This window comes from Taudactylus pleione, unplaced genomic scaffold (assembly GCF_031769625.1).
Source record: "Taudactylus pleione unplaced genomic scaffold, aTauple2 ptg000290l, whole genome shotgun sequence".
In the NCBI taxonomy this organism is placed as follows: domain Eukaryota; kingdom Metazoa; phylum Chordata; class Amphibia; order Anura; family Myobatrachidae; genus Taudactylus; species Taudactylus pleione.
The window spans coordinates 8,312,588-8,384,676 of NW_028284692.1; the positions used below are offsets into that span (position 1 = coordinate 8,312,588).

Below are 72,089 nucleotides of genomic sequence, written 5' to 3' on the forward strand. Positions count from 1 at the left end.
ATTTTCATAATTTGATTTAAAAAAAAAAAAACACCACAATATTGGGAACATTTTTGAAAAAAATAGTTTCCCACAGTTAAAAAAAAAAATCTTTATTTTGTTTTTTAACTGTATGAAATAATTATACTTCCACTTCTTGCAGGACTTCACCGTCCAGCCAGCAGCAGGAAGTGATCCTAAGAATCTCACTGCTGGCTGGGAGAGGGCAGGGGAGACGAGGTTGCTGTGTTGTTAGCGAATGCTAGTAGTCGATACTATTAGGGTCGCCCATGAAAGCCAGCCCCCGGCAATGACAGTAGCCGGGGGAGAGAAGGGAACCTGCAGCTTCCCTGGTCCCTCATGAGCTCCAGACACTCAATCACATGACACATGGTGATGTACAGGTGGACATTCAATCACATGACACATGGTGATGTACAGGTGGACATTCAATCACATGACACATGGTGATGTACAGGTGGACATTCAATCACAGGACATTTGATGCAATCTAGAAGTACATTCAATCACAAGAAACATGCTACAGTATAGCAAGACACAATCAAATGACAGAATAGTATGGTAAGCACCTAAACATATAACACATGGGGGGAATTTAATTAGCCGCTGGGTTTACCACTAATTACCCGTGACATGTGGGGAAATGTTACTCAAACAGCATTTTCCCCATGCAGTAAACCAGGGGTTAAAGCGCGCAAACCCACTGATTACGCGTAAACTGCTGAATCAATGGGTTTTAACCTCGCGTTAATCCCCCATGGGTGATTTTACTTGCAGACTTTTCCTCGCAGTGCCTGAAGCTGCGAGGAAAAGTCCACCTCAGTAGTTTGATGCAGGGGTTTAACGCTGATTGAATTTCTGGGCGCAGATAATCAGCCTCAGGTTAAACCCCACAGTTTACTATCCAATTGTGTATGCTTAGCTACACATATCACCCATCTATGGTAATGCCGGCATTGCAAATCTTCATGCGCATCTCTAGGTGGTACAAGGTAAAACTTTGGATGGACGCAATGTTCCATTCCGAAAAGACATATGGCGTCCATCATGCTGAACTAAATTCCCCCCTTGGAGCAAAACAAACACAAAGATATTAAGTGATCCTTCTATGAAATATGTTGTATGTTGTTGACATAATTAATGCAACAGACAGATATGCTAATTATCTGATAACTAATTTGCTGATGCAAAAAGAAAAATGCTGAACAAAGTATGTGAGCGTCATTTATACTGGAGTGTAGGATTTATGTCCATGTCTTTTATATAAAAGTAACACTATATTAGACACCAGTATTGCAGTATACGACCTTGAACTCTTGTGCCTATTTATACTACTTCATCAGGAAACACAATAAGAGAGATAAATATCCTGGCAGTGCGTCATCAACTTCATATAATGTGGAAACAAGACGTCTCACGACATAGAAGTTTAAAAATATGATCATATAATTACTAAACAAAACTGTACATTCTGAATAACTTATCTGCCTTTGCAAACCACAGCACATTTTAATTTCCAGGTGTAAATAAATGGGTCACTATTCATATATATAGTACATTTTAGACAAATCTGAATTTGAATCAACAAATTCAGATTTGACAAATCTGAAAACTAAGAGGCAGTTGCTAGTGACAACAACGCATAATGACTAATGTCTTATTCCTAACGGAATTGGTATGAAATCTCGCAGCCCGACAGATGAACAAATCTTGGCAGCGGCAGCCCGACAGTGCTGGAAATCCCGATCGTCCTCAGGTAAGTAATAACTAACCTAACCCCCTAACCCTCCTTAGGGGTGCCTAACCCTAACCCCCCCTTCCCCGCCGCCTAAACCTAAGTCCCCCGGGGGGGGAGTGCCTAACCCTAACCCTCTCTCCCCCTAGCCTAACCCTAACCCTCCCAGGGGGGTGCCTATCCCTAAGTCCCCCCGGGTGCCCTAAACCTAACCCTCCCCCCCTGCGGCTGTCAGCTCGTGGCGCCCAGCATCAAAGGTAGGAAACTCTCTTTCTACATCCACATACCAAATATACTGACACCACTCCACACCATGTACATAGCCGCTTTATAAATCCACACACCAGGGGCCTGATGCAGGGCTGAAAGTAAATTGGGTGTACCGTACATTGCTCAAGAAGCGTGCATGGAAAAAATGACTATATCTGCCCATATGCTGAGCCGTTTGCATCTTGAGATGCGACCACAGATACGTATGCACCTGGTTTACTACTAGTCATCATCACCAGTGTCGACTTGCGCCTACCCTATAATAGCTATAGTAGCTTCCTCTTCTTTTATCCCCAGCATCTCCTGGCCTCCCCTATTTCTTCCCTGGCCCTTCCCCAGGAGGCCATGGCCATTTTTCAGGTCCACTATCTTTTGTCCCTAGTTAAAAAATGGGGAGGGGGGCGCCAATGTCCCTCTGGCAACTTCCCTCCCCAGGAATCCAGACTTTCATGCTCCCTAACCAGGGAGGACACAAGTTAAACAAAGCTGTGCTAAAGTAAAGGTCCCCATACATCTGCAACGGATCACCGCAATGTCGCCGAACATCGATGAATTCTGACCAGCGGATGGACGTTTTCAATCCGCCGGTCAGAATTCATCGTTGTTTGGCAGAGCCGGATTTAGGCCCTCATTCAGAGCCGTACGCTCTGAGCAGAGCGCACGCTCTGAATGAGGGCCGTCCTCCATAACTATGGAGCGTCCTCCTGGACGCTCGTATAGCTGTGGGTCACCACCCACAGCCTATACGATCGTGCAGTTTGATGGCCGCGATCATCGCGACCATCGAAACTGCGAGCCGGAGCCTGCGGTTGAGGTTTTCAACCGCAAGGCCCGGAGTGATTTTGGCTCTATCAGAGCCAAAATCACTCCCACTGACATCATTAGTGATGTCAGTGGGCCGGCTTCTGACAGTAGGCGTTCCCTTAGGAACGCCCCCGTCAGGGAGGCACGCCCCCGGCACGCCCACCAAAGGGGGCGTGCTGTCAATCAACATCGACAGCACGCCCCCTTTGATCAGAAACAACGAGCGAAGGAAAGTCCTTCGCTCGTCGCGTCTGGCGCATGCGCACGACGGAGCTCCCTCCGTCGTGCGCATGCTCAGTGCAGAACATCGACCCACTTGCGAGCGGACAGCCACTCGCGAGTGGGTCTGAATCAGGCCCTTAGACCTCACGGGGCCCTAGGCAAGATATTAGTTAGGGGCCCCCTCCTTCAAACAATCCTGTGCATATATTACAGTAGGTGTCACTGGAGCAAGACACTCACACACATCATTATATATATATATATACACACACAGTTTTATATCTTCAAAGGAAACCTGTCCGATCTGTGGAAAGGAATAGGCGGCACTCTTGAATCCTGACGAAAAAGGTCTTAGGACCTTGAAACGTTGACTGTGTATTTAATCCATCGGTGATCAATACACTTTTTTTGGAGGCAAAAGAATGCCACCTATTGTTTTCCACACAGGGAGGGACAGGTTTTCCTTATCTTGCTCCAGTGACACCTACTGTACTATATGCACAGTTACTACAGTCTTCCTAGATCACATTATATATCTCTATCATCCTGGTTCAATGTGTATACATACATACATACATACACAGTGTGATAGGCGAGACGGGATGAAAGGGGGTCAAATGAACAGAGGAAGAGGAAGACAGGAGGAAAGGGGGAAGAACAGAGGGAGACGGGCAGAAAGGGGGATGAACAGAAGGAGACTGTAGGAAAGGGGGAAGAACAGTGGGAGACTGTAGGAAAGGGGGATGAACAGAGGGAGACGGGAGGAAAGGGGAAGAACAGAGAGAGACGGGAGGAAAGGGAAAAGAACAGAGGGAGACGGGAGGAAAGGGAAAAGAACAGAGGGAGACGGGAGGAAAGGGGGAAGAACAGAGGGAGACGGGAGGAAAGGGGGATGAACAGAGGGAGACGGGAGGAAAGGGGGATGAACAGAGGGAGACGGGAGGAAAGGGGGATGAACAGAGGGAGACGGGAGGAAAGGGGGAAGAACAGAGGGAGACGGGAGGAAAGGGGGAAGAACAGAGGGAGACGGGAGGAAAGGGGGAAGAACAGAGGGAGACGGGAGGAAAGGGGGAAGAACAGAGGGAGACGGGAGGAAAGGGGAAAGAACAGAGGGAGACGGGAGGAAAGGGGGAAGAACAGAGGGAGACGGGAGGAAAGGGGGAAGAACAGAGGGAGACGGGAGGAAAGGGGGATGAACAGAAGGAGAGGGGAGGAAAGGGGGAAGAACGGAGGGAGACGGTAGGAAAGGGGGAAGAGCGGAGGGAGACGGGAGGAAAGGGGGATGAACGGAGGAAGACGGGAGGAAAGGGGGATGAACAGGGAGACGGGAAGAAAGGGGGATGAACAGAGGGAGACGGGAGGAAAGGGGGAAGAACGGAGGGAGACGGGAGCAGGTGAGGGAACAGAAAATAAGATAAAAATACCTACACAATAAGTAGTAACTCAGTGTATATATATATATATATATATATATATATTCTAGTGACATTGTAAAAACTGTTCATAAATCCAATGGGTGTCAACAGGTCAAGTCTTGACCTAGTGACACCTACTGGATATATGCAGTTTTTACAATGTCCACAGATGAGAAAAAAAAAATGATAATAATAATAATAATAATAATAAAAATAAAATAAAATATATATATATACACACATACATACACACACAGTATATATATATATATGCATTTTCATATCATATATATATATATAATTAGGGGCCCCACCTGCCTGGCCTTGCTGGGTGCTGCTGGTGAGCGGCGGCGGGCCTGGAAGGCTGGCAGTGTGGCTGCTGAGGCTGGCTGCGGACAGGGCGGGGGGAGGGGTGCGGGGCGCAGACCCGGTCAGTCACTTTGTCTCTGGGCTTCTTCATGTCTGTAGGTTGTAGGCCGCGCCGCGTGCAGTCCCTCTCAGACAGCCGCACGTGAGACTAGGCGGGACCACATGACGACATGACGTCACGCGGTACTCGTGCAGTGCTCCTCTGGGAGCGCTGTGAGCCTGTAATTTCTAAGGGCAAAGGGGCCCATCCACGGGCCCCTTGGGTCCCGCCGGGCCCTAGGAGAGCGCCTAGGATGCCTAGCGGGAAATCCGGCCCTGTTGTTCGGCGGTCCGTCGCATGATCGGTGAAATTTTACATGTTAAATTTTACTGATGTGCCAATCACGATCATTTTTTGATCGTGATTGGCATATCTGTGAAATCCAACATGTTGGATTTCACCAAACCTGCGATGCCGGGTTGCAGGATCGCTACATCTCAGCGATCTGTCACAGATGTATGGGGACCTTAAGAGTTGACACCAGCAGCCCTGTCTAGCCGCTTCTGATTGGCAGGCTGTTCATATTTAACTCACCAGCTGATAGCACTTCATTCGTTAGTACTGATCATCTATATGGATTGCTGATTCCTAATTTCCATTTGGACTACTCCATTAAAGATTTCCGTTGGAATTATAAAGCATTAAAAACACATGTGGTAATCATTTTATTACATATCATATGGAGAATGCAACTTGTACTTATTAATAACACTGTCAAGACTAACCTCTCATGCAAATGACACTTATTCCATTACACTGTTCATGAATAGTCTAATGTGACGTTCACATTTACTACTCACAAGTCACAAATTTATGCTTTTGTAGTGTGTGCGACTCAAAGTACATGATTACTTTTTTTGTTTTTAGCAATATGCATACATTTGTGGCACATAATTACTCAAACTATATGGGGCATATTTATTAATTATCAGGTATCATACCCGATAATTGTTATCTCTTATCGCCATTAAGAAATTATATACCGCCTGAATGTATTAAAAGTTCACGCAGGGATAGTGGCTCCGAAAGGATTGTGTCCCTGAGATGTGTTTGGAGTAAAGTGATGGCATCAGAAGTCTCTTCACTCCTCTATCAGAACTCCAGTGCATGTGCAGTCTACAGACCACGCATGTGCAGTCTACAGACCACGCATGTGCAGAGGTCACTGCCTGAGAGGCGATCTCCCAGTATTGTTTTTTTGCGAAAGGTAGCCCCATAGGCTACAATGTGCTAACATTACGGAGCTTGGTAAACCTGACAGCTTTGCAGCCCCCATAGAAGCCTATGGGGGCTGCGGCTGCAGTCAGAAATGGAGGGATCGCTGCAGATATTGAGGTCCCCACCATGGTACATTCATGGTATACTTAATATTTGCAGGTATCCCCCGTAAATTAGTGTTTTCAGGGAATATCCCGCAAATATTTGATAATTAGGCCCCTATATGAGACCTAAAGTGTCAGTAGAAATAGAGGTGATGACAGAAGGCAAGCAGTAATGCAACAAAAAGAACATGTGCCCTAACACAGGACTAGACAAATACTAGAAGCCAAATGACCAATGATCCTAAAACTATTTTATTTATGTTTTCACCTATATTTAAATTGCTGTCGTCGATAGATACCAATATCTCTGGCTAACACTTTGCCCATCCCTAAACAGCCTGTTATCTGTAACATATTTAAAGAGAGCCATGATTTGCCTAAAACTAATGCCAAAGTACATGCAGAGAGGTGGTGGTCAGGACTGCACTGTCCATAAGTAAGCAGAGTCAAGGGTCATATTTCTAACAGACAACTAGGTCCTTGGTACTAAGATACTAATGCTGGGTACACACTGGCAGATATATTGGCTGATCAATTGATCGGCCAATAGGGTAGATGTATTATAGCAGCACTTAACGTGCCGCTATAACACTTCCTGCTTCGTCTCTTTGCCGAGGTGAAGCAGGAAGCACTACCAATGAGATGTATGAACATCTCACCATCCGGAGAGGGGGAGCGGTAACTCCCCCCTCCGGCGCTACCCACTAGAGACCGCAGCAAATCAGCCTGATGCCCTGTATCTCAGTCCCGGCCAACTCCACTGAGCATGCGCGGGATCTCGCAAGTATCGAGAGATTCCCACGTGCAGCCTGTAGCCGGCAGCAGCCGCAGCAGGGACAGCGCTGACCCTGCTGTAGGGATAGGGCAGTGCCAGGCTGTAGCTGTCGATAATGACAACTACAACGGGCCGAACGGTCAGGCGATCTGACTGTTCATACATGGCCCAGGCTATCGGCGCTGCAATCTTGTAGATAGCAGCGCCGGAAACGACAGGGGCGCATAGCGCCCCTGTCATTTACCGCTTAACCCCCGATCATACATCAGAGAGAAGCGGTATCAGCGCTCATAACATGCGCTGATACCGCTTCTGAGCTTCATACATCTCCCCCATTATATCGTGTGTGTGTCGGCCAGTGTGTACCAGCAATATGTCTGTGAACGACATCCATCGTGCTGTGTGTACGGGCGGTAAGCCGACTGTTCGTACGTACACTTGTAGCAGTGGCCGTGGGTAGGGGTGCGACCCCAGGCCAGATTACAGACGATGGTTGTTCAGTGTGCATGTAAAACCATCATCTGCAGATATATCTGTTAGTTCTTTACTACACTGTAAAGCTGGGTACAGACCTATCTTTTCAACAAGAAACACTCCCAATCTTATTAACAATACCATAAGGAGCACCTGGATACTTGATCTGCAGCTTCTTATTTCACCAGAAGTTTACATTTACCATGTAGTATCCAATGTGAGTGAATTTATTAGGAGACTTTTCCAACATAACCCCTTCCATCAGGTACAAAATGCTCTGCTCCTGGACTACCCACCTAATTTACTGTTGCTGTCACCTGGGTTGAACTAGCTAATTTTTGATAAGGGGGACTCATCACAGGTGGCTGCAATCATACATAAAGAAGGAAGTCCAGGAGCAGAGCATGTTGTAAATAATGGATCAAGTCACGTTGGAGGAACTATGTGTATTTTATTTACTGTGAAGTTTTGTATCTTATATTTATGCCATGTTCTTGTGTTATTTAAGTCAGATTTGCCCACTATGCTTTTCAGCTGAGCAGGTGCAACTAAACACATGACACGTCACTATTATCCCCATCATGTTATGTTTACTGAATTTCATTATAAAATATTTTTAACACGTTTTAAATACACATCTTTAATCATTAAAGATGAGAAGAAATGTTGAGAATTGCATCAGAAAATGAGGGTATGTTTGTGCAGTAGAATCAACATTAAAATATAGTTAAAGTTCCTGGAACAAATCTTTAATCACTGGAACTGCCTCAGCAAATGAGGGGAAACTGGCATGACTGGCATGGGTCACACCTCTTATGAAATAGGCAGCAGTGGCGATAATGCGGCAGTAAGTACATTCGAGTACCCTGGTGAGGCGGCTACAGTCACTGGCTGCTGCAGGCACATTACCAGAGCACCGCACCTGACAGTGAGCAGTCCTGTGCCTGATGAATGATGCAGAGGAGGAGGCGGTTGCGAGGAGGAAGCCGCCGGTGTCTTATCACTAGCAGCAGCCTCCTCCTCCGCCTCCCATAATAACTGGCAGAAACCTGTTCTACCCGGTCCCGGACTGTGCAGCGCACTGGGGCGCGGCCCCGCACTGCCCGCTCCCGGGGGCGCGCATTAACCCTTGCTGCAACGCGATTAGCAGCAGGGGTTAATGACAACGGCGCTAGCCTCGGAGTACTGTGAATAAAGATACACGATCGCTCCTTATAATAACGTAATACATAGAATAACAGGTGTAATTAGTATGTGCAGCATCACATGATTTATAATCATGCCCTGTTCCAAAGAGTAGAGGAGTAATAATCAGACGGTGTCTGAGGCATTTTACAAATACCACAGGAGTTTATAATCTACCGGTAAAATGAGATTTAGATTACTAGATAGTAACATTTTGAGGACTAATAACCTCCTGATTATTAACCTCCAGGATAGAGGTTCCCAGTCTTCAAGGCCCCCCAAAAGTTCAGCTTTTCCATTGTTGAGCACAGGTGGTGAAATCAAATTGACTTTGGTACTAATTAGGTCACCTGTGCTCATCCATGGATATTGGCAATGTGCTCATGATCCGACATTGTGTCCGATCTCCCCTTGAACTCTCCCCTGCAGCTCCTCGGCAGTCGTAGGCACGATTTGGTGTTAAAAACTGTCCAATGTGACAAACGATCTATTGTGCCTCCTAACTATTCCTACAGCACGGCAGATCTGAAGATGCGATGTACGACCTGCGGGGACGCGCATCGGCATCGTGATTGTGAGTGGACATTCACAATTTGGGCATATTTTACACGATTTGTTGTCACGATGCGTTGGAATCGGGCAAATCGTGTAAAATATCGCTAAGTGTGTAGGCACCTTAAAAACTGAACTGTTGGGGAGCCTTGAGGGTCGTGTTTGTGAACCTCTGCTCCAGGGGACTGGATACACCTAAAGGTGCCCATACATCTGCAATGGATTGCCGCGATGCAGGGCTGCGATTGGAAATTTCCGATCTCCCACCATCGATGTTCTGCGATCCGTCGCCAAATCGCGGACATTTGATTAAATGTCAATGTTAAAAGTAAGAGTGAAGTCCAGGAGCAGAGTATTTTGTACCTGGTGGAACGGGTTATGTTGGAGGGGAATCTGTATGAAATACCGGCGGCTCAACAGCCGCCGGTTCAAATCCCGACAGCAGCATGCGAAGATCCCGACAGGGGTTGTAAATATGCTATCCATACCCCTCTCCCGACCTTCCCTTAGTGGTGCCTAACCTCCCCCCAGTCGTGCCTAACCCTAACCTCCCCCTTCCAGCACCCTAAACCTAACCTTCCCCTGGGGCAGTGTTGGCTAACCTTGACACTCCAGCTGTTATGGAACTACATAACCCAGCATGCACTGCTAGTTTTGCTATTACGGCATGCTAAAACTGTGGCAGGGCATGCTGGGATATATAGTTCCACAACAGCTGGAGTGTCAAGGTTAGCCAACACTGCCCTGGGGGGTGCCTAACCATAATCCCACTAGGTGGTGCTTAACCCTTCCCAGAGGGTGCATAGCTCTAAGTCCCCCCAGGGGTGCCTAAACCTACCCCCTCCCACAGCTAAGACCTAAGAAGCCCCGCTTACCTGGGATGCGGCCAGTGGCAAAGGCAGGATTTCTAGAGGGGGGTTTCCAAATGCTTGATTTTAGAGTGAGTGTGGCCTGTCCATGAAGAGGGCATGATTAGCACTTATGCAGCTTTAATATGTTACATACAAAGTATATTATGTTGCATAATTCCAGCATATACAGGACCAGCGATCACAGTATGCCATTAGATGCGGCAGTAGGTCCATCCTGTCTGAGCAGAATGTTTTTTTTTCAGATGTGGGCACCATTCCTGAGCATTGGAGCAAGTCCAGGAGTCTGAGGGAGCAGCAGAAGAACTTAGCACTGCCCTGGACATATATGTACATATTGGTCTCCTTATGTACTGGATAGTGTATTATTATACAGTATTAATAATTAACCCTATTGATGGTCTATAGCAGTGCACCCCTAACAGTTGATGGTCTATAGCAGTGCACCCCTAACAGTGCATGTTTTCCACATCTTCTAGTTGGTGCACAGGTGTATTTATTACTGGCTGACACATTTTAAAAGATCCACAGTTGGTGTTAATCATTTCATTTGTGATACTGAGAAGAACATGCAGCACTAGTAACATTCTATTATATTACTATTCTATTGTGGTCATGGTGTGTGCTGGGTAGGGGGGTTTCCAGGCAGATGGAAGCCCCCCTAGGCCGGCTGTCCGGATTTTGGCATGGGGCTAAAGATAGGCGTCGGGATTACGACGCCTATCTTTAGTTTTGGGTCGGGCTTCCACTGTCTGTATTCCGACGCACGGCATCCCGTCCGCCGGTAATCTAACTACATCCCGTTGGAGGGTAGGCTAATGGTATGAGCGTACGGATGCTATACATCCCTGATTAGCGGGAAACGTACTAGTTTTTGGTGGGGCGTCCCAAAATAATTTTCAGGACGCCCAATTGTCCCGGATTCAACAGGAGGAGGCTGGAGTAGGGAAGGATGTCTAAAGCTGATGATTAGCAACCATTGATGCTTCCGGTTTGATGGAAGTACTTTTTCCATTGATTAGTGGGAATTTGATGGTTGTCAGCCATCGGATGCAGCTTTTTGATGGCCATCCGATGGCTAGCTGTGTGGGGGAGCGCACACTGCTGCTCTGCAGAGCAACGGGAGAAATTATGGCGTGTGCATGCGCACTGCATCTATTCACAGTGTAGGGGAAGCCTGGGGGCAGCCCAGCATCTTGGAGAGTGCTGGGCATGCTCCCACAGTGACGTGAGCAAGGTTGCCATTATGTTCTGCCCCCTTTCCCAGAGGCTCCATTGGGGGGGGGGGTGCATGCGCAAAGCTATGACTGCTTCTGCGCAAATGCCATCTAATAGTTGTGATAGGATGGCCGCGGTGTGCGGGTGGAAGACTGGCAATCAGCAGTGAGAGGGGAGCAGAAGCCCGGGAAGTGACAATAAGGCTAGGGCCAACTATGTAAGGTGACGTCACGCGTATCCATGGTTTCCGGCGGTCATCGACATGTTATGACATCAATTCCGACCAGCCGTTATTTTTTTCTGCTGTGCTGCTTGGCAACACCTGAACGACTTGTAATTGGACCGATTTTACATCCAATTTCCCTTGAGGTCATATTGCATACGTCCGAACGATATATTGTATCATTTGATCAAATACGATTTATCACTGCTCCCGTACACACTACAACGACCACTGGCAACATATGACATCAAAATTGGCCAAATCGAACCGACATCGTCTGATCGTCCGTACATACTACAAAATTGGCACCTAAACGCATGCGATATCTTCTGGTTGGCTGTGCAGCAGTGCCGACCAGGAGACGTTGCATACGACCCGCAGGAGCGCGCAATAGTGCTTACACACTAGCCGATATGCACGATTTGTCATGCCCATATCGACCAAGTGTGTAGCCGGCCTAAGTCTCATTCCCAGCCAACGGCCAGCCTGAATTTCAGTGAACACAAACAAGAGCCAGTGTGTGACTGGGAAACAATTTCACAAACATCACCAACACACTTTGTTTTGCCACTGAATTGCTGAATTTCACTGAACCCAGTCTGACAGTCAGTGTGTGACTGGAATTAAAGTGAACCATGATTCATAGTAGAGTAAACGTTTAAAACTAGTTTTTTAATTTTTCAGTGGACATTATTTTTAATGAAGATGCAGTCAGTCAGCGGCGGCATCCGATTAGCTAAGATAACCCGTTTTTCGGCAAAACTATTTCACTTGTAAAAACTTTTCTCCAAAAATGGTTATCGTGCTATCCAATTAGCCGCGGTCCGAAGTCTTCCATAGCAATTATCGCAAATTAGTTTTCGCCATCAGTAGGTGAAATGTGCAAAATCCCCATTTTTGGTCTAAAATGTTGGCACTTGGTGCAGAACCCCTGGGACGCCTCCCTTAACGACTAATTAGACAAAAATATATTTTTAATTAGCATATTTGGGCCAATAATTATCTAATTTTTGGGGTGAAAAAGTTAAAAGTGCAGCAAAATGGATTGAAAGTAGTGGGTTAGGTATTTTGGGGGCTGTATGGATGGGGAAGGTGTTTTAAACACTGCATTGCAACAGGTGTATTTTTAACATTTATATACTATAAAAGTGCCCTAAAATGACTCAAAAATATACTTGCCCCTATTTTATGTACCCCTAATTTAACTAGAGTATTACCTTTGCCTCCGCCCCCCCCAAAAATATTTCTATCTTTTTATTTTACTGTTATAGAAAAATGCATATAGCAGCCATTTGACACTATTTAAGAACTCAAAACCCTTTGATTATAGGCAATGAAAACTTCTATACTGTTACCCAATATTAGTTTACCTTTTTGGGTGGTACAGGCTGATTTCCCAATTTTCACCTGTACTTTTCGCCTGCCATCCCTGCAAGAATTATCATGCGTATGTGTTATCACTGGTTTTGCAATTGCATTGCACGATAAACGGGAGCGTGCATACATGCAATAAGCGGCATATTCATGCGATGGGTCTGAAAAGTTTTCGCCAGTGAAAAGTTATTATCGCGGCTAATTGGATACTGCCCTAAATGTGCTTTAAATCTCCAAACATGACCCATACGTATGTACTGTACAGCCTGTATTTTGCCTTCACAGAATTGTAATTGCCATATTATGGGGTTTATGCAATAGGTGCGATGCGGGTTGACTGTGCCGATGGAATCCCCACAAATGACTGTTTTCTTTTTGGATATATAGCAACCCTATGGGCTATTTCACATACAACGGTTTTGTCCGTCCAGCCAGTGGCGGAACTAGTGGCGGTGCAGCCGGTGGCTTGCACTGGGGCCCGCTGTGGTGCAGGGGCCCTTAGCCGCTGCACCCGCCGCCGGTGTCCCTCGGGCCCCACAGTATTTAAGTGTAGTGCAGACCGCAGTGAGAGCGGCCCGCACTACACAGTAACAAACACACTGCCGCCAGTGTGTTTGTTATAGCAGCCAATGAGAGTTAGACAGACTCTCATTGGCTGCTGAGGGTACGGAGCGGGTGATGGGAGAGACGTCATGACAGGAGCGGGGATTCACGTAAGCTGTGTGTTTTCATTTTTTGTGTGTGCGTGTGTGTAAAAGGCACGGGCACTGACACTGCATAGGTGGGTGCTACTGGGGGCACTGTATAGGGGGTGTGGCCGCTACTAGGGCCACTGTATGGGGTGGTCGCTACTGGGGGCACTGTATAGAGGGGGTGGTTACTACTGGGGGCAATGCATAGGGGGGACTACTACTGGAGGCAATGCATAGGGGGGACCACTGCTTGGGGCAATGCGTAAGGGGGACTACTTCTGGGGGCACTGTATAAGGGGCACTACTACTGGAGGCACAAAGCATATTCTTGCACCTGCGCCAACCACTCTCTAGTTCCGCCACTGCGTCTGGCAGAAAAACAGACGTTTTTTACTGTTGTTAAACTTCAGTGAATGTAAAAATAGATTAGGGCTTCCACACTGCAAGGACTGATTACACACATCAAAAACCGTTGTGTGTGAAAGGTACAGATCTACAGGAAAAAAACATCAGGTTTTTTTCCGGGCGGACAAAAAACGCTGTGTGTGAAACTGGCCTAAATGAACGGCACACAGTATAACAACTATACATTATTACACTGTGTAATTTAAGGTGCCCATCCACTTGTAGATGCGGGGACGACGGCACGATTACGACATCGTAATCGCGCCGTCGTCTCTCCCGCGGGGAAAAGTGCATACACTGAACGTTCCAAAGTTCAATGTATGCACATAAATCATCCCCGAACATGGGCAAGCCAACGTTTGTCGTCAGGTTGACAGTCTTGTTCGGGCGATGGTAGATGTCGGAAATGACCAGCGGGCGCGCGCCGTTTTAGACATTTTAATGCCCGATTTGCAGCTGATACCTGAGAGATTGCACGATTACGATGTCGTAATCGTGCAATCACTCAGTATTTTCGGCAAGTGGATGGGCACCTACACACAACGGTTAGCCAATCTCCTGTAATAATAAAGTACCACTGCAGTACCGTTGAGTACCAGCAGGTGTCAGATAACCTCACATGCCCTGCTACACCACAGTTGCCAGCTAGTCCCAAAAGCTTGCAATCTAGCGCTGGAGAGCTTAGACTATAAGGAAGCCAATTCAAAAAGCCGATCTCTATATATACTGCAACAGCTATGGTGCACTGCTCATGCCGTACGCACACTCTCCCTAAGCTATTATTAACATGCAGCACAACCCAACTTCCCTGCCCTGGCACCATCACTGGTGTGCCTCGCAGAACTGCAGGGGTTAATGCATGGCGGTAAAGAAGAGTTAACTCACAAACTTCCGACCACTGCAGGGTTAAATGACAGGGAGGCACGGCCCCGACACTCATGCGCGCTCCCGTTCCGACCGGCTAAAGCCGGTATATATATAAAGTCAGAGAATAGTGCTGGCTGCTGATCGGAGAGCTGTCATGGGGCCCCTGAGAACCATGCTGTCAGGCTGACCAGCAGCAGCTCCACCACCACCACCCGGGGGGGCACAGTGAGTATGTATGCCCGGAGGAGGTATAGACACATTATATAGACACATGTCACATACTAGGGTATTCTCTGTGCACTTGTGCTTTGCACTCAATATTACTGGATGTAAATAGAACATTACTGTACGGACAGAAACAAATCCCTTATTTCTTTATTTTAAACAACGCGGGAGATACGAAAAGCAAAATGCACCGTTTGCATCTTCTCCTGCTACCTATCTACCTTATGGGGAAGTTCTGCTGCTGCACAGGTCAGCGGCCCCGGTACGGGAACTAAACATTCTGCTAGGTGGGGACAGGATCTTCTAGCTAAAGACAAGGTATTTGTTCAAATCGGTCGTCAATTGTGTTTGCCTGCGTGTGTAATAATATATAAAAATAAATAAAAAATAAATAAATATATATATATATACACACACACACATACATACTGAAACATACAATTCAGTTGACATTGTATATGATCGTGTGTGTGTGTGTGTGTGTGTATATATATATATATATATATATATATACACACACACACAATAAATATATTTATACTGAATATTGTGTATGTATATATACATACACACAATTTTTTTACATACACACAGTGCTATAATGCAACCATCATGGCTTGTTCTAGAAGATGACAAACACATTATATACTTCTTGTTTTTTTAGTGTACATTGCTGCAGAAAGTGTTGCTTGTACATAAATAAATGATCACTGAGTTATGTTGTATTTCTGTTGCATATACCAAGCAATGTGGTGTCCTTGGCTGTGAAAGGGTGAATGGAGCTATACATCTGTATATATACTGCAGTGTCCTAGCAAAGGAAAGACTACAGATGATGTAACTGGGAGTTTGCACAACACTTCTGCCTTTCCTGGAAGAGTACACAACCTTTATCTGGTGTCACTCCATGCCTCGCTCTTCCCCAGCCAGAGCACAAATATCCCATCGTCCTGTATGAGGCACTGTGTAATAATATTTAAAACAAAATGATATATATTGGATACAATTGTCACATGTACTGAATCTCGCTCATGGAGTAACTTTAGGACAGCCCCACGTAATTGTTTAACTAGGTGATGCAATGAATATACCCACGCAACATCAGTGACCAAAATGGAGTGATACAGTAGTAATTTACTCGTGTGACCCTGATAATATGCAGCCTAAATAGTGCTGATGACCATACATCTGGCCAGTTCTGATCAGGTGCGGATAAGGATTGATGAGTTTTCAGGACAACTGACAGCGCTCTGCTATCTGACTCCCTGTCTACGTCCAGGGGTGTATTGTGTGTTTTACCAGCACTCTTCATGTGTGTGGTATATGGAGTGTGACTGTTTTACTGCTGGACAAAATAGAACAGTTTTTCTAGATCTTCATAGCTTTATGCATTCCCTGTCCTCCCTGGACAGCCAGGATCTCTCCTCAATTCTAATTACTCATTCATCTTTTTTTTCCCTCCACCTCTGGTGGATACGAGCAAGATGTAAATATGTAGGAGTAAATGCAGCAGTATGAAAAGGTGATGAGCCTGGGAAAGTCCAAGCTAGCCAATGTCCCGCATGGAGTTGACGCAGAGTAGCAAACAGCCAGTGGTGAATAGCTGAGGAGAAGTGTTCCAGTGTCTGGATAGACCATTAATTCACATGTGTAGTAATATCTGACTCCATATAGGAGTCTGCAGAGTGCCCAGATCAGAGGAAAACACAAGCTTTCTCCTTGCGCACTGCAGAAATTCCCAGCTTGCACATTAAAGGCAGCCTCTGCTCACATAACATGATCCTCCAAAGAGGATACTGTATACTGCATATCTCTATTTGTATGAAGCTGATGATTTAACAGCAGTCATTCAACACACCCTGCTCAATGCAATTGAATTTAAAACTACAGACCTTGTCAGAACTTTGACCTTGTTTTACATCTACGCTGCGGCGCTGCCCTTCTTCTAACACGGTTGTCTCATTAGCTGGGAGAGGGAAACCAGCAACAAGCCAGTCATTCGGTGGCATTTATATAACTGCACTGTAAAACTACAAACCGCAAAAGGACAGCAGACAATTCGTGGTCAGATTTTCCTGCGTTTATAAGACCATGTAGGTAGTTTTATAAATGTAACCAAATGGCACTCAACCTTACCCCGGGTTTGACCTCCGCAAGATAATTGTGTCTTCATTTTTATCCCCCAAGTCACAGAGGTTGCAAGACACTGAAATTTCTTGCACCCCTCAGGTTTACAGGTATGGTGCTCTACTGAGATCCACTACTGAAAACCATCTGTCACAAATGAGTACAAAAAAAGTCATACTATCAAAACATCTGATAGCAGTTTCCTCATCATAAAGTGATTTTTTTTGTAAATAAAAAAAACAAGGCTTGGAAATAAGTCTGTAGCTTCCATTATTGCCAACATAAACATTTAGTTATGATACAGAATCCATATTTGGGACAGACTTCTGCACTAATATGACAGTATCTAGTGATTAACTTCAGAGTAATGAAGTTGGTAAAAAGATTGTGTGAGTAAGCTTATTTTTACAACTTTATTGCAGAAAGGGCAATTTCCTAGCAATAGTGGAGGCAGGAACTTCTATGTAAAGCATTGCTACATTACATAGGTGCACCATATTGTTAACTCGAGCAATGTTCTTTATAATTCATATCCAGGACATGAATCATACAAGTAAAATGCAGACCTTGCAAGAAGTGAAGGACACCTAATTACTTCTCCTGGATTTATAAGCCTAGACCAAGTAAAATTAGTCAGAACACAAAATGGAGTGCAGAGACAAAGCTACAGTGCCTAGACCTTTACATCTTAAGGAACGTACACACTAGACGATATGCTCCCTGAGCGATATAGTCTAGTGCAGTGGTTCTCAAACTCTGTCCTCAGGACCCCACACAGTTCACGTTTTGCAGGTCACCCAGCAGGTGCACAGGTGTAATCATTACTCAATGAAGCATTTTAAAAGGTCCACAGTTGGAGCTAATTATTTCACTTGATTCAGTGTGGAGACATGGGAAACATGCACTGTTTGGGGGTCCTGAGGACCGAGTTTGAGAACCTGTGGTCTAGTGTGTCCCCGGCAGGGTGTGCTCAATGTCGTTCATTACATTGAGCACACCCACTGAACGATATCATTAACGATATCGTTCAGCGCCGGGCTCTCTCCCCCATTCCCCAACATGCAGCAACCTGACAACATAGTCAGGTTGGCCTGCATGTTTACTCGATGAATGATAATGACGAACGATCCGCGGGAACGCGCGTCGTGGTTATTGTTCATCGTTTTGATGTTAAAAATGGACGATCAAGTGGACGACTGAACGATAACTATATCGTTATCGTTCAGTCGTCCACTTTAATCGCTCAGTGTGTACGCACCATTATTGCCGCCTAGTTTATTGGGGGCAACTAATCAATAGCTCTCTCTATAACTTTAATATAAAATATCAAACTATGTAGAACCAAGTAACATGGCAACCATGCCATAAGAAAATTACTGCAGGTATTACAGAGGAGTTGTGTGTCCTTGGGAGCCATGGCTCGTGGAGTGAGCTATACAGATAGTTGTGGCAGGTGTGAACAAACTTCTAAATATAGATCATATTTAGTGTCAATAAGGTCTCACTGTTCTGCAGTAATTGCTTGTGGTTGGGAACGGCATGTCTGCAATATGCAAAGATTTCTGCTAAAAGAATGTATATGTTCATAGATGTGAACTATGTATGAAATCTTAACCTCCTGAACATACCATATTGTATTGTTAAATTTCTTGCGTCATTACATGCACAGGGAACAGATCTTTGTGCTCTTTTTTAAATAGATTTATTGTGCCTTTGGGGTATATTTACTAAAGGTCAATTTTAAATTGACGACAATCGATCAACATTGATGTTATGTTTCTAGGACTAAATCACACAGGATACGGTCAATATCCCGAATCCTGGACACCTGTCACAATCTCTGCGCCGGCATCCCGACCGCCGGAATCTTGAAGGTACAGTCAGGTGCATAAATATTGGGACATTGACAGAATTTTCAGATTTTGGCCTCTATTCACCACCACAATGGCTTTGAAATGAAACAAACAAGATGTGCTTTAACTGCAGACTTTCAGATTTAATTTGAGGGTAATTACATCCAAATCAGGTGAACGGTGTAAGAATTACAACTGTTTCTATATGTGCCTGTCACTTTTTAAGGGGCCAAAAATCGCCTAGTGGATGGGCACCATTAGGAAACCGACTGACAGGTGTCGGTATCCTAACCCTGACGGGATCCCGTACCCATCCCAATCACACAATTACAAACAGACAATTTTTATTTGGCTTTATAAGTATTAGTAAATGTGTGATTTAGCCCCAGAAACACGACATATGTCACTGAGGACTGACTCTCCCCTGCCCAACAGCTGCTGTGTGATTTAACTACCCCTCTGGTAGGACCTGATCAGAGTTATAAACCTGTATACATCTATCTTCATTTACATGACTACCTCCTGCCGTCGACATAATTTACCAACTCTGTAGCGAGTAGAACCACTTCTCTTAAAAACTATGCAATAATTTCAGTACAGGTACAAGTCCTGGTGCTTCTTACTAGCTGACTGATGTAATCCCATGTGCCAATATACAGTGGCCAATAAAGATTTATCATTTATCTGTTCACCTGTGTTTAGCCTACACTCTAAAACAGGGGTAGCCAACCCTGGTCCTCGTGAGCTACCAACAGTGCATATTTTCCAGGTCTCCTCACAGAATCACAAGTGAAATAATTAGCTTCACCTGTGGATCTTTTCAAATGTGTTAGTGAGTAATGAGTACACCTGTGCACCTGCTGAGTGATCTGGAAAATATGAACTGTTGGTAGCTCTCGAGGACCGAGGTTGGCTACCCCTGCTCTAAAATGTCTTACCACTATTTACAATAAAAATACATGGACTGTAGTTTAAATATGCATTGCCACTTTCCTAATGTGCCCACCGCCCCTGGTTTTCTGCAGGGGAAGTAATAGAAGCAGAGTAGCCCAGAAGGCTTCACCTAGAGCAGGCCTGGCCAACCTGTGGCTTTTCAGCTGTTGTGAAACCACAAGTCCCAGCATGCTTTACCAGCTGGTCAATGGGAGGGTATGTTGGGACTTGTTTCACAACAGCTGGCCTTACTTGGTGCAAACACCTTGTGAAGATTTAGATAATACATGCTTAATTTAGAAGTCCAATTTTAGCGTATGTAAACTTAAAATAATTCTAGTAAATGGAGTAAAACAGTAGGACCACTGAAACAATTAAATTATAGCATAGACACCAAGGACACTGGCTGTTTTGTTGGCTAAACTAATCTTCATAAGATTCCAGCTTCTAAATCAGTCGTTAAAAAGAAAAAAGTAGATATTCTTTCAAATCAACTTACATTTTAGGACATAATTAACAATTCTAGTTCTCACCAAGTCCTAAAATTAAATGATAAATCTAATTTTGTGTGACAAATAACCTACAACAAATGTTGCTTTGATATATTTATATAAAATAATTATATTATATACACACACACACACACATGTGGAAAAATTTGTAGCTACCCTTCCATGAAAAAATGACCCCTATTTTTCTCTGAAAGAACTTTAAAAAGACAAATATGACTGGCATCCATCATTGTTTATTCCATATTTTATAGAAATTAGACTTTGCATTTCATTTTTGATTCAACAGAATATTTTTAATTAATAAAACAAATGAAAATGGCATGGACATATTTTGTTGCACAACCTTTAGAGGCAATGGCTTCGCTGCAATTTCTGTAGCTCTTATTGAGATTTCTGCACAGGTAGTTTGGCCCACTCTTCCTAATTACTCCGCTGTCTCAGGTTTAATGGGTGCCTTCTCCATACTGCATGTTTCAGCTGTTCCCATAGATGGGATTCAGATCAGGACTCATAAGCCACTTCAGAATAGTACAATGTGGTGTTCTTATCTATCCTTGGGTGCTTTTAGCTGTGTGTTTTGGGTCATTATCCTGTTGGAGCACCCATGGCCTGCAACAGACCGATTTCTGACATTGGGCAGTATGTTTTGCTCCAGAAAGTCTTGAGATTTCATTGTTACCTGCACAGATTCAAGGCACCCTCTGCCAGACACAGCAAAGCAGCCCCAATACATAAGCAAGCCTCCATGTTTCAAAATAGGTATGGTGTTCTGGAGCTGACCTGCCAAAAAGCTCCAGTTTTGACTCTTATGTCCAAAGGACATTTTCCAAGAAGCATTGTGGCTTGTCAATATTTTAGCAAACACAAGCCTGGCCTTTTTTTTTTTTTTTCCAAAAAAGTGGAGTCCTCAGTACTCCTGGGTCTTTCTCCATGGAGCTCACTGTTGCTCAAAACGCATCACATGGTGCTATTAGACACAGATGTACCTTGACCTTGGAGTTCAGTGTGTTTTTCTTGGCTCTTTTTCTATCATTCTATCTTTCTGTTTAATCTAGGGTTGATTTTCCTCATGTGGCCTCGTCCAAGGAAGTTGGCTAAAGTCCCATTGAATTTAAACCAATTAATATTTGCAACTGTAGTTACAGGAGCATCATGCTGCTTGAAGGTGGTCGTATAGTCTTTACCATTAACGTGCTTGTCTATAATTTCAATAAGAATGAAGCATTGAACCAGGCACCGCACTTTTAAATATATATATGTCAAACAAGGGGTGCAGTAGGGTGGCACTCAGTGGGCTGGTACGCAGAGTAATAAAGAATGGAGACTTCCGAGTACCAGCCCACTGAGTGCCGCCATACTGCGGAATTCTGTGTAGATTGCTTTATAAAGACAGATATATGTTGCACTGTAGTCCAGTGGCAGCTGTAGGTTCTTCAAATAAACCATTTGTTTTGTGGTCTTGAATTTATGAAAAACAGAAGGGTGAGAACGAGCACCTTATAGTGTAGTAGTTAATACATCCCGGCACACTTGCATTCATTTAATGCGTACAGTATTAACCCAAAACAATAAGTGTTGGGTTGTTGTCTTTACTTGATTCTGCAGGGATGATTTCTCTACCAGGCCAAAGCATATAGCAATGCACTCCAAAAATATAATAAGAAAAAGGAGAGGCGCACTCTCGTAGTGTAGTAAGTTCACAACATTTATATACAATACAAAAAAACACACAGAAAGATGGAGAATTACATAAAAAAATGTCAAAATAGGCTTTTCTGATAATAGCTGGTCATAGGCATTGGGGTACCTTGATACCTATGACCAGCTACTATCAGATAAGCCTATTTTGAAATGAAAAAAAAAAATTTTTTTTATACATATACATACACATCATTCATATAAAATAAACATTCTTCTGATACGAGGCCTTATATCACTTTTTAACTGAGCACATGGTGCATGATTGAACATATTGCACTAGGGGCGCAACTTGTTATTTTTGATTTTATATATATATATATAATAAATAAAATATAGAAATTCGGCAGACCCATATAAACCAGTCTTTTGTATTGTTTTTGTAACACTATCAACTGCTACTTTGTGCAGTTCAATTCAAAGATCACTGCTGGTGAGGCAAGACAAGTACTCTACTGCTTTCTGTGACATAATGACCACTAAAGGTGCTCTTCAATTGCACTGCAACGGGACAAACTGTAAAGAAACTCTTGACTACCAGTTTGGTGTATGGTCCTTCAAGGTGCCACCATGTACGTGTGCTTGTAAGCTATTATTTGAAGTCTCTCTAGGTGTCTGGGCATAGGAAAGTTGTCATTTGACAAGTATATAGCCTCTCTTGGCTTCCTTAATTTGTTAATAGTATTTGCAGAGGATGCTGGATTACTAATTCAATGTACTATTTTGTTTCCTGTCCCTAGGCAAATGAAGATGAGAGATATGGAGAAGTGCTCTGGTGCCAACGTCTATACCAAAGTGCCTGACGGAGGCTGGGGATGGGCGGTGGCAGTGGCATTTTTTTTTGTGGAGGTATTTACGTATGGAGTCATCAAGTCTTTTGGAGTCTTCTTCAAGGATCTTATGGTTTACTTTGATGAGAGTAACAGCAGGATATCATGGATCATCTCTATCTGTGTCTTTGTTCTTACATTCACAGGTAAGTCCTTCCGGTCATGGGCCTGCCATCATTTTATCTGTTAGATAAGTTGCTCAGAGTGAGTGGGAAAACAAGGAGGGCTTGGACAGATTATATAGGTTTCCTTATTTCAGCAATTCACAAAAAATCACTAGCTTTTTACAAGACTTTCCTGCCTGTAACACAAGATGTCTCACACTCACCATATCAGGAGAGATCATTAGCAATATTGGATTATTACTACAGAGGGTGCTGGTCTATTGGAATCTCTGGCTGACTTTAAGTAGTCATTCTTATTCTTGATATAAAAAAAGCTGGGAAATGGGACTCTCTGGGCCTTTCAGAGATGGAGGTGTCTTAAGCAAAAAGATAGCCACTAAGTAAAAAGATGCCCACTGCCAACTTCTCTGATCCGCTACTGCATCCGAAGATGCAGCATTAGACCAACTGCGTGAACACATCTGAGTAACCTTCAAGTAACAAAGTTAATGTACGGGGAAAACACGCTGCCAGAGCCAGTGACTCTCTCCAATTGCAAAGCCACTGTTTCATATTCTGCCAATGGCAGAATATGCTTAGTTAAGGAAGACTGCTGCCAATGACCGAATGGGGGGTAGACCATAGAGCTGAAGATTCATGGGAGGGTTTCCAGTTTTGCTTTAATTCATGTTTAGCAAATTGGGCAGTAAATTGGGCACGGAAGATTCATGGATTTGATGCCTTTCCTGTTTATCTCAGCTCCCCTCTCTACGGTTTTGAGCAACCGCTTTGGACACCGGCCAGTGGTCATGCTTGGGGGTTTCCTCATCAGCCTGGGAATGATCATGGCTTCCTTTGCACGCAACGTTGTGGAGATGTATGTAACCATCGGTGTGGTGTCTGGTAAGTAGCATAGTAGTGATAGCTTGTCTCTATATTTCAGTATATTTGGTGGTGGTGAGCCAGAGAACATAAATGGGACATATTTCTGCCACATAGATTAAACATGAATAAAATAATCATTGCCCTATGTAATTTCTTTTTAATTCCTTGACAGAACATTACATACAGTCAGGTCCATAAATATTGGGACATTGACAGAATTTTTAGATTTTGGCCTCTATTCACCACCACAATGGTTTTGAAATGAAACAAACAAGATGTGCTTTAACTGCAGACTTTCAGATTTAATTTGAGGGTAATTACATCCAAATCGGGTGTAGGAATTACAATGGTTTCTATATGTGCCTCCCACTTTTTAAGGGGCCAAAAGTAATGGGACTATCAACTCAAAAGCTATTTCATGGACAGGTGTGGGCTATTCCCTCATTATTTCATTATCAATTAAGCAGGTAAAAGGTCTGGAGTTCATTCTAGGTGGGACATTTGCATTTGGAATCATTTGCTGTCGACTCTCAATATGAGATCCAAAGAGCTGTCACCATCAGTGAAGCAAGCCATCATTAGGCTGAAAAATCAAAACAAACCCATCAGAGAGATAGCAAAAACATTAGGTGTGGCCAAATCAACTGTTTGGAACATTCTTAAAAAGAAAGAACGCACCGGAGAGCTCAGCAACACCAAAAGACCCGGAAGACCACGGAAAACAACTGTGGTGGATGACAGAAGAATTATTTCCCTGGTGAAGAAAAACCCTTTCACAACAGTTGGCCAAATCAAGAACACTCTCCAGGAGGTAGGTGTATATGTGTCAAAGTCAACAATCAAGAGAAGACTTCACAAGAGTGAATATAGAGGGTTCACCACCAGATGTAAACCATTGGTGAGCCACAAAAACAGGAAGACCAGATTAGAGTTTGACAACGACATCTAAAAAAGCCATTACAGTTCTGGAACAACATCCTATGGACAGATGAGACAAAGGTCAACTTGTACCAGAGTGATGGGAAGAGAAGAGTATGGAGAAGGAAAGGAACTGCTCATGATCCAAAACATACCACCTAATCAGTGAAGCATGGTGGTGGTAGTGTCATGGCGTGGGCATGTATGGCTGCCAATGGAACTGGTTCCCTTGTATTTATTGATGATCTGACTGCTGACAAAAGCAGCAGAATGAATTCTGAAGTGTTTCGGCCAATATTATATGCTCATATTCAGTCAAATGCTTCAGAACTCATTGGACGGCGCTTCACAGTGCAGATGGACAATGACCCGAAGCATACTGCAAAAGCAACCAAAGAGTTTTTTAAGGCTAAAAAGTGGAATGTTATGCAATGGCCAAGTCAATCCCCTGACCTGAATCCGATTGAGCATGCATTTCACTTGATAAAGACAAAAGTGAAGAGAAAATGCCCCAAGAACAAGCAGGAACTGAAGACATTTGCAGTAGAGGCCTGGCAGAGCATCACCAAGGATGAAACCCAGTGTCTGGTGATGTCTATGCGTTCCAGACTTCAGGCTGTAATTGCCTGCAAAGGATTTGCAACAAAGTATTAAAAAGTGAAAGTTAGATTTAGGATTGTTTAGTTTGTCCCATTACTTTTGGCCCCTTAAAAAGTGGGAGGCACATATAGAAACCGTTGTAATTCCTACACCGTTCACCTGATTTGGATGTAATTACCCTCAAATTAAATCTGAAAGTCTGCAGTTAAATCACATCTTGTTTGTTTCATTTCAAAGCCATTGTGGTGGTGAATAGAGGCCAAAATATGAAAATTCTGTAAATGTCCCAATATTTATGGACCTGACTGTATAAAACTTACATTTATCCTAACAGGTTAATATTAATTAAAATAATAAAAATGAGCTGCTGGGTTATCCAGACGATGAGGTATGTGATAATAAAATGCAATTTTAATGCATGTTTCAGGTCTCGGATACTGTCTCAGCTTCCTTCCCACCGTCACCATTTTGTCACAGTATTTTGACAAGCGCCGCTCATTGGTCACTGCCGTCGCTTCCACTGGAGAATGTTTTGCTGTTTTTGCCTTTGCTCCAGGTACAGTGCCATCTTGTGCATCTTATAACAGAGGGCAGGGAGCAGAGCGAGGTGGGGGGGGGGCAGTGTGTGTGTCAGTGGCGTAACCAGGGCACCTTATAAAAACATAGGTTGCGCGCCAAAAATACATGGGCATGGTCACATACAGGAAGGGGCGTGGCTACTGAAAATGTGGCGTGCCAACATGACACCCCACCCATTTTTGTCACTCTGGGAACATTCCTTTCCATTCCATATGCACCTTACCTATACAGTGGTTTCTCACAATGTGGAACCTCTGAAGAAATATATCCTCCCAGGGACGACGACATCTTCAGTCGGTTTTCAATATTCATGTAGGTCACATTGTCCGGAAGATGCCTGTTTGTGTAGGAATATTAACAAGGTCATCATCATACAACAGCGGAACAACCAGACTCGTGCCCTCTGTGTAACTTCCTTCCCCTTGCATCTTTCAGCCACACCATCACCTCCCTCCGTGCATCATCTCTCAGCCACACCATCACCGCCCCCCCTGTGTCAACTCTCAGCCACACCATCACCAACCCCATGTCGTCTCTCAGCATACAGTCACCTCCACCCCTGCGTCGTCTGTCACGCAATCAGCTCCCCCCTGCGTCGTCTCTCAGCACATCATCACCTCCCCCCCTGCGTCAACTCTCAGCACACCATCTTCTCCCCACCGCGTCGTCTCAGCACACCATCACCTTACCCCCTGGTGAGAGCGGGCGTGCAGGTACAATGCTCTGGCCAGCGGCGCCCCCGCCCCCCCCCCCCCTCCGCAGGGCTTGCCACGGCGCCCAGGGCACGAGCCCTGCTCGACACCCCCCCAAAAAAAAACCCAGTAACACCACTGGTGTGTGTTTGTGTCTGCCCAGAGCATGCTCTTTATTCTACAGCCTACGTGGCTCCCCTGCACAGCAGGTCTGTGTAGGATATTGAGGTTTGTGCAATAGTCAGATTAGTGTTGCAGCATGATCGAATTCTATTTGGTGCTCATATGAAGAACAGCATACTCTTGGTATACAATAAATAGTGACAGTGAATGATGGATTAAAGATGTTACAATAAGCTATTTTTTACATCCTTGTTATGTATAGAGGTCACTGTAGAAAATGTGTATATTGTAAACATTCTCTAGAGATTAGTCATGCTTAATATTTGGTGCATCTAAATGTATTTTAAAAAATTGCACCAAAATCACATTTGTAATTAAATTAAGTGAAAAAAGTTTACACCAGAGGTTACCAAACTCTGTCCTCAGGTGATTAAAGCAGTACTTCAGTCTTTTGATTTACTCATATGTGCTCAACCATGGATAGCCTTAAAATCTGGATTGTTATGGTGACTTGAAGACCAAGTTTGGGAACCTCTGGTTTACACTATCTGCTATGTGCATATTTTATGATGACGTTTTTCTTTTTGCATAATTTATATTTGCTGACCTTAATAGATTTTAGGAAAAAATCCATGGTGTCATGTGCAAAAGTTTGGGCATCCTCCCAGATGATTCATTCTTACTTCCTTTTTTAAAGCCTCAAAATGTGTTGGTCTCCTTCAGCCTTAAATGAAACTTGATGAAGACCATTTAACTGTTAAGTAGTCTGACCTCTCAGCAGTCATGCGCTTTACTATGCAACTAATTGAGGACTTCACAAAGATAACTGACTCACTCAGAGCAAGGGAGGGTTAATACAAAATGTCTAAATGCAGCCAATTTGAAACTTACACTGTTAAAATGTTATTAGCATAATTAAGATCAATAAGAAAATTGTAATAGGACTGTTGATCAGATGATCACGGCAAATGGCCATGGGGAAGCTTTAGCTGGCACTGGGCTGCAGAATAGTATCGCCTACACAAAAAAATGATCTGCGTAGAAGAGTTGTCAGAATGACACCTTTCCTACAGCCTCGCCACAAACATCAGTATCTGATGTATGCAAAATGAATACTTCAATATTCTGGACATTTATTGGAACAAAGGGCCTCAGATGTGGATGCTAATGCAGTAGCAGCTGCGATTTTGTACGCAGCTGCTGTCCAAAACTGTGTTAATGCTACAGCCCCCTGGAAATGTATTGACACCGACTGGCAGCCTCGTAAATACAAGCAACTGCATACAAATGCTCAGCAGATCCTTCGATAAACCACCCCCTATGGTCGCGCAGAATGCATGCGGGTAATGAGATGCTGATGCCATATTTTCTGAGTACAGGATCGCAGATGTAGGCAGATACACATTCCAAAAACGGTCACGAAACACCTGCGTTTTTGCCACCACTCCCTGTTACCTCCCACAAAACAGGTCTCTGTCTGTCAATCCTAATTTTGGTCGGATTGTTCACAAAGTCGTGTAACGGATAGGCCCTTTTACAGGAATGAAAGATTAAAGTTTTGGAGTGGCCTTTGTTCCAAGATATGAATGTTATTAAACATTGGTGTGCAATACATGCAAGTCCACCCAAGGCTGTTTCTGTGTCTCCATGAAGAATAAAAAGAAAATCCTAAAGCTGGAAGCTGCGCTTCCTGCCGATGGGTGCGTTACCAAGTACTGACTGACAGGGTGCCCACACTTCTGTACATGCTGCATTCATTTATTCTCCCCCCCCCCCCCTTCCCAAAGCTGTTATCTTCAGCTAATATATAGTAATTGCTCAGAAATAGGTAATGTTGTATCCTGCAGATGTTGTGTTAACTATTTTGTCTTATAGATTTCATACAAATGAACAGGAGTGTAACCGCATACAACTGATAATTTTACACGAAGTGCCTGAGTCAGAGATGTACATGAATGGCTCCGCAGGTGCAAATTTTAAGCAGTAGATTTGTAATGAGACGCCCATCGGTAGCTTTGCAGATCCATTCGACTGTGTACAATGACGCAGCATCGGTCGCGGATCAGTGGATAAGCGGACTCCTTAGTAACCCTATTGCCGCGCAGAATGGCCACTGCAACTGAGCCACCAGAGCCATTTTTACTGCGTACAGAATCAGTTACAGGCTGAGACATGCTCCAAAAATGGATGTGACACGCCTGTGTTTGTCACCCCCCCCCCCCCTCCCTCCAACGGTTGCTGCCCACAAACTGTCCATGCACATCAATCACTTTATGAATAAATCCAAACTGCAAGCAACAACGGTAATAAAACATGACTCATGCGCAGATTACCGTTAATCGCTCAACATGTTAAAGGCATTGCGTCCATCTCTGAATCAGGCCCTTGCTGCTTTGTCCTGCAATAAACATGGCAACATGTGGCCAGCAGTATTACTTCCTCACATATCATAGCTTACATGACATTTGCAAGTTATTTTTTTTATATTCTTCTGTTCAGCTGTTACCAAACGCTTGTCAAGTTGATCTCATTATTATATTCTATTCCATCTCAGCCATCACTGCGTTAAACGACCATGTTGGTTGGAGATATTGTCTGCTGACAGTGGGGGCTCTGCAGTTGAATATTGTGGTGTGTGGTGCCTTGCTAAGGCCAATAGTCATCAAGCCCCAGGAAGAAACCAAAGAGCCTCCAAAGACAGAAAACCTGGAGACTGCCTTCATGCTTGAAAATGAGCAGACACTCACATCCTTAGACTCCATAGACTCTGGAGTGGAAGTATCTACCTCACCTAAGAATGTTCCAGTCAATGTGAAACTTGAAAAGCGCACAGAAATGATAACGGACAAAAAGGAGATGGATGACAAGGTGGAAATAGAGGAGCGGAAACCACCACCTCTTCTTGATTTTTCAGTATTAAAAAATTCCAGTTTTATATGCTATGCACTTTTTGGCCTCTTTGCCACACTGGGGTTCTTTGCCCCATCACTGTACATCATCCCACTCAGTCTGAGCCTAGGTATAGACAAGGACTTGTCTGCATACATGTTGTCAGCTATGGCCATCGCCGAGGTCTTCGGGAGGATTGGTGCTGGTTGGATTCTCAATAAGAAGCCCATCCGAAAGATCTACATAGAACTAGTATTTGTTATCCTCTTGTGTCTGGCCTTGATAGCTTTCCCGTTTGCTCACAACTTTTGGGGACTCATGATGTGTAGTGTATTCTTTGGATGCATTTTGGGGACAGTGACCGGTACTCACATTCCAATGCTGGCAGAAGAAGATATCGTTGGAATTGAGAAAATGTCATCTGGGGTTGGAGTCTATGTATTCATTCAAAGCATTGCAGGGCTGGCTGGACCACCACTTGGAGGTAAGAACATTGTTATGTTTTGTAGAGCTCTGAAATACTATTTAGAATCTCAGTGGCTGTTTCTTAGCCCTCTCTGCACAATGGGCCTTTTCAGAATTGCTAACATATGCCAATGCCGCAGGAGGTGCCTGAGAACAAGACGCCCCTTGCGGCATCGCAGTTCGGGGTGCTGCGTCAGACGTTGCAGCATTGGCCATCTTAGTAAGCCATAGGCTACTCAGAATGGCTGTTGCAGCTCCGTAGTAGAGGCCAGGAAATCTGCTTCGGAAGACGCAGATACTGGTCTCTCCATTCCCAGAAAATGCACATTTTCAGGAATGCTGGCTGTTGCCGCCCATTCCCTGCCCCAAAACGGACATGCTACAGTTTAGGGGCACTGCGACCGTAGTGTCAGAAAGAGACCAGCACAGATCTCAAACAATCAAAGTTGTACGCAAACCATTGGGTTTGTGTACAGTACATCTCTAAAGCCCATAGTTCACTCCATGGAAGTCCCATGCTTGTAGCAGTTTTTGACCAAGCAGAAACTATACAATCTACTTGCTACTTACACTTTCGGTTGATAACTTCTAAAACCACATGGTAGAGAAGAATATACCATACCTCTGAAAACAAAACCTGCTTATGGCACTTTCAAATAGGGTTTAGAATGCAAACAAATACAGTCAAGCATGTGAAATATGATGATTTGTTAATTAAAGTAAAGCTTTATCATGTTTTTTCATGTTGTGGGGGGGGGGGAAGAGTTCAGATGTGTACACGTATTTTGAGTTTGGAGGGAGAGGGGCAAGTCTTAGCTCAACTCTAAGTTGCAGTGTAACTTATTGCTGGCCAGTATATGTTCGCTACATACAGTGTTATACACTGCATTATATTACAGCACTCTGAGCCATTCTTGCCATCTGTGGTGACCATGCCTGAAATACCTCTAGTAGAATATAAGTCTGTCTGCTGTATCTAGAACCTCACAATCACCAGTAGCCAGTTGTAATGCTTTCTGGCAAGTGTATTGTAAAGCTACGAGGCCATTTAAAAGATGCCAGGTTGGCACAAAGTAGCAAAAGCGACAGTTAAACTAGTATAATATTAAGATCATTTAACCAGTAGAATGTATTGGTTACAGTGATCGAAAAATACGCTTTATCTGGTATTAAGGACTGGGGACTCTCTTTTAAAAAAAAAAGAGCCGGGGACACACTGTGCCGCTGCCAATCCTTGTCAGGCTGTTAGGGATTGGCGGCAGCACAGTGTGTCTCTGGTGACACGGCCCAGCAGTCCTGCACGCATCGCTATCAAATAGGCGCAGGTTGTGAGCCAAGTGGAGCTCGCTGATTTGTTTGACAGCAGCGCTATTTTCAAGCTGCCTGCTGATGCAGGTGCGGGGGGCCAGGCAGCAGGTGAGGTCTGCTAGAGGGACACAGTTAGGTAAGAGGCTGCTGGGGAGGGGGGATGCATAATGTCTAAAGGGGTATTACTGCATGGCATAATGTGTACAGGCCGGGCATTACTGCGTGGCATAAATGTGTAAAAGGCATTACTGCGTGGCATAAATGTGTTATAAGGGGCACTACTGTGTGACGTAACGTGAATAAGGCCTACTATACAGTGAAAAGCTAAAAACAGCCATCCCCACTTGTGGGCCGCAGTGAGGGAGAGCTTGAGGGCAGCCCAGCATCTCCATTAGTGCTGGGCACGCTTCCTATAGTGATGAAAAGGGGAAGCATCTCAAGGATACGTCCCCTTTTCTAAATGACCACACCCCTTTTTCATGCGCGTGCCAAAGGCGCACAGAGTGTCCCTTTCTGAAAAGCGCCCCCCGCCTGCCCTAACAAGATGACTAGGGCATTGCAGCAGATATCTGTAATATCTGTTGTGGTCTCCTGTACATACATCCCAGTAGTTTTTAAAATGTATATACCGCCACAGAAAATGGTTGCCTTCTAGGATATACCACATATATCCTTTGGTAAATATGCCTATTACCTAAACCATAGGCTAACCATACTATCCCTTTAAACCGGGATACTCATGAATTAATTACACAGGTTCTGTGGCTGGCTGACTTCAAGCCTGGATTTCACCTGGTTTCAATGAGTCACAGAACCTGTGTAATCCATGAGTGTCCCAGTTTAAAGGGATGATATGGTAAGCCTACTTATTCACTATGGGTTGTGTGTACAGACAAGTCATATCATCTGTAAGATCATGGAGGCATTAAACATGCATTTAAAAGGCATGTGAGGAGATCTGATGTTGTTGGGGGTATCAGATGGGCATTTTAGAGGCATGTGGGGAGGTCTGAGAGGCATATGGGGAGCTCTAAAGCATAAATTATGATGGGACCCAAAAATGGGGTGGAGGGTCCCTGGGACCCACATATTTTGTCACTCAGCGCGATCACTGTTGGTTAGTCATTGTGCATCACCATGTTTTGTTCATTCTAGGTTCGGCATGGGGCAGGGCGCCGGACCATATAAAAAGTGCACTCTTGCGCGCACCACAGGCATCCATGCGCCCGGAAAAGGGGTATGGGCATGAGGAAAGAAGACGCGTCTTTAAGACTCACCCTTTTCACACTCTTGGGGGCGTGGCCAGCATTTACGGAAATGCCGGGCTGCCCCCAAGCTCTTAACCTCACTGTGAGTAGATTCATCTATTCACCGGCGGAGAGAACTGCACCGCAATCCACCCCCCCACCCACCTGTGGGACAATGCGGCCCATGGGTGGGGGCGGCACCCTGGGGTTGTTTTTGCGGGGCGCTGCCATAAGGGCAGGGTGCGTTCTGCCCTTTGAAATGCAGTGGCCCGGTAAAACAGTCTAGAGAGAACGCAAACCATGTATCCCCAAAAGTATGGGGTTGCTCAGTTGTCAAAATTGCTGGCTCTTAAAGATATTTGTTCCAAATAAAGGTTGTATACCAGAATTGTTGCAACATATTATTATTATTATTATCAGTTATTTATATAGCGCACACATATTCCGCAGCGCTTTACAGAGAATATCTTACCATTCACATCTGTCCCTGCCCCAGTGGAGCTTACAATCTATATTCCCTACCACATACACACTATGGTCAATTTTTTGTGGGGGGCCGATTAACCTACCAGTATATTTTTGGAATGTGGGAGGAAACCCACGCAAGCACAGGGAGAATATACAAACTCCACAAAGTTAGGGTCGTAGTGGGAATCGAACCCACGACCTCAGTGCTGTGAGGCAGTAACGCTAACCATACACCGTCTGTGCTGCCCAACATATAGGCATTTGCTATCCAATAATGCAGTGGTTCCCAAACTGTGTGCTGCTGCTAACTGGGGTGCCACACGAGGCTGCCCAGTGTATTTAAATTATGAATATTTTCTTTCCAGGGGGGGTTAGAGGGGTTGGGGGCGATGAGCTGTGGGAGAGGTCCTGTCAGTGGAAAGCAACAGACAGTGAATCGAGAGGCTGCCTATTGTTGGGGTCCCACAATGCGGTGCGTGTCTGATCTCCGTAATTTCCTATGAGATCTGAAGAGTGATGCTGCAGAACGGCACTGGCGATCTCTAATGGTAAGGAAGCGGGCTGCAATAAGAGACATGTGGAGGGGCAAAGGGAGAAACATTTTCCCTTGGAATTATGTGTATTGTTTTTGCAAACAACTTAAGTATAAAAGGTATTTCTGTCCTGACCTAAATACATATTATGTTATTCTGACTCAACTACTTAATAAACGGGACTGGTCGGTAATTATTTTGGCTTAGGGGTGTCTTAAAAAAAAAAAAAAAAAAAACTATGGAGACCCTAAGGGTGCCCTGAATTGATAAAGTTTGGGAACCACTGCGATGATGTAATGATTAACCATAACTAGCAAAGTAGAGCAAATAAAAGCTATTTGGGGGGGGGGGTGTTGTTTATAACTTTTTTAATCCTTAATGTAAAGTAGATTTTGGTCCAATGGCGTTCCTTTATGGTACACTGTACTGCTCTCTGCAGGTAGTGATCCAGTGATATCGGTCTCAAGTGTATAACAAATATTTTGCTGCTACTATGCAGCCTCCCCAACGGGTAAATTGTATTGTACTATAGTTTCTACTGTCTTTTTATAAAAGCCAAATGCTTTTAGTGGGTCTTCATTTATTTATTTGTGTAGTTAACCTCTTAAAAACCTTTTGTACCTTTTTCCTATTGTTAATTTGTTACCATAGGCACTCTTGATATATTGGGATCCCTGTGCAGTGATGTCACTATAGGGTCTATTCTATTTATCAGTAAATAATTGCGGCATATCCACTGAAAACACCTGTTTTCGGGGGATACCAGTCCCCTTAATGTACAGCCAATGCCAAAAGTTTTGAGAATGACACAAGTATTGGTTTTTACAAAGTTTGCTGCTTCAGTGTTTTTAGACCTTTATGTCAGATGTTACTATGGTATACTGAAGTAAAATTACAAGCATTTCATAAGTGCCAAAGGCTTTTATTGACAATTACATTAAGGGATATAGGGGCCGCCCGTTATGTCGGCCCGCAAGGTGCATATCGCACAGTGAATGGGAGCCTTTGCACTGTAGTTACTTTTAAAAATATGTACACCAACATTATTCAGTAATACACACTCTACACAGTATCTTTTGTTATTGTAGTCACTGTTTTTTTTTTTATTTTGGGCAGGGATTGTCATGGTCTGAAGGAAAGTTGCTAGAAATATTAATAAAACCTTCAGGGGACTGCCCATCATAAAAAAAAACACTGGAGATATATTACCCACAAGGCAGCATGCTGTTTTTAAAATAGCCATCAATATCCGGTCAAACTGCTAATCTAATGATACGCCGTATTAGAGCAGAATGACGGAGATGGGACTTGGGATCTCCACAACACAACAGAGATAAAACGCTCTTCTACTCAGATCCATTTTCCCCAGATACGACTATTTAAGTGTCACCAACGGAATTAATAAGTTATAGGAAAAGTGCCCAAACAGCATTTGTTTTAATTTAAAATGATAAGTACCTTTTGAATGCAGCCAAGGTTAATACAGAGGGATGCGGTCAATATCCCGACGGTCAAGATGCCAACGCTTAGAATCCCGATACTTGTCAGAATCCCGGCACCGGCATCCCGAAAGGGGAGGGGGAGGTTAGGTTTATGCACTGGAGAAGCAGGGTTAGGATATCGATAAACAGGTGTCAGTATCCTAACCCTGTTTTGATGCCGGCGTCAGGATTTTGATCCTGAGCGCCGGCATACCGTACCCAACCCAATACAGATGTGCGACTTGAACGCTCATTATATATAAATGTAAGTGAGCAACAAAACAGATCAATACTAATTTACTAAAAGTGCAAAGAAAAACTTCCCCTACAGTAACCCAGAGCTACCAATCACATCTCAGTTGTTTATAGCATCAGAGTGTAGGGTAATGAAGTTAAGTGATTCTAATGTTCTTTTGTGCAAAAAAAAAAAATAACTTGTAGTGTTATAAAGACAGTGCAATTTAATACTATATATGTGGCAAAACCGCTTTGAACCTTTCGGTCAAATGAAGGAAACCTAGAATGTCACTGTACAACATGTATGCATGCATTGAGATGAGGGCTACATAACAACGCTGTTTACGTTCCTTACAGGAGTGCTGGTAGACTGGACCCAGAATTACGGCTCTGCATTCTACTCATGCGCTGCTGGGATGGCTCTGGGGGCGCTATTTCTGGCCTTGGTGAGGCCGTGCAAGACTGGACTTTGCAGGAGAAAGACAACCCATCTATGCCAAGAAACGCCAGAAATGCCCGTTGATTTTCTGGAAATGGACATGGGCAGAGGCGAGGGACTAAGCAAAAGCTACCAAAGCCTCAATGGGTCACCTTCCCATGCAACCCAATAAAGATCCTTCCCCCCCTTAAAATGCCAGCTAGGTCATCTCCTATACAGCAAACAGGATCGTGAAATACACAAAAAGGGAATGTAAAATTAGCAATGTGAATTACGATGCTGGACCTGAAGGAGAGGGGGGGGAGAAGTCCATTCAAGCAAGGGTATTATTCTCAAAGGCTGCATGCAGGGTAATTGTCTTTCAAGTTGTCTTCTGCACTTGGTTCATTATGGTTATGAATATTTCACACTGCAACACCTACAGGGTAATGAATGCAACATTTTACATCCAAGATATTGCTGCAACGGTCTTTAATCACTGAATGACCTACTTTTTTTTTTGTTTAATGCAAACCAAATATTTATTATATTATTTTAGCAGAAGCTGCTGTCAACTGGTTAGAGTTTTGCTAGACAAAAAAAAAAAATTTAAGCAGGGTTGTACATTTCTATAAGAACATTGGAAAGTAATTCCTATAGTGCCTCAGGACTCTTTTCTATTAATATTTACATACAACCCCAGTTACAAGGGTTTATGGATGCTGTTTTGACAAAATATGTCTTGGAATAAAAACATTTTCTGATGCACAAAAAGAGTTGTCTGTGTGGAGGATAAATGCAATGCCTGTCTGAGTCCCAGGTTTCCATATAGTGTAAGCAATGACTAACTCAAATTCAACAGGTTAGAACACATTCTCAAACAAATGATGACTTAACCTGATGTACCTTGTAGCTGTGTTGTCCTCTGCACATGTATTTGCTGATAGCACCTCCCCAATGGGTGCTGGCCATGATATAGAAAGGCAGCTCCCAACACTGCAGCTATGGGGAAGTATAATGAAAGTTAAATTAAAAGTGATCAATTTGGTTCTTAAGTACAGTCATCCAGACAATCGTATTACGTGTTACATAGAATTTCTCAGCAGATAAGAACCACTTGGCCCATCTAGTCTGCTCTAGTTATTCTGAAAGCACTTTTGTGGGAACAGTGAATTATAGAAGTGGGTCTGTTGTTCTATTTTTAAAGATTTATATCCAAGCAGCGTAATTAATGTGGCCTACAAAGAATTGCCATGTCCTATTTTATCAGGAGAGCCGCAAAACTGATCCAAACTCAGAATCTCAGCAGAAGCTGGCATGGCATGCTGTCATTCTATAAAGAATGCCCTAAAGAGGTTGGGTCCAATATAAAATGTACTCTTATCTAATCTTATGTGTGAATAATGGCTTCTCATGAACTTCATGTAGCCTTAAAAGCGCTTAAGATGGCAATTCAATTTCTATGGGCATGAGGAGACGGCATTCCAATCATTTCTCCATCAGCTTGCAGCCATAAACATTGAAGATTTTCCTTCGCATTCATAGAAGTGTGCTGAAAAATCTGTGTATGCAGCCTTACTGTAATTCACAAGGGTGAGCGCAACTGAAAATTATGACCGCCCATTACCAGGAATTGAATGTCAGCCTAAAGGTGGGTACACACTTGAAAGATATATCTGCAGATCGAGTGAACTGTAGATATATTTTTAGATGATGGTCGTTTATACACACTGAACGGCCATCATCTATCCGGCAGCCGCGGATCCCGCTGGCAGGGAGGCTGGTCGAGGCCACCCCCTTGCCCGCAGCTGCCGCTGTGTGTGTGCGAGCGATCTGCAGACCGCCAGTGCACACTGGCCAATGGACAAGTATCTGCAGACATATCTGTCCATCGGCTGTGCAGCACAGCCAATGCGATATGTCTGTGGACGACGCGGATCACAGACATATCGTCTGTACACACTGGCCGACGGCCAGCAGATATATTGGCTGATAAAATGATCGGCCAATATATCGACCAGTGTGTACCCAGCATAACAGTATATCTAATCACCTTTCTGTTAAAGTGGAAACAGACCTGCCCTATGCCACATAATTTTCTCAACAACAGAGTTTTGAATGATGGGCCTGGCTGTGTGTCCGCATAATGTAAATGGTATCCCATAGAATTTCAGAAATGGGTAGTCACCATTCTACACTATCTAGTACAGGACAATGATTGGCAACAGGATACGTTTAGAACTTCTCTAGGTAAAGGGCAAAACTTAATAGTTTCCCAATATAATTATATACCTTCTTAAAGTCCACACATAGGGGTGGTTGAGAGCGAGGTTTAGTGAGGTAAAAAATCTTGCGCCAAATTTTGGTTTACCGCGGTATGCATCCTTTTGATACGGCCGGTATCCAATAAAAAATAAAATAAAAATGGGCACAGTTTTCAGAGCTGAAAACCCTGCAACATGCAAAGCAAATTTTAAAAAAAATTACACTTACCTGTTTGGGGGTCTCCCCTCCATCTTGTCACTGGGGAGGAAGTTGCTGGGTTGTGCAAGGGCTGCTGGGAGATTTAGTTCTCCCAGCGCCGGCTACAGAGGGGTATACACTAGCACGAGGGAGGGGGGGGCTTTACACACACAATCACTCATGCACACTTACAAACACTCACATACTCATCCTGCTGCAGAAGACCCAGCTCTCGATGCTGGAGGAAGACACCGCTTCGGAAGGTGAGTCACTGAGGACTAATTAAGCTAATTGGAAACTTCCAATTGCTTAATTAGTCCTCAGGGGGGTGCCGACGGAGTCGCAGAGCAAGTCCCGCTGATTTTTCCTAAAATTATCGATTTTAGGAAAAATCAGACTTGCTCTGAAGGTGCAAGAAAAAAAGATGCGTTGATTTCTATAGAAATCGCCAAGTCCCATTTTCAGTCACCTAACTGAATAGCAAAACTCTGCGGGTTTGTTTTTTTTTTTTTAAATATCCCGCCCGCAAGGGGATTCCCTCCATAACCTCACATATTTTCTCTTTCTTCACTTTGACATCCTCCCAACCCTAGGCCAACATTCCCGTGTGACTGGATCACCAAGAACCTCTGCAATCTGGCCGGACCAATATTTAATATGTAGCACCTATCCTTGTGTATCAACACCTATTCCCCTATAGATTGTAAGCTTGCGAGCAGGGCCCTCTTACCTCTGTCTGTTACTACCCAGTGTTGTTCTACTAATGTTGTTTCCAATTGTAAAGCGCAACAGAATATGCTGCACTATATAAGAAACCGTTAATAAATAAATTCGCGGTGAGTTGCAGAAGTGCTGTGATTATGGTCATTTACACCAACAAATTTTAAGACAGTCCAGTATTGACTTTTAAGAAAAAAAAAAAGTTGCTTTAAACTCTCGATATTGGGCCTGATTCAGACCCACTCGCAAGCGGCTGTCCGCTCACAAGTGGGTCGATGTTGTGCACTGAGCATGCGCACGACGGCGGGAGCTCCATCTTGCGCATGCGCCAGACGCGACGAGCGAAGGACTTTCCTTCGCTCGTTGTGTCTGATCAAAGGGGGCGTGCTGTCGATGTTGATTGACAGCACGCCCCCTTTGGTGGGCGTGCCTCTCTGACGGGGGCGTTCCCAAGGGAACGCCTACCGTCAGAAGCCGGCCCACTGACATCACTAGTGATGTCAGTGGGAGTGATTTTGGCTCTGATAGAGCCAAAATCACTCCGGGCCTTGCGGTTGAAAAACTCAACCGCAGGCTCCGGCTCGCAGTGGCGATGGTCAAGACCATCGCGGCCATCAAACTGCACGCTCGTATAGGCTGTGGGTGGTGACCCACAGCTATACGAGCGTCCAGGAGGACACTCCATAATTATGGAGGGCGGCCCTCATTCAGAGCGTGCGCTCTGCTCAGAGCGTACGGCTCTGAATGAGGGCCATTGTCAGTTTTCTCATGATGGTGCCCATTTATCATTGAATATTTGAGGTTTAATCCCTGAAAAAAAACATTTTTTGGGGGGTTAACCACAAATATTACGTTACAGATGGATGTATGAGGGAGGGATACCTGCTGTGATCCCTCCATTCTCGCAGCCAGCCGCATCCCCCATAGGTTACTATGGGGGATGCGATGCTGCCAAATTTACCAACATCCGGAATTGGGAGCTTCACCGCACATAATTAGTTGGCGGGGGCTTCACCCAGAACCCTCCCCGGCAATGGCGGCCGTGCATGTACGCTGCAGCCCTGGCAGCTCTCCGGGCACATCGCAGGGAAGGGCTCCTTTCGAAACAGTGTCCCTGCACTTGATGTGCGATCATGGGCGGTAATGTCATGCCCAGATCACATTGCAATTACGATCATTAATAAATATGGGCCGGTGTGAGAACACTGATATATATATATATATGTGATTATTACAATTCAAATTTTAGGGTCATCAAGTCTTTAAAATACACCATTGAGTTCTGTTTCCACTTGTATAACATGGGTCACTGTGAATACAAGCATGAGCTCCACATAAAATGTATAGTTTGTGCAGGTTTTTATGGGGAATATAATCCAGGATGTAGAGTGCTGGAACCATAATATGTGGTAAAAGATACAATATTGACCCAGCATATATTATAGAATGGAAAAAAAGACTCTGTAAAACATGAGATGAGCAGAGCTGCCGTACATGTAATGTAACCATAAGTCTAAAATGTGTTGGTTAGTGTGCATCACAACTATAGGTTGTAAAAACACGCACTTTCCTTTATAATAAGACAGACTTTTGCATATACCAGTGGTTCCCAAACTGTGAGCCGTGGCACCCTGGGGTGCCTCGGGACACTTGCAGGGGTGCCTCAGGTTGGTGGCCCAGCACCAAATCAAATTATTTATGATCAATGTAATGTAAATATGAGGACAATCAGAAGTGGAAACCTGTCCACCACCACATAACTGACCCTAAGAATGACAGGGGAGAACAATTTACTTCACTTTACTACTTCACTACATTTTATTCTGAATTTCTCAATAACATACGTTTGGCTTAGGGCTGCCGTGAAAACAATTCTGATGCACTAGGGCGCCGTGATTCAAATAAGTTTGGGAACCACTGGCATATACACTATAGGTGCGTACACACTGGGCGATAAACTGGACGACTGAACGATAACGATATCGTTCAGTCGTCCACTTTATCGTCCATTTTTAACCCCAAAAAGATGAACGATAACGACGACGCGCGTTCCCGCGGGTCGTTCGTCATTATCGTTCATCGGGCTGATATGCAGGCCAACCTGACGATCTCGTCAGGTTGCTGCATGTCAGGGAATGGGGGAGAGAGCCCGGCGCTGAACGATATAGTTAATTATATCGTTCAGCGGCTGTGCTCAATGTCATGAACGACATTGAGCACAGCCTGCCGGGGACAACACTACACGATATCGCTCAGGGAGCATATCGTGTAGTGTGTACCCACCATAACAGCAGTTAACATCGCAAGGGACATAAACAGTGTTACGTTACATACACACACACATACTTGGTAAATTTAACCCTGAAACTGGAAGTGTATTATACTTGCCAAGTGGAGCAAAATAAGTTAAATATATTGAATACCTGTAAACGTTACTAAATGGGAGCATACTGTACCTGTGCATCCATGGTTAGGACTAGACTATACAGCGCAGATGGACCTGTGACGTCACACCCACGTGACCCGGCCTGAAAGGGGGAGGGGCGGGGATGCTAACGGGGGACCAAAAGTGTCCCCTCGCGGGCTCGCTACGCTTCGGGCACGGTGGCTCGCTGCGCTCCCCACAATTATTTATTCCCCCTCTATGCCCTAGTGGATGGTAAAGCAGGAGCGGTCCAGCCTCCTGCAGCGGTCACGTGGTGGATACGTCACAGAGGTCCTTTCTCCAACTTGGAAATAGCAGCAACCGTGCATCCATTGGCTAATAGACTGGTGATACACAGAGAAAGGATGCAGCAATGAGATTTAGCTGCCTCTCACATGCTGAGCTGCAGAGGGAGCCACATATGCTATACGTTTTGGAGAGGGAATTGTTTATTGTACTCCTTAACTACTCACGCTGATGTTAGCCCCCAGGTGTAGACAGTAAAGTGTAATACAGACATGCCTGCCTACAGAAACATTTGTCAGAATCACATCATGTAAATGTATAATGCATCCATCCAATCTGGAAGTATTGTTGAACTTGAAAGGATCAGACAAATGTCTTTCTCATGCTGGAAAGTCTGCGGAAGTTGTGGCCGCCTAGGGCACATGTATAAGGACAGGTAGTGGCAGCTCTCACTGCGTGTGACGTGTAGGTGCAATCTCTTACCTCCAAGGAAGAAGTGGCACTGCTTGGTGACGAATAGTAGCGATAGTCCCCGGCCTTCCGCTGGCGTGTTCCAAGCGACGCGCGCCCTGCCCACAGATCGGCGATCACACTACAGCCTAGTCCTGCGCTCACTATGGCAACGGACGGAGCGTCACTTGCAAATAGATTCGTTCAATGGTGGCCGCCATGTTTGTTTTTGGCAAGCAGCACACTACACGGTACATATTCATTCATCATTGCGCGGCCATGTTTACCGCTGGCTGTTGATGAATACGACCTAGCTGCAAACATCCCCTCTCATACTAGAAAATGTTTCCACGCACCTGGAATATATACATTCAAGGGCTCATTTTGGTGTAGTAAAATAAATGATTATTTTAAGTGAAACGCAATTTGCACCTCCTTGCACGTGGAGAGGCAGATTGGGTGGCGTTCCAGCATATATTGCATACTCCAGAGGTTCCCAAACTCAGTCTTCAAGGAACCCTTACGGTCCAGGGGCCTGATTCAGAGCCGGACGCTATTTGCGCTCGCTCGGTCTGTTGACGCCTCTATGAGCGAGCGAACTAAACATGCGCTCGCTATTTTGTAAAGACGCCCCCTGGCCGCTCGCATCATATGTCATCTCCGCTATTTATTAGATTAATCGAGTACATCGAAAGGCGTCTGAACTGCTCGCAGTGCTTGTGGTTGGATTTTCCTACCGCAATCATGCGAACAGTTCATTCTAAGAAACAACCAAGTGACGTGGTCGATGACGCTGCTTTGTTAATTATGCACACCCTTAAAACGCCCGTTTTAACCGTTTGGCACGCCTGCGTTCGGATCACCACTCCCCGTTTTCAAGCACCTTCCCCTGTTACCACCCACAAACGCCTCATCCTGTCACTCAAATTAGCAGGCACTCGCTATTTTGCGAGCGCTCGATTTCCGACCGCAATGACTGGTTGGCGCATGTGCATTACGACCCATACGCATGCGCAGTTGTGCGAACATCGCTCGGAGCGAACGAGCGGCTCTGAATCAGGCCCCAGGTTTTAAGGATATCCATGGTTGAACACAGATGATTAAATCAAAAGACTGTGGTACTAATTAAGTCACCTGTGTCCATACCGGATGTGCAGCACGGCCAACCGGACAATGTTGCAAGCGGCCGTGGGAGTGCACATATTGGCTGTACACACTGAATGATGTGGCCGTTATGTCATTCCGATTCGGCCGCAAACGACATATCGTGCCGACATTGTCTCAGTGTGTACCCAGCTTAACAGCCCAGGTTTTAAGGATTACCATGTATGGACACAGGTGACTTAATTAGTACCTCAGTCTTTTGATTTAATCATCTGTGTTCAACCATGGATATCCTTAAAACCTGGACCGTCTGAATGAGGTAATGAACGACGGAGCGATACCTTGTTCCGTCCTTCATTACCTGCAACAGAGCGGCTCCGTTGCAGGTAATGAAGGACGGACCGTCCTTCATTACCTCATTCTGATGTGTACCCAGGATCCGATATGACGGCCCGTCGGGCCGACATATCGACTGGGTACACATCGCTCAGCGTGTACCCAGCTTTAGGGTGCCTTGAGGACCGAGTTTGGGAACCTCTGGCATACACAGTGACCGTCACTACCGGGTCAGAGCTCCGGTCCTCCGGCGTTCCAGTAAGTATTGCTCTGCTATTCCTAACCCTCCCTCTAGTGCCTAACCCTAACCTTTCCCCCCTCAGGCTAACTCTCCAACCTGGTTTCAATAGGGGCTGCTATACTGTGAAATTTAGCCATGGCAGCCTATAGGCTACATATTGCAGAATTTACCGGGTCCCTCCCCTCTAATGGCCACTCGCCAGGGGCGTATCTACAATGGGTGCAGGGCGTGCGGGGAACACGGGCCCCTGGGTCCAGGGGGCCCCCGCACATCCTGCACCCATAATATTACTTACCTCTCCAGAGTCCCACGTCGGTGCGGGGGTCCAGCGCTGTATAATGACTGGAAAATGGCCGCGGAGGCCATTTTCCCATCGTTTGCGCATGCGCAGTACAGGGTCTATAACTCCAGTGTAGGCCGCGCACAGCTCAGTCCGTGGCCGGCAGCCAGGCGGAGAGGAGGGGGCCCGTGTCGGAAATTGCACACGGGCCCCCTCCTTTCTAGAAACGCCCCTGCCACTCGCGCATGCATGGTCTAATTACAACACATGCACATAAGGCCGTCAGGGGTCTCGCAGCACAAAGTAAAGTCATTGCATCAGCAATCACGTTACATATCACAGGAATGGACACATATACCTGTCCCTATTTGTTATTATTAATACATCTGTGCGGTACAGAATTTTTTTTGCTGTGAACAATGGCTATAATCAGGCCAAAATCCTGATAATTAATAAAAAGATTCCTTATTGCTGCAAATTGCGGAGATAAGGAATCTTTATCAATATTTATAAATGTGCACAGCTGGTGATGATTACTTATAACTTATTAGTGTCCCTACTTTTAAGCTACAAGCTGTACTGGGTATTTGCTAATGTGTTGCTGGAATCCCAAGCACCATACGCACTGGGAACTATTATTGGCACCCAATTTTAAAGAGTACCGCCGGGATTAATAGTGATCATCTTTATATTTTTATATACAGCAAAGGGAAATTAAATACCAGCTATCTCATCTTGCAAAATATTTGTTTACAAAACACCAGAGTTTAAAAGCATAAATTGACTAATGGTACGTACACACGGTATGATCAGCCAGCGATAATGATATCGCTGACTGACCATCCTGCACCTTCCCGGTTTGCTGGATGATCGTTATCGTTCATCCAGCACACCACCAACTCACCAACGACGGGCCAGCGACACGCGATCAATGATCATGGGTCCCTATGTAACTTGGTCGATATCGACCAGGTTGGCCTGCATGCACGGGCAATGGAAATATAAAAAATTATCCAATGCGCTGTTATTTAAAGCAGCCAGTAGGGGTTGTCAGCCCCAACGAAATATAGAATATGTACAAAAGTGTATACCGGCGCTGAATTAAGTTGCTGTATATGATTAAAACACAGATATGTGTGCAATTTATATCACATTTATTTCATAATATTATTGTTGAACATAAAATATAAAAAACATAGCATAGAAAAATACCCTATATCTTGGGAGCATAAAATTCAATGTCCAATGGAATCGCTATTGGGGGACTGTTTAATCCAATTGATATGACACTAATGTGAGGACTAGTTGATATTCCATATGCAGGGTCCAGCGAATATTTACCAAGTGGAATGTCCTGATTACTCAGTCCAGATGATATCTCCTGTGTCCAAATCCTGTTGGTATAAGCACAGAGTGTAAACTTTATAGAACCCACTTGTAGCTGCTTCCCTTCGGTGATAGTAGCCGTTGTCCCAATATTCATGTGTCAAAGCGTCCAAGATGGTAAATTAGCGTTGTCCCCAAAACGATAGGCGATGGAAATGAAGCTTAACGCGTTTCGCTGGCAAATATATATCCAGCTTCTTCAGAAGCATATCTCCAATGTGTTACTAAAGCTCCTTAAATACCCTGTTCCTTATCAATTAGGGCAAACAGCTGCATATCAATTAAAACAATCAATTGCACACACCTCCGTTATTGTAAAAAATATAATCACAGTTTAAACTTACATTAATGAAGGCAATCCTAAGTATGTTTAGAACCAAAAATGTATCCATTACAACAATGAAAACTCATTTAGATCGAGTATACCTTATTCCCATGCACTTCCTGGTTTCATCCGATCATGTGACTGCCACGTGACCCACGAGCGGATCAGATGGTATACTGACTCATCTACATTCTGTATACGATGCTGCTAAGCAACGCTCCAACATTGATTGATCTATACTAAGTTTGATGTCATACATCCCTTGGATTCACCCGATCACGTGACCATCACGATACGGAAGTAAACCAGATGATGCATTGTAACCAATCATCTATTAGTATCACCTGTTGCTAAGCAAACCACCCAATATCTAGTGATATTATTAGCCGTTATTCTCAATCATTGGCTTATTACATTTGATCTTACTAAGTATATACTTCTTTGATTCACGAGTTTCATATTTTATAAACATTCATATATGTATAAACATAGTGTAATGCATACATTCAAATGTTTTAAAGAATATAATTATATATACAAAATCACCAATATGGCATAATTGGTGAAATTGGTATGAACCCCATGCATATCATAGTTCTTAATCTATAACACTATTAAGGTTTAGCATCAACCTCAGAATAAAAATAAATAAAAATGAGATCAAAGGAAATTAATGAGTATAATTGTGTAACATGACCATCTACGTATAAAATATACATTGGTAACGATATATCTAATATCACATACTGTCATGATAAATCTTACCCTAATGATTAATCTAGGTCAAATAAATATATATGTGATGAAGGATATTACATACTAACAAATTACCAATGTATATCCTAAAGACCTCATAGAAAACATGAAATATATCATAGTACAGAATTCAGTTCAATAGTTTCATTTAACCCATTTGGATATAATGAGTCAAATTGTAATGTCCAATAGACTTCCTGTCGGCATAGTCTATTGTACCTATCTCCTCGAGCGGTTTTGGGTATCACTTCTAACCCCATAACAGAGAGACACTTAGGGTTGCTATTATGTGTTTGAGCATAATGACGGGAAATGCTATGATGTGGATATTTATTAATAATGTTTCGTCTATGTTCCCCAAAACGGACACGAAGAGCTCTAGTGGTGCGACCTATATAATATAGTCCGCAACCACAAGTCAACAAATAAATGACATAACATGTTTCACAATTTATGAAACTTTTAAGATATTGTTCCTTTTGTGTAGGGATGGAAATAGTGGTCGTCCTTCTGTCCATGTGGGTACACATGTTACATCTTGGTTTCCCACATTTATAAAAACCAAGTGGTCTTTGGATTAGCCAAGTTGTATCTTTTTCGATCTCAGATGTTGTCAAGCTTTTGAGATTTTTTAGATGACTCGGTGCAATTATTGTTTTTATTGATTTATTTTTTCTATATATAATTTGTGGGTCTACTGGTAAAAGATCACCCACTATCTGGTCATGTCTTAGAATCTGATAGTTACGTTTTATGATTCTTTTAATCTCACTTGCTCGGTTGTTACATTTACATATAAAAGCCAAATTATTATTATTCATTTTCTTCTTTTCATAAAATTTGTTTGGCTGAAGTAAGCTTTTCCGTTCCATCCCCAATACATCTATTAAGCTTTATCCAATAAATTTATTGGATAGCCACACTTAATAAAATAATCTAACATGTCTTTTGCCTGTGCCGAGAATGTATCAACATCACTACAATTGCGTCGAAGACGCATTAGTTGTCCTTTTGGGATATTGATTTTCCAGGGTTATAATGGGCACTATTGTAATGTAGATAAGAATATGTATTGACATTTTTGACATAGTTAGAGGTTATAATCTGATTATCCACAATGTTGAGTGTCACGTCCAGGAAATTTACACTAGTCCTGTGGTAACAATGAGTGAAGGTTAAATTATATAAATTGTGATTTAAAGATTCAACAAAGGATAGTGCTGAACATAGATCCCCATCCCAAATAATAAAAAGATCATAAATATAACAGCCATAGAAGACCAGAGACGCACCCCACTCGCTCCCCCACACATGGACGTCCTCAAAGTCGCCCATGTATAGGTTCGCATAGCTGGGCGTGAATCTGGTCCCCATGGCCGTCCCCATCACCTGAAGATAGAATGTATCTAGGAAGAGAAAGTAATTATGTGATAAAATAAATAAAATGGAATCAAGAAGAAAAGATTGGTGTGTCTCACTGAGGTCACCATCCGAGACAAGACGTCTTTTAATCACTTCACATCCCTTGATATGAGGAATGTGTGTATACAATGCCGATACATCAAGTGTAAGGAATGCATAGGATTCCTTCCATTTGATAGACTATTAAATTTAGAAAATGGGTAGTGTCTTTCAGATGTGACCTCAGTGAGCACACTCTAGGTTGTAAGAAAGAATCCACATAGAAAGAAAGATTGGATGTGAGGGAGTTAATACCTGAGACTATGGGACGACCGGGGGGTGATGAAAGTGATTTGTGGATTTTAGGTAAGCAGTAAAACGTGGGGGTGGTGGGAAAGGGGGGAAACAGGAACCTGTGCTCTTCCCTGGACGTGACACTCTGATCATAAGCCGAAACAAAAATAGTCTTTAAGGACAACTGATATTCTATCGTTGGGTCTTTGGCCAATATTTTATAATATCTATGGTCCTGTAACTGACTATGTACCTCTGTAATGTAATCCTCTCGATTCATAACCACCAAAGCTCCCCCCTTGTCGGCCTCCTTTATAATAATAGAAGTATCTTTAGTGAGGGTTTTAAGGGATCTCCTTTCTTCCCTAGACAAGTTGGAATTAAATTTATTTTGGTTACGTGAAGTTTGCGTGCACAAATTCTTAAAATCCTCTAAAGTTATTTTATAGAATGCTTCGATGCTGCTACTCTTAGCACTTATTGGAAAGAACTCTGACTTAAGTTTACATAGGTTGGAATTCCTCTGTATATCATACATTTTGTCTACCATGGGTGGATCTAAATCTACCGTATTATTCTCCACCCATAGTTCCTCCAAAGAGTGCAAGAGTGCATCATCTGCTGCATCCAAAACTATCGGAATAGAGGTATCATTTGATTTGTTTAAGGATTTATTGGCGAAATATCGTTTACGACATAAAGATCTTATATATCTATTTAGATCGACAAACAAATCAAACATATTAGGGGTACTAGTTGGAGCGAAATTCAATCCCTTGCTGAGGAGACTCAATTGACTTTTATCTAGTTGTTTAGATGATATATTATATATATTTTTAGGAGGATCTACAATTTGATGATTTAAATCTTTTATATCCTTTTTATGGTCTTTCTTACTCTGTTTCCCGCCTCTTGTTCCCCTGAACTTGTGTCTCTTTGTCTCTTCGGGGTATAATTGTCCCGCTGGGCTTGGGGTATTGGTGTATCCCAACTGTTGTATCTTGGGCAATAACCTAAAAAATCCTGATTTGTTCTTTGTTCTTTTTGTTTTCTAGGATCAGATCATGTTTTTTATGAGATCTTTAGGATATACATTGGTATTTTGTTAGTATGTAATATCCTTCATCACATATATATTTATTTGACCTAGATTAATTATTAGGGTAAGATTTATCATGACACTATGTGATATTAGATATATCGTTACCAATGTATATTTTATACGTAGATGGTCATGTTACACAATTATACTCATTAATTTCCTTTGATCTCATTTTTATTTATTTTTATTCTGATGTTGATGCTAAACCTTAATAGTGTTATAGATTAAGAACTATGATATGCATGGGGTTCATACCAATTTCACCAATTATGCCATATTGGTGATTTTGTATATATAATTATATTCTTTAAAACATTTGAATGTATGCATTACACTATGTTTATACATATATCTATGTTTATAAAATATGATACTCGTGAATCAAAGAAGTATATACTTAGTAAGATCAAATGTAATAAGCCAATGATTGAGAATAACGGCTAATAATATCACTAGGTATTGGGTGGGTTGCTTAGCAACAGGTGATACTAATAGATGATTGGTTACAATGCATCATCTGGTTTACTTCCGTATCATGTGATGGTCACGTGATCGGGTGAATCCAAGGGATGTATGACATCAAACTTAGTATAGATCAATCAATGTTGGAGCGTTGCTTAGCAGCATCGTATACAGAATGTAGATGAGTCAGTATACCACCTGATCCGCTCGTGGGTCACGTGGCAGTCACATGATCGGATGAAACCAGGAAGTGCATGGGAATAAGGTATACTCGATCTAAATGAGTTTTCATTGTTGTAATAGATACATTTTTGGTTCTAAACATACTTAGGATTGCCTTCATTAATGTAAGTTTAAACTGTGATTATATTTTTTACAATAACGGAGGTGTGTGCAATTGATTGTTTTAATTGATATGCAGCTGTTTGCCCTAATTGATAAGGAACAGGATATTTAAGGAGCTTGAGTAACACATTGGAGATATGCTTCTGAGGAAGCTGGATATATATTTGCCAGCAAAACGCGTTAAGCTTCATTTCCATCGCCTATCGTTTTGGGGACAACGCTAATTTACCATCTTAGATGCTTTGACACATGAATATTGGGACAACGGCTACTATTACCGAAGGGAAGCAGCTACAAGTGGGTTCTATCCAGTCTACACTCTGTGCTTATACCAACAGGATTTGGACACAGGAGATATCATCTGGACTGAGTAATCAGGACATTCCACTTGGTAAATATTCGCTGGACCCTGCATATGGAATATCAACTAGTCCTCACATTAGTGTCATATCAATTGGATTAAACAGTCCCCCAATAGCGATTCCATTGGACATTGAATTTTATGCTCCCAAGATATAGGGTATTTTTATATGCTATGTTTTTTATATTTTATGTTCAACAATAATATTATGAAATAAATGTGATATAAATTGCACACATATCTGTGTTTTCATCATATACAGCAACTTAATTCAGCGCCGGTATACACTTTTGTACATGCACGGGCAATGGTCGACATTGTTATCGACCATACGTGCCCGCGCATCGCTGGTGGTTGGGCGCCAAAAAATGAACGATCTGAATGATAACTATATGGTCGATATCGTTATCGTTCATATCGTGCATTTTTTTCGGACCGTGTGTACGCACCTTTACATCGTACACGTTGCCATATTGTTACTGTACTAAAGTTTTATTAGTGTTTCTAAACTACAGATATTGTTTCACTTTGGTGGAAAACAAGGATAAATAGTAATTGCACTTACACTTCTTTCGGCGGTCGGGGTACGGGGGGTCAGAATACCAATATGGGAACCCAACACCGGTGTGCCGACAGTCAGAATATCGTAGGTATCCAACCCCAACCCCTTTCCCTAACCATAACCCACCTTTCCTGCATCTAAACTGTAACCCTTCCCCCCGCAGCCTAACACTCCCTGCAACCTAACCCTCTCACTAGTGCCTAACCCTAATAGTTACCGTTGGGATGTCAGTGCCGGAGTATCGACACCGACATCCCGACAGAATATCATAAGTATCCTAACCCTTCCCCTAACCATAACCCACCTTTCCCACAGCCTAACCCTAACCCTCCCCTCTGCAGCCTAAACCTTCCCCGCAACCTACCCTCCCTCAAGTGCCTAACCCTTAACCTAACCCTAATAGTTACCGTCAGGATGTCAGCGGTCGGAATTCTGGAGCCGGCATCACGTCCACCGGCTACATCCCCTTTAAACTTAATTTGGTACAATTTGTTGCGTTTGTAACAAGATTTTTCTGCATAAAATGTGATTTTATTCTTGTGGACACAAGGTGCCTATGTAGATTCAATTTTCATTTACATTTTTATGTTATCATTATTTGTATTTACTTATATTTGATTTATTTTCTTCTTTACTCTTCCATCTTCAATTATCTATTTTACATCTCGCTACAGCCCCCAGCATCTCATAACAAGCTACGCAATGTCACCACAGTCCCTGCATCTCACCACAGCCTCCTGCTTCTCACTCCTGCCCCCTGCATTTCACCACAGCATCCTATATTTCACCACAGCCCCTTGCATCTCATCATAGGCCCATGCTTCTCATTTCTGCTTCTTACCACAGGCCTCTGCATTTTGCCACATCCACCCGCTTCTCACTCCTGCCCCCTGCATCTCACCAGTTTCACCACAAAAGATTGTCTAACAACTTTTCAGACTAGTGAAGACCACAAGCTAGATTATCAGCAGACTGCACTAAGGAATTGTTTTTTTTACATGACCTTTTCTTGCATCTTAAGCATTAGAGACTGCGCTGCACTACAGAATACATTGGGGTATATTTACTAAGGTGCGGGTTTTTAGAAGTGATTTTGTTGCCCATAGCAACCAATCAGATTCTAGCTATTACCTTCTAGAAGGTGCTAGATAAATGTTAAGTAGAATCTGATTGGTTGCTATGGGCAACAAAACCACTTCTAAAAACCCGCACCTAAGTAAATATACCCCATTGTATCTAAAGCAGCAGCTAATTTGATTTTGTAAAAGTGACACACTATTAGCGTGATACAATTGGTTATAAACGCATCGTATTATAAGCAGCAGAAGGGAAATACTGAATTTTTGTCTTATCCTCCCAAACTGGGGGCCTGATTCAGACCCACTCGCGAGCGCTATGCGCTCACGAGCGGGTCGATGTTAGACCACTGCGCATGCACACGCCGGAGCCGGCTCTGACGTGCGCATAAGCAAGACCCGGCTAGCGACGGGCGCTCCGGGTCTCGCACCAAAAGGGGACGGCTGTCGATTTTGATCGACAGCTCGCACCGTTTTGGAGGCGTGGTGTGGGGGTGACTTCACAAACGGAGGCGTTCCCATGCGAACGCCTGCCGTTTGTGGGCGGCCCCACTGACATCACCAGTGATGTCAGTGGGAGAGCTTCCGGCTCTATTAGAGCCAGAAGCTCTCTGGGGCTTGTGGCCACGAGACCCTACCACAAGGTTCTCGTCGCAAGCCCGATGGTCACGATGGTCTTGACCATTGCGACCATCATCCTGGCCGCTCACCCACAGCTATGCAAGCGGCAGGAGGCCGCTCCAAAAAAAAACAAAAACGCCCTGATTCAGAGCAAGCGCTCTTTCAGAGCGTCCGGCTCTGAATCAGGGCCTGGGTGCCATGGCACCCTGGGGTGCTTCGGGGTACTTGCAAGGGAGCCTCGGGTTGGTGATCCAGAACCAACTCAAAATATTTATGGTCAATGTAATAGGAAAAACCAGTATTGGTCGCAGCCAATCATAAAACATGTGGACAACCAGAGCACAACCCTGTCCACCATATAACTGAGCCTGAGAATAACAGGTAAACACAATTGACTTAATTTAATAATCTTATCTGGATTTTTCAATAATAAACCTTTGGCCTAGGGGTGCCGTGGAAAAAATGCTGATTCTAGGGCGCCGTGATTCAAGAAAGTTTGGGAACGACTGTCCCATCCTTTACACTGCTCTGTAGCAAGTAAGATTGCCTGTATTTTTTAAACTAATAATATGTTTTATATTATGTCTATGATATTGTGTATCTTTAATTAAATGTGTTTTTATGACACAATTTTTTCTGAAGCTCTCAAGCGCTACTTAATCCATTTTTATTGCTGATCGGGGGCCTTATTTAGCAAGGATCGCTATTCTGCTTATACGCACGCAACGCAGTTGCTAATATCAGCGGTGATATGCAAATGTTTGCATTCGAATTGCAATTGCAGCCTAACATAATGACGCCCACTTCCCCTTACTCACATCCGTATACTTTGGCAACATAGCAAAATAATCGGTAACATCGAGTAACATAGGACCCATAGGCACAGTTAAGGCAGGTCAGACCTCACTCAGGAATTGCTTACTTCAGCACACGCTATGAAGCCTCAGGCTGGGTCTGGTATCACAGTGGCTACTTTATGCACGCCCATGCAACACCGTTGAAATGCATTGGCACGCATGCATTCGCCCGACCCCCCCTCCCCCATCACCACCCACAAACGGCACTTCCTGTCAATCACTCTGCCATGGGTCTGCGTAATCACTGCATCGCAGTTCTGATCGCAGTGTCTGGTTCACGAACGTGCACTGCGATGCATACACATGCGCTGTGCAAAATAATCGCCTGATTGCGTGCGTATAAGCAACTGCGATCCTTGCTGAATCAGGCCCAGGGTTAGCAATGTAGCTGTTCATAGACAGCTCCCCTGTATCAGTCTTCACCAAGCCTCCAGTATGATCTTGTCTGCAGCATTCTGCTCCCACTCCTCCATTTCCCTAAGTTTATCAGTCACACATGTCCCAATAACGTCCACAGATTCGGTCCTCCGATTGAGGACTGTCCGGAGGGACTCTCTCTGTAGCATCTACCGCCATTCTGGGTACTTTCTTACCACTCCTAATGGGCTGGACAGTGGCAGGAGATGGGATGACTGGTGTGGGAGTCTGTGTGGGAGCAGGTGTGGGAGTTGGAGGTTCATCAGAAGGCCAGCCACCGAAGCATTAGTAGACTCCGGGCACTAGAGTGTGCCCAGAGTCTACTGCGCATGCACAGAACACAAGAAAATGGCCGCCGCTGCCATGTTTCCGGTGTTCTGCGCATGCGCAGTAGACACTGGGCACACTCTAGTGCCCGGAGTCTACTAATACTTCGGTGGCTGGCCAGCCGAGTCAGTCGGCTGCCGACCACCGGGGAGAGAGGAGGGAGCCCTGCACGGAGAGTGCACACGGCCTCATCCTCTCTTAAGACGCCCCTGTCCGCTGCAGTTGGAGAAATTCCAGTGATCCAGCCGTTCCTCAGGCATCTGTAAATATAAAATATTTAAATGATTAAAAATTTGGAAAATGATATATATAGTAACATGACATATTTATTTGTGTATATCATTTTCCAAATTTTTAATCATTTAAATATTTTATATTTACAGATGCCTGAGGAACGGCAGGACCACTGGAATTTCTCCAACTGCAGAGGACAGGGGCGTTTTAAGAGAGGAGGGTGTCGTGTGCACTCTCCGTGCAGGGCCCCCTCCTCTCTCCCCGATGGCCTGCAGCCGACTGACTCGGCTGGCCAGCCACCAAAGCATTAGTAGACTCCGGGTACTAGAGTGTGCCCAGTGTCTACTGCGCATGCGCAGAACACTGGAAAAATGGCAGCAGCGGCCATTTGCCGGCGTTCTGAGCAGTGCTGACACCAGACACGGGACCACGGACAGGTAGGTTTAAACTAGGGGTGAGCGGGTTCGGATTTCAGAAATCCGAACCCCCCCGAGCCCCCCCGATCCGAGTCCGATCCGAGTCAGGCTCGACTTTTCCCGCCTGACTCGGATCTGAAATCGAGGCAAAACGTCATCATCCCGCCTTCCGAGTCTCGCGGGTTTTGGATCCTATATAAGGTACCCGCGTCGGCGCCATTTTCTCACTCGGCTGTGGACAGTGAAGAGGGAGGGTGGGAGTTAGGGCTGTGTAGTGTAGTGTAGTGTAGTGCTGCTGTTGTCCACTACTTCAAAGTCCATAGGGGCTGGCTGTGTTGTGCTGTGCTGCTGTTGTTAATAGGGGCTGTGTCCACTACTTCAAAGTCCATAGGGGCTGGCTGGACTGTGTTGTGCAGTCAGTTCTCCATAGGGGCTGTGTCCACTCCAAAGTCCTGTGCAGTGTCCCAGTCCTAAAGGGGTGCTGTAGTGTTGTCCAGGGGGTGCTCTGTCCATCAGGGGTGCTCCCCCCAAGTGCTAAAAAAATAATATATTTTCTGTGTTTGTGAATTGTGTGCGCAGTAGCCGCACGTGCATCAACAAAGTAGTGCCAAGCGTGCGCCTGTGTCATAAGTAAAGGGCCGGCTGGCTTGACCATTAAAGGGTGCTGTAACCCCCAAAGTACACTCCAGTCCAAACCAAAAGAAAAAATATTTTCTGTGTTTGTGAATTGTGTGCGCAGTAGCCGCACGTGCATCAACAAAGTATTGCCAAGCGTGCGCCTGTGTCATAAGTAAAGGGCCGGCTGGCTTGACCGTTAAAGGGTGCTGTAACCCCCGAAAGTACACTCCAGTCCAAACCAAAAAAATAATTATTTTCTGTGTTTGTGAATTGTGTGCGCAGTAGCCGCACGTGCATCAACAAAGTAGTGCCAAGCGTGCGCCTGTGTCATAAGTAAAGGGCCGGCTGGCTTGACCGTTAAAGGGTGCTGTAACCCCCGAAAGTACACTCCAGTCCAAACCAAAAAAAAAATTATTTTCTGTGTTTGTGAATTGTGTGCGCAGTAGCCGCACGTGCATCAACAAAGTAGTGCCAAGCGTGCGCCTGTGTCATAAGTAAAGGGCCGGCTGGCTTGACCGTTAAGGGTGCTGTAACCCCCGAAAGTACACTCCAGTCCAAACCAAAAAAAAAAATATTTTCTGTGTTTGTGAATTGTGTGCGCAGTAGCCGCACGTGCATCAACAAAGTAGTGCCAAGCGTGCGCCTGTGTCATAAGTAAAGGGCCGGCTGGCTTGACCGTTAAAGGGTGCTGTAACCCCCAAAGTACACTCCAGTCCAAACCAAAAAAAAAATTATTTTCTGTGTTTGTGAATTGTGTGCGCAGTAGCCGCACATGCATCAACAAAGTAGTGCCAAGCGTGCGCCTGTGTCATAAGTAAAGGGCCGGCTGGCTTGACCGTTAAAGGGTGCTGTAACCCCCAAAGTACACTCCAGTCCAAACCAAAAAAAAAATTATTTTCTGTGTTTGTGAATTGTGTACGCAGTAGCCGCACGTGCATCAACAAAGTAGTGCCAAGCGTGCGCCTGTGTCTTAAGTAAAGGGCCGGCTGGCTTGACCGTTAAAGGGTGCTGTAACCCCCAAAGTACACTCCAGTCCAAACCAAAAAAAAAATTATTTTCTGTGTTTGTGAATTGTGTGCGCAGTAGCCGCACGTGCATCAACAAAGTAGTGCCAAGCGTGCGCCTGTGTCATAAGTAAAGGGCCGGCTGGCTTGACCGTTAAGGGTGCTGTAACCCCCGAAAGTACACTCCAGTCCAAACCAAAAAAAAAAATATTTTCTGTGTTTGTGAATTGTGTGCGCAGTAGCCGCACGTGCATCAACAAAGTAGTGCCAAGCGTGCGCCTGTGTCATAAGTAAAGGGCCGGCTGGCTTGACCGTTAAGGGTGCTGTAACCCCCGAAAGTACACTCCAGTCCAAACCAAAAAAAAAATATTTTCTGTGTTTGTGAATTGTGTGCGCAGTAGCCGCACGTGCATCAACAAAGTAGTGCCAAGCGTGCGCCTGTGTCATAAGTAAAGGGCCGGCTGGCTTGACCGTTAAGGGTGCTGTAACCCCCGAAAGTACACTCCAGTCCAAACCAAAAAAATAAATATTTTCTGTGTTTGTGAATTGTGTGCGCAGTAGCCGCACGTGCATCAACAAAGTAGTGCCAAGCGTGCGCCTGTGTCATAAGTAAAGGGCCGGCTGTCTTGACCGTTAAAGGGTGCTGTAACCCCCAAAGTACACTCCAGTCCAAACCAAAAAAAAAATTATTTTCTGTGTTTGTGAATTGTGTGCGCAGTAGCCGCACGTGCATCAACAAAGTAGTGCCAAGCGTGCGCCTGTGTCATAAGTAAAGGGCCGGCTGGCTTGACCGTTAAAGGGTGCTGTAACCCCCGAAAGTACACTCCAGTCCAAACCAAAAAAAAAATTATTTTCTGTGTTTGTGAATTGTGTGCGCAGTAGCCGCACGTGCATCAACAAAGTAGTGCCAAGCGTGCGCCTGTGTCATAAGTAAAGGGCCGGTTGGCTTGACCGTTAAAGGGTTCTGTAACCCCCAAAGTACACTCCAGTCCAAACCAAAAAAAAAATTATTTTCTGTGTTTAGCCGCACGAATATATCAAATCGATATAACATAAATGGAGGACCAAACTTTCTCCGATAAAAATAAAATAGAGAAAGATCAAGAACCACTTCCTCCTAGTGCTGAAGCTGATGCCACTAGTCATGACATAGACGATAACATGCCATCAACGTCGTCTGCCAAGGCCGATGCCCAATGTCATAGTAGAGGGCACATACAATCCCAAATGGCAAAGTTCAGGAAAATGACATTGAAAAAGACATTTAAATCAGCTGAAGAGAAACGTAAACTTGCCAATATGCCATTTACGACACGGAGTGGCAAGGAACGGCTAAGGTCAATCCCTAGTATGTTCATGACTAGTGGTTCAGCTTCACATGACGATGGAAGCCCTCCTCCCACTAAAAAAATCAAAAGAGTTAAGCTGGCAAAAGCACAGCGAAGAACTGTGCTTTCTAAGAAGATATCACAAATCCCCAAGGAGAGTCCAAGTGTGGTGGTGGTTGCGATGCCTGACCTTCCCAGCACTGGACGGAAAGAGGTGGCTCTTTCCACCATTTGCACGCCCCCTGCAAGTGCTGAAAGGAGCACCCACAGTCCACTTGCTGATATGCAAATTGAAGATGTCACTGTTGAAGTACAACAGGATGAGGATACTGGTGTAGCTGGCGCTGAGGAGGAAGTTGGCTAGGAGGATTCTGATGGTGATGTGGTTTGTTTAAATCAGGCTCCGGGGGAGACAGTTGTTGTCCGTGGGATGAAAAAGCCCATCACGGTCATGCCTGGGCAGAAGACCAAACATTCCACCTCTTTGGTCTGGCAATATTTCTATCCAAATCCGGACAACAACTGTCTTGCCATATGTAACATATGTAAAGGTGAAATAAGTAGGGGTAGGGACGTCAACCACCTAGGAACATCCTCCCTTATACGGCACCTGCAGCGCGTTCATAAAAAGTTACTGTCAAGTTCAGAAACTTTGGCTAAGACCGTAAGCAGTCCAGGGACACCTAAATCCCGTTGTCCTGTTGTATCCAAGCGCCTGCAAACCACACCGTCAACTCCCTCCTCGTCAATTTCCTCCTTAGTCAGGATCGGAGGTAGTCCTGCAGGCCATGTCACTGGCATGACTGACTCTCCTATCCGGGATTCCTCCGGAGGATCCTGCATTGCTACGCCTACTGCTGCCGCTGCTGCTGTTGCTGCTGCTGGGAGTCGTTCATCATCCCAGAGAGGAAGTAGGAACACCACTACTTTTACTAAACAATTGACCCTCCAACAGTCCTTAGCGAGGAGGATGAAGTACGACAGCAGTCATCCTGAAGCAAAACGTATAACTGAGGCCTTGACTGCTATGTTGGTGTTAGACGTGCGTCCGGTATCCGCCATTAGTGCAGTGGGATTTAGACAATTGATGGAGGTAGTGTGTCCCCGGTTCCAAATCCCGTCTAGATTCCACTTCACTAGGCAGGCGATACCGAGACTGTACAGAAACGTCAGAAAAAGTGTCCTCAGTGTCCTGAAAAATGCCGTTGTACACAATGTCCACTTAACCACGGACATGTGGACAAGTGGAACAGGGCAGACTAAGGACTATATGACTGTGACAGCCCACTGGGTAGATGTATCACCTTACGCAGCAACAGCAGCAGCGTCACCAGTAGCAGCATCTCAGAAACGCCAGCTCGTTACAAGGCAGGCTACGCTGTGTATCACCGGTTTCAGTAAGAGGCACACCGCCGACAACCTCTTAGAGAAACTGAGGGAAATCATCGCCCAGTGGCTTACCCCACTTAGACTCTCCTGGGGATTTGTGATATCTGACAATGCCACCAATATTGTGCGGGCATTACATCTGGGCAAATTCCAGCACGTCCCATGTTTTGCTCACACAATAAACTTGGTGGTGCAGAATTTTCTGAAAAGCGACAGGGGCATGCAGGAGACGCTTTGGGTGGCCCGAAAAATTTCTGGCCACTTTCGCCATTCAGCAACTGCGTGCCGAAGACTGGAGCGCCAGCAAACACTCTTGAACCTGCCCCGCCATCACCTGAAGCAAGAGGTTGTGACGCTGTGGAACTCAACCCTCTATATGCTTCAGAGGATGGAGGAGCAGCAAAAGGCCATACAAGCCTATACATCCACCTATGACATAGGCAAAGGAGGGGGTATGCACCTGACTCAAGCGCAGTGGAGAATGATTTCCGTGTTGTGCAAGGTTCTCCAGCCCTTCGAACTTGCCACACGTGAAGTCAGTTCAGACACTGCCAGCTTGAGTCAGGTCATTCCCCTCATCAGGCTTTTGCAGAAGCAGCTGGAGAAAGTGAAGGAGGAGCTAAGACGGAGCGATTCCGCTCGGCATGTGGGACTTGTGGATGAAGCCCTTCATTCGCTTTGCCAGGATTCCAGGGTGGTCAATCTGTTGAAATCAGACCACTACATTTTGGCCACCGTGCTTGATCCTAGGTTTAAAGCCTATGTGGTGTCTCTCTTTCCGGCCGACACAAGCCTGCAGAGGTGCAAAGACCTGCTGGTGAACACACTGTCAGCTGAAGCGGAACGTGACACGTCAACGGCTCCTTCATTTTCTCCCGCAACTGGGGCTGCCAGGAAAAAACTTAGGTATCCTAAGCAACCCGCTGGCGGTGATGCAGGGCAGGCAGGACCAAGTTTGGACATCTGGTCCGGACTGAAGGACCTGGCAACAATTTCTGACATGTCTACTGTCACTGCATATGATACTGTCACCATTGACAGAATGGTGGAGGATTACATCGGTGACAGCATCCAAGTAGGCATGTCAGACAGTCCATACCTGTACTGGCAGGAAAAAGAGGCAATTTGGAGGCCCCTGTACAAACTGGCTCTATTTTACCTGAGTTGCCCCCCCTCCAGTGTGTACTCCGAAAGAGTGTTTAGTGCAGCCGGGAACCTTGTCAGCGAAAGGCGTAGGAGGTTGCTTCCACAGAATGTGGAGAAGATGATCATCAAAATGAATTATCAGCTCTTCCAGGGAGACCAGCCTCCAGAAGGTACAGAGGGACCTGTGGTGGTGGATTCAAGTGGGGACGAGTTAATACTTTGTGAGGATGAGGATGTACACACTGAAGAGGGTGAGGAATCGGTGGATGAGGAGGATGAGGATGACATCTTGCCTCCGTAGAGCCAGTTTGTGCAGGGACACATTAATTGCCAGCTTGTTTTGTGGGGGCCCAAACGAACCAATCATTTCAGCCACAGTTGTGTGGCAGACCCTGGCACTGAAATGATTGATTTGTTAAAGTGTGCATGTCCTGTTTATACAACATAAGGGTGGGTGGGAGGGCCCAAGGACAATTCCATCTTGCACTTCTTTTTTTTCTTTGCATTATGTACAGTTTGGGGCCTAGTTTTTCTAACTGCCATCCTGTCTGCCACTGCAGTGTCACTCCTAGATGGGTCACGTGTTTGTGCCGCCCACTCGTGTCGCTTAGCATAGTCATCCAGCTACCTCGGTGCAACCTTTTGGACATAAAAACACTATTGTGAGGTGTGAGGTGTTCAGAATAGACTGGAAATGAGTGGAAATTAAGGTTATTGAGGTTAATAATAGCATAGGAGCAGAAAAACCTACAAATTCTGTGATTTTAGCTGTTTTTATGCTTTTTAAAAAAAAAATACAGATCCAAAACACAAAACCCAGAACCCAAAACACGGAAGGGTGGTTTTGGCAAAACCAATCCAGATCCAAAACACGAAGAAAGATCCAGATCCAAAACCAAAACACAAAACACGAAAAGTGGCCGGTGCACACCCCTAGTTTAAACTAATATGGGTGTAGGGTGTGAGGTGCAGGGCCCCCCTGGACCCAGGGGCTCGTGTGCCCCGCACACACTGCACCCATTATAGATATGCCACTGGCAGAGGAGCTATTGATGGGAAGCATATTCAAATAATCCCACCCCCCACAAGTGGTTCCTATGACTATAACTATAAGGCATTTATCAGCATTGCTCTGATGATGATTGTCAGTGCAAACTGCAAGTTCATATTTGTGGTTGTGGACAAAAATGGAAGAGACTCAGATGGTGGGGCTTGGAGCAGGGAAGCTTCCAAAGACACCCTGCAGCTACCCTCTTTCAGCCAGACAAAGTATGGGCTCAATTTCGTGTATGTTGCTATTGAGGCCTTTGCACTACACCCCGATGTGCTTAAACCATACCCCCAAAGGGGACTCAACCATGAAAAGAGGACAAGAGCAAGGAGGGTTGTGGAAAATGTATTTGGAATATTGAGCAACCAGTTCAGAATTTTTTTATACTCTGGGCACTGTCCGGCTTAAAAAAAAAATCTGCCGAGTAGGACCAGTCGCCGGGGACTAGGACCCAGTGGAGTGTGACCTCTGACATGCACCTCCTGCACATAAGCAGGTCACCAGCGGGACTATGCTCCACACTGAACTGCTGAAGAGGAGCTGCATGCAGTAGGTAAGTTGGAAGGGGCTGACTCCTGAGGTTTCAGGAGGCTGGAGTGATTGGACAGGAGAGGCCGGAGTGACTGGGAGCAAGAGAGGTGGGAGTAAAGTGGGGCAGGAGAGGCATGAGTGACGGGGCAGGAGAGACCATAATGACAGGGGGCAGGAGGCTGGAGTGATGGGGCAAGAGACTGGAGTGACACGGCAGGAAGCTGGAAAGACAATTGGCTAGAGTGATGGGAATCTGGATGCTGGAGTGACAGGGGGCAGGCTGCTTGGATGGGGCAGGATGCTTGAGAGACAGGGTGGCAGGAGGCTGGAGTGATGGATTCCGACCCTCCTCCCCCTGACTCCATCTTATCCTCCCTTCTGCTCAGTCCCTCTGAGGTCTGATTGCATACAGGAGATCCCGGCTGCATACCTTAGATCAGAAGTCTGACAGAACTCAGCTTTGCAGTGAGTTAACAATTCTTTCCCGTGCTTACAGGCTTACGCCTGATTATTACCAATAATGGAAAACAGTTATTATTGTTGCACCTGATGTTTACTTTTATTTCCCTATAACTTGCCCCCACAAGGTGGTCGCTTCCTGATACCAGCCCTGAATGCAGGGCTGCCATCAGGGGGCAAATGCCGGGACTGGAGTACCGGGCCCGGAAAGACAGGGGGCCCACCCGCAATCCCGAACAGCTGCTCACTGTGACCAGCCCCTCTTGCTGCATGATCCGGCCCACCTGCTGTCCGATCTGGCCCACCCGCTGTCCGATCAGGCCCACCAGCACCGCCTACCACTGACTGCCGTAGAATATGTGTTAGAGGGGTTTTTCTGAGACGCTGCATGACGTCATTATGTTGCGCCGCACTGCACCGCTAAGAAGCTGCGTTGCGTGAGGAAGAGGACTTGGACCTGGACAGAGGCTACCCTGGACTGAGCAACAAGGTGTGTGGTGGCTGGGAACACCGACAGGGGTTGGGCTTGAGATACAGAAGGGGCTGATTAGGGACACAGAAACACAGAAGGGGGGCTGGACTGGAGATACAGAAGGGGGCTGATTGGGGACACAGAAGGGGAGCTGGGCTGGAGATACAGAAGGGGGCAGGCTAGGGGGGGGCTGGCTGGAGACTCAATAGGGGTCTGGCTGGGGACACAGAAAGGTGGGCTGGCTGGGGAGACAGAACGGGGCTGGCTGGGGAGACAGAACGGGTTGTGGCTGGGGAGACAGAAGGGGGGCTGGCTGGAACTGGCGAGACACTGCAGGGCTGGAGTCACAGAAACACCTGGGGTGGGGGGTCCCTGCCTATTTTGTCAGTTCCAGGCCCCACAATTTCTGATGGCAGCCCTGTCTGAAGGGGGCACACTGACCTCCTCCATTGCTCCAGGTTCTGTTTGATGTGCCCCAGAGCAGGAATAAGCAGGGAGCCCAGGGAGCATCAGGAGCAAACACAGGATTACTAGAGGTGAATTCTAAATGCTTGATTTTAGAGTGAGTATGACCAGCTTATGATTAGCACTTAACAAGCCTCATAGAAAGTGCAACGTATATAATACTTCAAACATACACAGGGCGAGTGATCACAGCAAGCAGTTAGATTTGACACTAGGGCACAGCTCTGTTACATCTCTTATTTTGCATGTTGTGGCCATAGCTCTGGTAAAATTGTATTATTTACAACTCACTCTCCCAGGGCCTCCACCCTGGAGTCCGGACTCTAGGGACAGATCACCAACAAAGAAACTGCACCAATGTACTGTACATAATAGGGGCAGGGTAGAGGCTGGAGTGCATGGCCGCTCCCTCTTTTGTTGGCTCGTGGGACTTGCTTCCTCTGCTGTTGCTGTTAGAGCAGTAAATAGCACTAACAGAACTCTGATCAGCAACAAGTAGTGTTAGTGTACATAGTGAATTGGGGAGGAGAGTGTGTGTCTGGGTGCTACTAAGGTGTTAGTAGTGAATGCAGGGTGAGGAGAGTGTGTGTCTGGGCGCTGCTGGGTTGTTGACAGTGAATGCAGGGATGGAGGAGATTGTGTATCTGGGTGCTGCTGGGGTGTTAGTAGTGAATGCAGCGAGGGAGAGTGTGTGTCTGGGTGCAGCTGGGGTGTTGGCAGTGAATGCAAGGGGAGAAGGGTGTGTCTGGGTGCTGCTGCGGTGTTAATAGTGAATGCAGTGAGGTAGAGTGTGTGTCTGAGTGCTGCTGGGTTGTTGGCAGTGAATGCAGGGGGAGGAGATTGTGTATCTGGGTGCTGCTGGGCTGTTAGTAGTGAATTCAGGGGGAGGAGAGTGTGTGTCAGGGTGCTGCTGGGTGTTGGCAATTAATGCAGGGGGAGGAGATTGTGTATCTGGGTGCTGCTGTGGTGTTAGTAGTGAATGCATTGAAGGAGTTTCTGTGTCTGGGTGCGGCTGGGGTGTTGGCAGTGAATGCAAGGGGAGAAGGGTGTGTGTTTGGGTGCTGCTGTGGTGTTAACAGTGAATGCAGGGGTGGAGAGTGTGTGTCTGGGTACTGCTGGGGTGTTGACAATGAATGCAAGGGGGGAGGGGAGTGTGTGTCTGGGTGCTTCTGGGGTGTCAGTAGTGAATGCAGGGAGAAGAGACTGTGTCTGGGTGCTGAAGGGAGTGTTTAGTAGTGAATGCAGAGGGAGAATAGTGTGTGTCTGGATGCTGCTAGGGTGTTACTAATGAATGCAGTGGGAGGAGAGTGTGTGTGTGTGTGTGTCTTTGTGCTGCTGGGGTGTTGGAAGTGAATGCAGGGGGAAGAGTGTGTGTGACTATGGGTTGATGTATCAAGCAGTGAAAAGAGTGGCAAAGTATACCAGTGGTGATGTTGCCCATAGCAACCAATCAGCTTTGAGGTAGCATTTATAAACTACATTCTATAAAATGATAAGTAGAAGCTGATTTGTTGTTATGGGCAACATCTCCACTGGTCCACGTCTCCACTCTTTTCACTGCTTGATTCATCAACCCCTGGGTGCTGCTGCGTTGTTGGTAGTGAATGTGGTTTAGGAGGAATGTATGTTTGAGAGTTGTTGGTAGTGAATTAGAGCGGACGGGGGGCGTCACCAACTATCTCGCTTCTGTGCTCCTGGTATGAAGTTATGACACAGCACAGGCCTATCCCTTGTTGTATACATTTTTGCTATATATAAGTTTAAAAATATATACTGTAAATATGTATGAATATTTACATAGAGTAATTATGTATATCCACTTACCACAAAGAAATTAATGTTCTTTTTTGGGAATGTTGTAAATCTTGAAAATTCTGGAATGCTTTGATGATGACCAGTAATCACAAATAGTCATTTGTTGGCTATTTTGCACTGGACCAACTCAACGGTCTGGTGCTCAGCCAGACAATAGACATAAAGGTCAGCATTCACGCCTCACCACAGGTGGGTTGATGGCGTTACCCAATAGAAGCCTATTGGTTTCTTTCGCAAAGTGCTTTGAGAGGGATCCAATCAGATCCCTCCCAGCACCCCCCACAGCACGCATGTCATACAACGCATTTGTCAGAATGCGGCATGGGATCGGCCGCTACTCACCACTGTGCTGGCATCCTTGAGCTTAGGTGTTCAGTCGCCGGGGGTGGGTGAGTGGTGGGCTGAGTATTCTCCCCGGGGTGTGCTAGGGCTTCCGTGCGTTTGTCCTGGTTCCCGTGGTGCCGGGCATGGGGACGCAGCCATGTTGGTCCGTATCACCTGACTAGTCTCTCCCAATGGTAGCCCTGCAGTCACTCAGCTGATCTTCTGATCCAATGACCAACTACCTAAGGGTATTTAGTCTGACTCCAGGAACAGGACACAGGGCCGTAGCTGGGGTAGTGCGGCCGGTGCCATTGCACAGGGCACCACAGGTCAGGGGGCGCTGTTTGGTCCTGTCAAATTTCTGTTTATTATCATTCTTGCTTGTAGCTGCCTCTTATTTCATCCCCAGCATCTCCTGGCCTCCCCTATCTCTTCCCTGGCCTTCCCCATGCAGCCATGGCCCTTTTTGGGTACATTATGTCACTTTGAAAAATGAGGGGGACGCCAATGCTCTTTCTGGCACAGGGCACCAAAAAGTCTAGTTACGGCTCTGACAGGACACTGCTGTTCAACTTCGCTTTTCCAGTGACTGTGTTTACTAGCTGTTGCAGCTTTCCAAGTTCTACACTCTATCTTACCAGTGTTATATCCTAGTGTCTGGATTTGCTCCTAGCTTTATACAGTTTTTTTCCAGTGACTCTTTCCAGTGTTTCCCAGGATCAGACTCCTCCAGTGATTTCTTCAATACTTGTCTCTGTGCTGCTGTTTACTGATTCCAAGTGTCATTCTCCTGTGCCTGTGTTTGAATCACCAGCGTTATACTCGGTACAGCATCTGTGTACTGACTCCCAGTGTCATTCTCCTGTGTCTGTCTTTGTCTGGATCTCTGGTATTTTCCAGTGCACCTCTGTGTCTATATTCCCTGTGAACGTCTGGATCCTCATTGTTCCATTTAGTTCTCCACGTCTGCATCTCCAGTGTTACCCAGAGCAAGGCTGCGTCTGGATCTCCGGTGTCTCGAAGTACATTCTGTGTCTGGAATTACTACCAGGGGCGGAACTAGTGGCGGTGCAGCCGGTGCATAGCACCGGGGCCCGCTGTGGTGCAGGGGCCCATAGCCGCCCCTGCACCGCCGCTAGTCCCCCGGACCCCACAAGTGTAGGGCAGACCGCAGTGAGAGCGGTCTGCCATACACAGTTTACAAACACACAGTTGCCAGCGGCAGCTGTGTGTTTGTAATAGCAGCCGATGAGAGTCAGACAGACTCTCATTGGCTGCTGCGTCATCCACAGTGGGAGCCGGCTGGAGCTCACTCATGAGCTCCGTCTTCCGGCTCCCTCTGCAGCGGGTGATGGGAGAGACGTCACGTCATGTAGTCTCTCTCATATCATGATGCAGAGCGAGAGCGAGCCGGGAGGAGCGGTCGGACAGCGGCGGTCGTCGGCAGGAGCAGGAATCAGGTAAGTTGTATGTGTTTTTTTTGTTTGTTTGTGTGTGTAAGGGGGCACTACTATGGGGGCACTGGCAAAGCATATGAGCTATTGGGGGCACTTTACGGGGGGGCGTTACTATGGCCACTGTATAGGGTGGGGCCGCTACTGGGGGCAGTGTATGGGGGGGCTGGCCACTACTGGAGTCACTGCATAGGTGGGCTACTACTGGGGGCACTGCATAGGGGGGTTTACAACTGGGGGAACTGCATAGGGGGGCTACTACTGGGGGCACTGCATAGGGGGACTACTACTGGGGGAACTGCATAGGGGGCTACTACTGGGGGAACTGCATAGGGGGCTACTACTGGGCGCACTGCATAGAGGGGACTACTACTGGGGAAACAGCATAGGGGGCTACTACTGGGGGCACTGCGTAGGGGGGATTACAACTGGGGGAAATGCATAGGGGGCTACTACTGGGGGCAGTGCATAGGGGGACTACTACTGGGGGAACTGCATAGGGGGACTACTACTGGGGGCACTGCATAGGGGGACTACTGGGAGAACTGCATAGGGGGGCTACTACTGGGGGCACTGCATAGGGGGACTACTGGGAGAACTGCATAGGGGGGCTACTACTGGGGGCACTGCATAGGGGGACTACTACTGGGGGAACTGCATAGGGGGCTACTACTGGGGGCACTGCATAGTGGGACTACTACTGCGGGCACTGCATAGGGGGGCTACTACTGGGGGCAGTGCATAGGGGGACTACTACTGGGGGAACTGCATAGGGGGCTACTACTGGGGGGCACTGCATAGGGGGACTACTACTGGGGGCACTGCATAGGGGGGCTACTACTGGGGGCAGTGCATAGGGGGACTACTACTGGGGGAACTGCATGGGGGCTACTACTGGGGGCACTGCGTAGGGGGACTACTACTGGGGGAACTGCATAGGGTGGCTTCTACTGGGGGCACTGCATATGGGGGGTTACAACTGGGGGGACTACTACTGGGGCACTGCATAGGGGGGCCAAAGCATTTTCTTGCACCTGGGCCCACCACTCTCTAGGTCTGCCACTGCTTACAACTATATCTTTTGCGTTGCAGAACAGCTTCAGAACTTCCCGTGTTTACCAGAGCAAACCAGCGTCTGATTTATTTCCAGTATTTCCAGTGCCATCACATTTCTAGTTATTAACAGTACTGTCTCATTGCTAGTAATCTCCAATGATACAACATTTTAGTATTTCCATTGTTATTACGTTTCCTATAGTTCTCAGTGCCATTTCTCTGTCTTCTGCCACTCCTAGGTACCTGTCCAGAGGGCCGCAATCTGCTCACTTGGTGCAGCGAAACCCAAATTCCAATAAGAGGGGTCACTGGTGAAGACCACCAAGTGGGTTAGACTCCGCGCCTCTGGGCAGGTCTAGCCAAACCTGGGTTTGCCCGCAATAGGAAGACATTATCACTGTCACTCTCTCAGTTGTTTCCTAGCCACCCCAGCCACCCCGGCTTTTAGTCCTCTATTGAGGAATTCCCTGTGCCGATCGTGACAGCTTTCGCAGAGGGACTTCTGGGTCATAAACCCTGAATTCCTTCTATCACAAAGGACAGCTCTAATCGGGAGAGCTGTCCTTTGCCAGTTTACTTACAAAACTTTATTCATACCGTTGCAATTAACGCCGGCAAGCATTCAATGAGTTGCGGGGTGCATCGCATGCAAAATGTGATGCTTGATGCATCCCACCCTATTTGTAAAGATGCATCACCCATGACTGAGTGATGGAAGTGATGGTCCAGATACTCAACCAGAATGATTATGACTGTGTGAAGAAGCCTTATAAAAATAATGATATAAAAGAAAGAATTATGCAACATGCGATCGATGTCCTCAAATAATTATTTAGTAAAAAAAAAGAAGAAAGGAGCAGATACATTAATTGGTGGTCAGACTTGAAGCACAAAGGGGCCTATTCATCATACCTAAACTTTCTCTGGAGGTAATTAGGTTTAGAACTCACATGGAGTTCTACCTAATTACTGGAGGAATTCATCATTCCTCCTCCCCATAACAATCTATTTAGAAAAGTTGTCATTTTTGCGATGACAGCTTTTCAGGAAATAGATAGTTATCTCTATCTACACTAACTTTCCACAGCTGGAATCCGTGCTGTGCATGCGCTGTTACATTCGTTAACCCAGCGCATGCGCAGCACTACCTACATCTGCGGTAATTTTGTGGGCCCCCGTTTTTTTTTCTTTCTAAACTTTATTGTGTTCTGCTGGGGAGAACACATGACAGCATAGCAGACAGAGCAAGAGGAGAGTCCAGAGCGATGGAGGAAGATGCCTGAGGACATGCCCAGCTGGAAGCAGGTAAGTGTTACCTACTATACGCCACCTCACAGTTGCGTATGGTAACACCATCAAATTCTGCAAATACTTAATTTTCGGAATTTGATGAATAGCCTAATTTCCAATTGGAAATTAATGCAGGGGGACTTAGCAAGGAGATCTTCATGAATACTAAAATAACGTTAATTAAGGAAAATGTCCTTAAAAATGTTATTTTAGTGTTAATGAATAGGCCCCAAAGAGAGAAGGAATTTGATTACACCAAGCCATAACATCATCTAACATAGGAAGTTTTTTTGTGCACAGGTGTGGTCTTCCAAAGGACAATGGGCCTGATTCAGAGCCGCGCGCTCTGACAGAGCACTCGCTCTGAATCAGGGCCGGGCTTTTTTTTTTTTGGCCAACCGCAGCTATTGCGAGCGGCCATGATGATGGTCGCGATGGTCAAGACCATCGCGCCCACCGGGCTTGAGACGAGACCCTTGTGGTAGGGTCTCGTGGCCGCAAGCCCCAGAGAGATTTCGGCTCTAACAGAGCCGGAGTCTCTCCACTGACATCACTCGTGATGTCAGTGGGGCCGCCCCCAAATGGCAGGCGTTCTCATGGGAACGCCTCCGTTTGGGCAGCCATGCCCCCGGCCCACCCACCAAAGGGGGCGAGCTGTCACTCAACATCGACAGCTCGCCCCCTTTGGTGCGAGACCCGGAGCGAAGGATTGCCCGTCGCTAGCCGGGGTCTCGCGCATGCATTGCTCCGTCGTGCGCATGAGCTGTGGGCCACCATCGACCTGGTTGCGAGCGCTCAGCGCTTGCGACCGGGTCTGAATCAGGCCCAATGTGCACCAACAAGGCTAAAAGATGAGCATCTGGAGTTGTCAAACAGAAGAAAAATACAGGTCAGAGTAACATTATGTTAAGTACATGTAAATGTGCAGTTTATGCAATGATTTTGTACTTGTTTATAAAACATTTTATTAGTAGAAAATGTACAATTTCTGCAGTGTCGAAAAACACTTTAAAAAAACAGACCCTACAGAGGTGCTTCAGCATGAAGTCATCTCAAGGGAACCAGTATGACTTACCACCGGCCGTAAATCCTGTCAGCAGAAACCCGGCTGGAGTGAAAATCCCGAAGCTACAAAAGGTAAGTATAACTAACCTTTTTTTACCCCGTAACCCTCCTTTAAGAGTACCTAACCCTAACCCCCCAAGTGCCTAACCCTATCCCCCTCTAAGTGCCTAAACCTAACCCCCCCCCTTCCCCGCAGCCTAACCCTAAAGGTGCATACACACTGGGCGATTTTCACCCTGAACGATATCGTTGAACGATTTGGACGATTTTTGATCGTTGAACGATCAACGACTTTATGCAAACAATTTTGTAAACGATTTTACAAACGATCAACGATCAGCGATATCGTTCAGATTAATAATAATAATAGAGGCTTTATTATTTTTAATGTAAAAAAATGTGGGCAGGGCAATCATGAGGTGATAAAATTGTGTCGGCCATTTTAAAATCACTGCATTTATGCTCTGTGGCTAGTTTGGTTTGGTGTATTCCTTGCTGAACGCTGTTGCTTAGCTATTTGCTGTGGTTTGTTTTTGCTTTGGCTTTAAACAAACTGTCTATACTATCTGTCGTGATGGATACGTACCGTTATCGATTGATGGTTGCTTATGCAGGAGTGGTGGTGATAAGTGACCGGGAGAGGATTGAGAAGAGGAGAAGGCTTCGTTCATGCTGGACGAAGGAGTGGTTGCAGCAGAGGGATTCGTTCTCTCATATGCCGCTGCTCATGCAGATTCGCGAGAACAACCCGGATGACTTCCGGAACTTCTTGCGAATGGACGATTCAACATTTCAAGAATTACTGGCCTTGGTGACTCCGTACATACAAAGGCAGGACACCAGGTTGCGTAGAGCCATTCCTGCAGAGGAGAGGCTCATTGCGACCCTGCGTTTCCTGGCTACAGGGAAATCTTTGGCCGACTTGGAATTCGGGACTCTCATCTCACCGCAGGCTTTGGGTCTTATTATTCCGGAGACCTGGAAAGCCATCTTTTAGGTCCTCAAGCCGGAGTACTTTAAGGTATTTAAATTTTAATAACCCTGTCACAAATCTCCTAAATCTGTTACTTCTTTCTAAATGTATTCAAAAATGTGTTAATATAGGTGCATGCCAGTTGTATGTCCCTGCTACTGCTCCCTACTATATCTCCTCCCAAATGTATATAAATAGCTGTTTAGCCATCCTCTGTCTTTGCTGCTCCCAAATTATATCCCGATTATATACCCCCCAAACGGCAAGCGTTCTCCCCTCTCTCCCGAGCACCACAGGCTTACACTGAAGCCGGGGCTTATCCCCATACCCCTGGAGTGGTTGGTATGGCGGTAACAGGGGGACCAAAATAATGTCAAACTATTGTTCTTTACAGTGGAGCTACAAGTGCCAGCATGCCTGCCATTTTGCACTTGTGGAACTACAAGTGCCAGCAGACATGCGGCACCTGTAACTTCACTTTAAATTTCAAAAGTTAAAAAGAGTCA

The 72,089-nt window shown here is 45.2% G+C and overlaps 1 protein-coding gene across 5 annotated transcripts; it reads left to right on the forward strand.

Annotated features, from left to right (window-relative positions):
• The first annotated feature begins 14,897 nt into the window (after positions 1-14,897).
• SLC16A6 (solute carrier family 16 member 6) lies at positions 14,898-39,223 on the forward strand. 5 transcript variants are annotated; one of them, XM_088482641.1, is made up of 7 exons: positions 14,898-15,040; positions 18,947-19,037; positions 22,900-23,135; positions 23,853-23,996; positions 25,924-26,052; positions 29,445-30,263; positions 35,876-39,223. In XM_088482641.1, exons 3-7 carry the CDS (start codon positions 22,904-22,906, stop codon positions 36,127-36,129), a joined length of 1,578 nt encoding a protein of 525 aa, XP_088338767.1. In that variant the 5' UTR covers positions 14,898-15,040; positions 18,947-19,037; positions 22,900-22,903; the 3' UTR covers positions 36,130-39,223. The 5 variants fall into 5 exon arrangements, with proteins under 5 accessions (XP_088338767.1, XP_088338768.1, XP_088338766.1 ...); XM_088482642.1 differs by having other exon boundaries at positions 14,898-15,036; XM_088482643.1 differs by lacking the exon at positions 14,898-15,040 and adding an exon at positions 15,124-15,354.
• Positions 39,224-72,089: the final 32,866 nt, after the last annotated feature.

Excerpts from the sequence above, each read along its gene's own strand:
- SLC16A6 (XM_088482641.1), top strand. The coding sequence starts at position 22,904 with ATGAAGATGAGAGATATGGAGAAGTGCTCTGGTGCCAACGTCTATACC. Across the intron at positions 23,997-25,923 it reads AACCATCGGTGTGGTGTCTG|GTCTCGGATACTGTCTCAGC; the intron begins GTAAGTAGCATA and ends TGCATGTTTCAG. Across the intron at positions 26,053-29,444 it reads TGTTTTTGCCTTTGCTCCAG|CCATCACTGCGTTAAACGAC; the intron begins GTACAGTGCCAT and ends ATTCCATCTCAG.